At 49.0% G+C, this 71,435-nt stretch overlaps 1 protein-coding gene across 8 annotated transcripts; it reads right to left on the reverse strand.

Moving 5' to 3' along the window:
- Nucleotides 261–26,534, reverse strand: STX16 (syntaxin 16). Of its 8 annotated transcripts, none has more exons than XM_005688309.2 (10): nucleotides 25,637–25,729; nucleotides 21,460–21,626; nucleotides 17,884–17,895; nucleotides 11,195–11,302; nucleotides 10,452–10,592; nucleotides 9,192–9,357; nucleotides 8,065–8,156; nucleotides 7,373–7,516; nucleotides 5,921–6,001; nucleotides 261–3,198 (listed from the first exon to the last, which is right to left on the reverse strand). In XM_005688309.2, the coding sequence occupies exons 4-10, from the start codon at nucleotides 11,285–11,287 to the stop codon at nucleotides 3,094–3,096; spliced, it is 822 nt and encodes a 273-aa protein (XP_005688366.2). In that variant the 5' UTR covers nucleotides 11,288–11,302; nucleotides 17,884–17,895; nucleotides 21,460–21,626; nucleotides 25,637–25,729; the 3' UTR covers nucleotides 261–3,093. The 8 variants fall into 8 exon arrangements, with proteins under 8 accessions (XP_005688366.2, XP_013824199.2, XP_005688367.2 ...); XM_013968745.2 differs by having other exon boundaries at nucleotides 21,460–21,571; nucleotides 25,637–25,713; XM_005688310.3 differs by having other exon boundaries at nucleotides 25,586–25,682.

Here is a 71,435-nt window from a genome sequence, read left to right on the forward strand (position 1 = left end):
ATGTCTGACGCTTTGTGACCCCATGGCTGCAAGCCCACCAGGCTCCTCTGTCCATGGGACAGTGGGTAGCATATTGATGGGTCCCCTTGAAAGCATACATCAGACAGACAGACTCCCCAACACTGAGGCAAAGGCCTCAGCACACAACAAACAGTCATCGGTCCCCAACAGTCACGTAACAGGCCAGGCTCCCCTGAAACACAGATGCACTTGAGGAAAACAGGCAGCCCATCATTAAAATTACTACTAGGATAACAGAGTGTTCTTGAATCTGCATGATTGGTTTATTGTACAAAAAGTTTCCAGTAACAGTAAATTAGTTTTCTAAAAAGGACAAAAAAAAATCGTTTTGGATAGAAGCGCTTCACTAATTGCTTTATTTAAGCACACACACACACAAAAGTCTTATCTGACCAATTAGGTTGGAAGGTTTTTATTACCTTTAAGAAGCCATTAGCTAGGATAAAACACTGAAAGCACTTGTGTCAAAACAAATAAATAATGCTCTCTCAATTAGCAGAGACTGCAGTAAATTCGTTAGAGATGAACACGGCTTCACGCCCAGGGCCAGCAAGTCAGCACCTCCCCCAACCCCAAATTAATAAAACAGGAGACAGTGGTGCTCAGCCCCCATCTGGGAAAGATCAGGAGCTCCAGGGACCTGACTGGCAACGTCTACAGGTCCCCTCTCCAGTCCCGGTCAACAGAGCCGCGCAGGCCACGTCCCAGTGGGCAGCGCTCCAGGCTGAGCCTGGAGGAGCCCTCCTTGTGGCGAGGGCAGAACCAGGAGGAGCCACCTTTGCCACCAGAGCCATAGGCGAGACAAGGAGAGAGAGGAGGACCCTTGGGTGCCAGGACACTCATCACTAACTTCCCCTTCCAGCCTGCAGTGCTGCTGATCTGTCCCCAAGAGGCGGCTCAACAAAACAGGAGAGTTTGGTGGAGCCTGGCAAGTTGGAACACGTGCTCCAGCTGGTGCTGGCCTGGGGACACGGTGATGGCAGCGGATGGCTGGGCTTCAGCTGGTGCTGCCGGGGATCCAATCAGAGGGGGCAGCTGTCTGGATCCCACACAGGATCAAGCCATCCCTAGTCAGATTCATTATTTTACCCAAAGGAATTGGGTAAAAAATCCAACTAATCACCCTGTTCACTAAAAATAAATACAAATAAATAGTGATCCTTTCTTAAAGGATTATGTTCCTTCAAGAGTCAGTGACCCTAAGCGCTGGAAAAGCTCCCACAGTAACCCTTAACACCATCCCAGGCTGTCTAGGAGGGGAGTCCTTCATCTGGACAGCCCCCATCCTGGGAGCAGCTTGACTCCCTGAGCTCAAAACCAATGAGGCTAAAGAGCCTACAGCTGCTCTCAAGAACCAAGGAAGCCCCCCATTTCAGGGGTAATTGAGGAGAGGCTGGACCTCATTCCTGGCCTTCCTCCCTAGTAAGTAGCTGTCAGGGAATGCCATGCTACTTCCTGATATGCCAGGGATGCCTTTAGATCACCCCATGCCCACCTCAGAACAAGGAACCAGGGACTGCCCGGCTTCATGAACCACTTGGGATGGAAAAGCTGGGCAGTGGTCTGGGTTTTAAGCACATGACCTGTTTGGACAACTTGAATCTTGGGGTTTGAGTTTAAATTTCTGGAAATAACTTCAAAGTCAACTCTAGGGAGAGACGTTATGTGACTGGTCCAAATAAAACATAGCACACTTAATGAGGTCATGCTCTTTTAAAACATTTTACAAGAGGTAAAAACAATGGAAAGCCATCAAAAATGACACAAAGACCGTTAAAACTATACTGGTGTCTCAAAACCCGTTAAAACATGAACAACTTCAGGTTTCAAAGTTATCATCACTTTCCACATTACTCCACAGGTCCAGGAATATGTTTGAGCACCATATTGATAATAGGTAAATGAACAACAAAGTCCTGCTTTGGAGACCGGATTCATGCTCACACCAGAGGGGTTTTCTGAGCCAAGATTTTCACACACGGCAGGAATATGCCTACCTTCTGGGCATGTTCAATGGCAGTGGAAGGGCCAATAAATCAAACCACTGGGGGAATATTTTACTTTGAAATGGAGTCATGTTTGGTTAATAATTTGAGACCCACGAATCCTAAATGGGGTGACCCATTTAGAATGGCCTCCATGTAAATTCACAGTCCATTAAATGGTGTCTGGCTTGAACAGGTCTTTATGTAGTTATTATATAAGTAATGGATTGAGCAAGGGTGGTCGGGGACGGGCACGGGGACACACTGGCCAGCTCTGGTGACTTTTCCGACACTGCTGAGTGCCCTTTTAATGTGAGGTTCCTTCAAATCATCAACTGTTGCATTTGGCTGGTTCTGCTTAGTAACCCCTTTCGGTTCACAGGAGAAAATGCACTGCACAAATCTGAGATGAGGAATACTCCATCTACAATTAATTTAAACTCATGAAGCTGCTTTAACTGGCCCACCTAAATGTGTTAGTTAACATCAATGATGGTTTCTTATTTTTCACACTTTGTTACTCTGATCATTAACAGTGATGGAAAAGTTAAATTAAGTTAATGGGGAACGGATTATAAATTCTTAAAGAACTTCTCAGTTTGTTTTCAACTGGAAAATACATAGACAAAGATGAAGAGGCATTTTTGCCTCTACTCATAAGATTCTGGTACCAAATTTCTTAAAAACCAGATGGTTTAAAAAAATTTTTTCCAAAAATTCTTTTAACATGCTGCTCAAACATGATTGCTTAAAAAAAAAAGAGCATATACAGGTATGATACATCAAACAGCATGATGAGGCCTGTAAACATTCAACTGATATTTTCTTTCTGAAAAAAAAAAAAAAAAAAAAAAAAAAATCAACAAAGTGAGAACTCATCTCTATTCCGCAGCAGTATCCAAGGTCCTTCACGTCTTGACAATGAAGGAAAACAGATGCCCCTTCCCTTCACGTGAGCATGACCAGGCCGAGGAGTCCATGGGACCGCCGCCACCCCGGCGAGGCTGGGGCCGCACCTCTGCCAGAGCCCACGGGCGCCGGGCTGCGTGCCCGGGTCCACGCGCCGCACACACTGGCCCGACGCTGCTCAGCGAGACTTCACGCCGACGAGGACAACAGTGAGGACGATGATGATGACGAGCAATATCAGGATCACCAGCATCTTCCGGTTCTTCTTCTGATACTGCTCTGCCTACAGGGAGAGGAGGGAGAAGAGGTCGTCATTTTCTCCAAAATCAAGTCTGGCTCATTTCTGGTCCTAGCTTCTGGCTGTACCCGCATACCTGACACCTCTGCCACCGGCTCCATCATCACAATCGCTGCCATTAACTCCTAGAGTGCAGTTGACTCCCGTGATCTCCGAGTCCCCTACCTACAGGCTTCATGAAGCACCTCCTGGGGATCCACCATCACCTGAGGGCCACGGGAGAAGTCCAAGGCTCTTGCCTTCAGCTCCACACAGCCTACCTCTCCTTGCATCCCCTCTACTGACCCCAAGGACCCACTTTCTATGGAAGACTCTCACTTCCAGACACGGTTCTCTGGAGGAACGCACAGCTCCTTCACTGAGAAATCAAACTTCTGGCTCCAGTGACCCTAGCCAGAAGGGAGAGAAGTGAGGGCCCCAGAAAAGCTCTTCTACCTCCTCTGAGTCTGCAAACAAGAAGAAATTCATCCATGGAAGTATTGAGTTGGCCAAAAATGTTCATTCAGGTTTTTCCATAAGATGCTACAGGAAAACCCAAACAGACTTTTCCACCAACCCAACAGAAACAGGAAAGCTGCCCCATGGGGTCAGGTGCAGAAAGAACCTACCTGAGCTGAGTCATCCTGTGTGGCTAGTGACACACGCCTATCATGTAGGAACGTGACCCAGAGAAAGGAGAGGGGAGGAGAGAGTAGCGAAGGTGTCCCTGACCACATGCTGCTGCTGCTGCTAAGTCACTTCAGTTGTGTCCGACTCTGTGCAATCCCATAGACGGCAGCCCACCAGGCTCCCCCGTCCCTGGGATTCTCCAGGCAAGAACACTGGAGTGGGTTGCCATTTCCTTCTCCAATGCATGAAAGTGAAAAGTGAGAGTGAAGTCGCTCAGTCATGTCCGACTCTTAGCGACCCCATGGACTGCAGCCTGCCAGGCTCCTCCGTCCATGGGATTTTCCAGGCAAGAGCACTGGAGTGGGGTGCCACTGCCTACTCCGCCTGAACACATTGAGAGAGCACACTCCCCACACTTCTGTGGACAGCACTGCCTCATGGCAAAGGTGCAAGTGAAAGCGAGGAGACAGCTTGAGGGCAGTGCCTGCCCAGAAGGCCCAGCCTCCCACGCCCACTCCCCCCTCCCTGCCAACCTTCTGACCCCCAGTTCTGTGTCCTAAGTGAGCCCGCCCACCCACCAGGAGCCACTCATCCACAGGAGGAAACCTCAGGGCACGTTCACCTGTCTGGAGAGCCTGGCTCGGAAGAAGTGACTCCAAGGCCCCGCCAGCCTCAGATGAGCTGACCGCCAAGGGAATGGCCAGCCAAGCCCAAGAGAGGACAGAACGTGCTCACTCTTGTAGTCAGTAACCACCACTGAAGCCGACACCAGGTGATATACTTTAAAACCTTTCAAAATGATTTATAAAGTTGAACCTTAAACAAATTTTTCAGTTCCCACTAGATATGTACACCCCCGCAGAGAAAGCTTTTCCCCTTTATCTCTGTTGTATTACAAAACATGTTTTGCTAGTTTTTATTTAAGAAACTTCCAAACCGATGCATAATTCAACAGCATATGAAGGCCCAGATATTACAGAGTGAGAAACTAAAGTTAGCTTTCACGTTTTTAACACATAAAATGTAGCAACCAAATAAACCAAATGCTTAAAAAAATGAAAAAGCCTCCTGTGTCCACAAGGCAGACCTCTTTCTCAGTGTTTGCTGGCGTCCCACCCACTCCCGCCCTGCACATGGTAACAAGCATATAGAAGAGGAAGGTGAGGGTTTCTTGTCAGACCTGTGCAAGGCCTCACCTTCCGTAAACCTGACACCACTGTCAGGTACGGTCACCTCTACCACAGGAAGCGACTGGTCTCAGAGAGATGATCGAGAAGTACATTAGCAAATCAAGAAAATGACCATTACACATGGCTAGGAGTACCGCTATCCATGAGGAGATGGACAGAATTTATTTCATCTGTGAAGTATTTCATTCCTTCTAAAGAAAACATGCACCCAATTATATATGAGAGTCACTTAGCAGTGTACATATGTGTTTCTCATGGTTGATTACAAGGTTTTTAAAGATGTTTTCCATCTATTTTTAAAAAATATCATGAAAAACATTCTGGAGACAGCCATCGGATTATTAGCAAAGAATGAGAAAGCTAATACTCTCACTTCAACAGACTACTCTCTCCTCAAGGTGGTACACAGATATACTGTGGTAATTAAAAGAGAAAATTAGATTTTTATCTTCTCCAGAATGAATCCCCACCAGTAATTCATCAGAAAGTTATCACAACAAGGGAGGCCTGAGTCAGCAGCTACCAGCAGACAGAATGCGCAACACGGATTTTAACAAATACCCACTCAATCGATTCCCTAAAACAAGAGGGCCTAGCCAAGGAATAAAATATTTTCTAAAAGGAAGAAAACCCCAACTCTTTCAGAGTTTGCTGTCACAGAAGGGGGTTCTCAGCAACTTCAACTTTGCATGTGGGGTGCACTGGGATTCACTAAGTGCAGGCAAACAGCCACAGCCCACATGGTGGGCTCTGAATAATACGACAGGCTGCATTTTCACAGCCCCATCTCAAGCTGATGACAGACGAAAGTGCCAGGGACAGTTAAGACAGAAGACAAGTCTCGTACGAATTCTTGATATGGGAAAACAATTCTTCAAATTCTCGCCCACTGAAAGATATGTCATTACCTTGTGGAGCTGTTTCAAGCCGTCTTCAGTTTTGATACAGGACTGCTCAACATTATAGTCGATTCTATCAAGGACGGTACCCTGGGTGATAAATGACAGTCACAGACAATCAACAAGCGCAACTGGGAAAATGGAGCTTCAGAAATGAGAGATGCAGATTGCAGGCATCGTCATCCACGGGATTATCTGTTCTACTTGACTGTGAGGTAAAGGGACACCCTGTCAGCTCTGGAGTCCATAACAAGCAGAGAGAGGTGCTCAGTGGCAGAGTGCCGCCGTTAGCTGCAGGAAAGCCCAGCTCATGAGAAGAAAATACTGACAAATTGAGGTTTCTTTTTTGGATTTAGCCACTACAGGACACTCCATATTCAGGCTTACTGGGGCTTTAAGAAATATATGGTTCAGTGGAAACAGGCTCTGAGTGGTGAAGGGCTTGCTTCTGTGCCCATCTGTGGCTTAAACTCACAGGTTCAAGGAACCACAGAAGGCCAGTTAAGCTGGATCTGATTAGAACGAGGTCTGGAAACTTACTATCATGTCTGAGCATCTCCACGCGCCTCCATGCGTCAAAGCAAACACAGCTGCCTCCAACACACCATGTAAAATCACACGTTCACCTCCAGGAGAGTTTTGCTTGTAATTTTTTAATTGCTGGATTCAAACAGGAAGAAGGGAACACCAGGCTCCACGGAAGGATGGGGCTCTGAACAGAAGTGTGCTGCGTCAGGAGAGACGATAGCACTAACAGTTCCATGAGAGCCACGGGAGTAATTAACCTAACTAGATCTTCCACAGCCTTGTCTGCTCCAGTCTGCAGCTGGTTCCGGGGGATCAGGACCCAAATCCCCACTGGCAAGATAATAAAACACCCTAATCAGATTGTAACAGTGAACAAACAATCTAATTCTACTTGAGGGCTAGTGGTTCCAGTTGCCGTTACACAATAACCTGCCAAAATTAGATGGGAAAACTTATCCATCGTCAGAATCACCGCTGAGTGTGGCCAGAGCCAGCCAGGCCCCCGGCACGGGGGCTCCTGGCAACAGCCCTGGGATGGAGGCAGAGAACGTGAGTACTGTCACTGACACCTGCTTCTCATCTAAAAAATAGTTTATTAGTATTTTTATGGGGCATGACAGCAGTCTGCATATAATTTGTACACATATATACATACACACATACATAGTGAGTTGGGAAAACTCCCTGGAGTAGGAAACGGCAACCCACTCCAGTATTCTTGCCTGGGAGAATCCCACGGAGAGAGGAGCCTGGCGGGCTACAGTCCATGGGGTCACAAAGAGTCAGACACGACTGAGCACACACACACTGTATATACACAGAAGGAATGGGTTCCAACTGCTTTCCTGACAGAAGTGCAGAATCGAAAAGCCTGGGGAAGAATGAGGTATCAGGGCAAGAGAGCCCACTGATGAGGCAGGTAAACGCACATACCTGTTCTACGATCATGGCTCCCAGGTCCCTAAATATCTCGTTCAGGTCGGAGATGGACTGCACGATCTGGCGGATCTCCCGCTCCCTCTCCTCCACCAGCAGTGTGTTCTGCTCCACCAGCACTAGCTGCTCGTCTGTAAAACCCTAGCCAAACAAAGAGGACGAAACGTGCACGTTAGATTTCTTCCCAAGAAAGTGATGGTGTACCATTTTAGATATAACTTACAGAAAATAAAATTTGAAACCATTTCCATAGAGCACACAACACACAAGCACTTATTTTTTCCTTAACAAGAAAGATTTGATCTCCCTGAAACAGCAGGCTCTAAAGCATCACCAGCCAAAGCGGGGGATACAGAGAACCCCTTGTCAGCAGCTACCCCAGGGCCAAGTGGCAAAAGCACCAGGGAGAAGCCTGTGCGTCTCAGGGTTCTTCCTGGGAGTGGGGTGTGCAGACTGTTTTCCAGAAGGTTCTGGAAGGCAGCTGACAAGGTCTCCGTGCAGTCTTTAGAAAGGAAGAAACAGTATGGCCCCCATGACTGTTCTCCCGCCAGCTGCAAAACACTTGACAGATGTGCACGCCATGCAGTGCCAATCCATCTGTGTCTCAGGGAAGTTAAAGGTCCGCAAAGAGAAGAGAACAGAGCGGAGCGCACATGCGCAGTGGGCGGGTCTGTGGCCCCGACACATACCCGGTCATACAGAGTATTATCCTCGCCATCGTCCATCAGCGGCACTGATGTAGCAAAAAAATGCTGGGATCTTTCCTCTCGATTCTTCATGCCTATCGTGGACAGGAATTCACTTTACTTGAATACGTAAACCATCCTGGTTACTGTTCCACCATTAAAAGGGGGCATCTAGAGTAAAACTCAACAGTCAAAATGGAGACATTCTTGGCCACTTTAGAAGAAGCCCTGCTCACCTCCAGCAGAGATGGGGGACAAAAAGGACCACAACCATGCAACAGCAGGCAAGCATTCGGGGTTACTTAGGACAGAAATCACACTGCAAATGTGAATAATTCACTGGATGCCAGGTAAATGACACTGCAACACCATCATCTGAGACTCTTTAAGTGAAGCAGAAACATTTAACTGCTGCTTAAAAGCATTTAAAACATTAAGTATTTCTCTCTAAAAGTACCTCTGGTAAGAATTCCAAGCGGCCCTAATCAAATTTTAGAAGTAGTGAAATGAAAGCACAAACACAAATATGGCAGTTGTCGGGAGGGAGAGCTAGCTTTTGGGGGAGCCTATGGGGATATCACTGATTACAATGGCAATACAGAAAAAGCCAGTTTATGGGTGCTCTGAATGAGGATGTAGCTGAAACCTGACTTTGCTCTATTTGGGAAGGAAGGGAGGCTGGGAGACAATGTGTCTGCTTTAACTATTACCAGGTAAGGTGTTAAGACAGATAGGCAAAGAAGCTTCAACATGATTACAACTATTTTTACCCATTTATCAGCAGCTCCCGAAAGCCTAACACCTAGAAAACGACATGCTTTTAAAATATGCAACATTGATTTTCGAATACTTTAAACTTGACAAAAGAGTAAGTTTCTCTTTTGTTTTTTTTAGAGGAGGACTGTCAATGCCCCGTGGGGTGGTCTCAACCTCGATGTGGCTACCACTGGGGGCAGAAGGAGCTACCTTCTACCCCGTGAAGTAGGAGGATATGCAAAGGCTAACCATGAAAAAAAGCAAAGGACAAAACGGAGAACTAGCAGAAGAGGAGGACAGAAACACAGAGTTGTTCTGTGACCTGAGCACTGGGACGCTCGTCACTTGAGAGCCTGGCGCGGGTGGACACTCACGTCGGAGGTAGCTGGACTGTGCATGCCGGAAGCTGGTGGACAGCTCCTGCAGGGCCTGGGCCAGCGAGGCCACCACGTTTCGGAGGAGCCGCTCCTCCTGCTCCGAGCAGGCCCGGCGGGCCCGGCTGGGCAGCGCCTGCACCGCACGCTGACACCTATGGAAGAGCTGGGAGGACAGGGGGTGCTCACAGTGGGCCGGGGGCCCCAAGGTGCCTGCATGCCGGACTGAGACACACAGAGGCTCTGGCCACACAGGCTGGCACTGAGGATGGCCAGGAAATTGGAGCTGAGCCAGACCTGAAAAGATGCTGTGTGTGCACATGTGTGTGCACTGCTCCTCACAGCCTTCTCATTTAATCCCGACAGCCACCCTAACTAAGAGGCAGGTATTGTCATTATCATTTCCATTTTACACAAGAACACTGGGGTCTGAGGAGTTAAATGAGAATCACACTACTGTTAATCGCTAAAAGCCAGCACCCAAATGCTCTTAATGCCCCAGGGCTTCCCCACCCACCATGCCCCTTCTCTGTGCAGTAGCAACCCAGGAGGTATAAACAAATGAAAAATGTAACTGCTTCTTTACACACTAGTCACACTGTTTTTTAAGATTTTTAAAGTATCTTTAAAAAAAAAGTCTTTATTGAATTTGCTACAATATTGTTCTGCTTTATGTTTTGGTTATTTTTTGGCAAGGGGGCATGTGGGATCTTAGCACCCCCAACCAGGGATGGAACCTGTGTCCCCTGCGTTGCACAGTGGATTTTTAACCACTGGACCATCAGGGAAGTCCTGAGTCACATTATTTTAAAATTACTCAAGTTTAACATTTTACAACAGACACTTCCAGGAGGCTGAGTTTCTCTGGGATATTAAGAGATTCAGTCTGGGCAACTGCTCCCCATCTGTTCAATTACAACTACCCTTTTCTTTAACAAGAAAAAACTTGCAAACTAGTATACAATAGAAGTTACACATCTTAAAATCAAATGACTGAACTCAATAATGCTCTGAATTTAATTTTCACATCAATCCACAGCAGTATTTAAGAATGATCAAAAAACAGTCCCCACTCCTGCAGGACAAGGAGTGCAGATGCTGAAACCTGGAGGAGCTCAGGGCTTCCTGGATCCCTCTGTGAACTTCACGCTGGGAAGCGAAACTCTAGGACTCATTTAGCACTGTACCATGGGCCAGCTTTTGAGAGGGTGAGGCGGCCGGCAGACCGAGTTCCCACCTGAGGACCCCTCCCCTCCTCACCTGCGTGATCTCCTGTGTGGTTATCTCAATGGCATGCTCCTGCTCGCTGCTGTCATCCAGGGTAGGTCGGTTTAAGTGCTGGTCATGAAGGCTGGCTAACTCCTTCATCTTCTGTTTAATCCGCCCAACATCATACTGTATCTAAACAAATGAAACCCCAGAGCTCTACTCTCTCCCTCTGTCTGCCTCTGAGACAACCAGCTACACGCAAGAGTATGGAGCTCAGTCTTCAGCCAATTCATAGTTGACTGAGCAACCTTTAATTCAAACCACCAGACATTCAAATACCACTCTTCCTGGGTACACAGTTCTTCAGTTTCTTTCTGTAATTCAAGTGTCATTTAGTCACTAAGACATGTCCGACTCTTTGTGACCCCATGGACTGTAGTGTGCCAGGCTCCACTGTCCACGGGATCTCCCAGAAAAGAACACTGGAGTGGGTATACATTTCCTCCTCCAGGGGATCTTCCCGACCCAGGGATCAAACCTGAGTCTCCTGCATTGGCAGACAGATTGTTTACCACTGAGCCACCCATTACTACTAAAACCAAAATCACAAGCATGCCCACAGACACACACACCTTTCTTGTGGTGTGTAACCTGAATAATTCTAAAGCTACCACACTTACAAGGACATGCATGCAAGTGTAGCCAAATCAATCTTTATGGCAAATATCTTAAAACATGTTAATGTCGTAATTACCTCAATAAATAAGAGAGTGTGAAACGAACATTCCACTTACTTCATCCACTCCATCCACCCATTTAGGAGGGGACCGCTTTGTCACACCAATTGCGGCTTCTGGGTCCAAGCTAACGCCTGACACCAGAGCCATGCGATCATCAGCAAGCTACAAAGAAATAAAGAGACATTAAAAAACTATTCAAATTCAGCACAGTCAGGCACACTCTTACTCCCTTTTAAATGTTGCTCACTAAGACACGGAAATAGAGGAGCAAATGCACTTGCCTGGATTACAAACTTGCTTTTGATACTGCTAGGATATGGAACTGTTTTCCTATCTTTCCATGTACCACTTCTTAATTTCCTTGGACATACTTGTGAATATGAATTTGACTTGATCTGGCTATGAAAATGTAATGAAAAAGTCAACAAGAGATCCTTAAAAGAAAAACCTTAGTATTGTACTATGATGGGGTGGCATGAAACTCAGCAATTCATTTGATCACACACGTTAAAAAAGAAAATATTCTAGGCTGTAAATGGAACAAATACAAATATTTCAAGGTTTACTTACAGACACTTAGCTTATTTCGTAAATAGGGCTGATCCAGTTATCTTAGTCACAAGATCATTAACCAGGTGTTAAAATGTGTGAAAGAACTGCCTAAAACAGTCAGCAAATTATCTACCATTTGGCAAAAGCAATCCTTAAAATCTCAAGGCAATCTTACACTGTCATTCCCCTTCTTTGGTTAAATGTCCACAGGTAGCATTTTCCCTTATTTTCAAATGATCTCCATAGTACTTGTTTATTTTACCTATGTAATACACTGCCTTGGAAAGCTTTTAAGAATGGGAGGGAAATCACAGGTTTGGTGTGGTTAAACTGTTCTCTTGCCTGGAGGCAGTGAACAGCTAAAGGATCTTGAGGTACTCCTCCAGAGTTCAGAATTTATAAATGCCAGTTTCAAAAGATGCAAATGATGATCAGAAAATAATGGAAACAGCATATAAAAGTCTGCTCCAGGTAGGACTTTGTGCATTTTCTAAATTGCACTGCAGAACTGGGTAGAGAATGTATACTGCTTTTCTTCACCCCCGCCCCCCACATTTATCTAAATTTATTTTTTCACTCATTCAGCAAATACAGTTTTTTTTTTCCCCTAACAATAAAGGAACAAGGCAAAATTTTTAACATCCTCAGATGAGGATAAAAGGGAGTTAAAAAAATAAAAAAATCACATAAGGAAAAGCCTAAATTCAAAGAATTCTTCAAGCAACAAGCCCTAAACCCGGAACAGGGAGATTACAGCAAAATTCCTAAAAGCACACTGGAGTCTTGCGTCCGGCTCTGTCACAGCGGGGGAGGCGCTGCCCCCACTGGCTCAGGGGGCGCGTCTGACGCAATGACCACGCTGAAGGGACCAGCCGCCCCAGCAGTGCTCCTTGGGCATATGAATCGTGCTCAGGCCCAGCGCCTTCCGCAGTGGCGTGGACCCTGCAGGGCCAGTGTCATTTCAGGTCCTGAACAAATGGTGCGTCACCCCACCTGCGCTACCGGGGCTCTGCGTCTGTGCTGTGTAATTCTCAACCACAGCCACCTTGTTTGTTTTTAAGAGTTCACTAATAGGAATTTTACCTTCCTTTTATTATTTTAACCCTCACACAAGCTAGGTGAGCTAGGGGCTATTATTCCAATCTATAAATGAGGAAATTGAAACCCAGAAAAGTTAACTAGCTTGCCCAAGGTCACAAAGCTATTATGTGACAGATTAAAACCTGGGTTGGCTGACTCCGGAAGCCCCAATCACCCTACCAGCTGCCAATCACTTTGGCAGGCCCATGAAATACAACTGCAATTTGTTAAGAAAATGTTATCAGGATAACAAGCCCTCACCTTCAAACAACAACAACACAAGACACAGTCCTCGGATCCATTTCCCACCAGCGACACCAGGGACCAGAGGACAGGCTCGGCTGAGCACAGAGGCATGGACAAACTGGCCTCTCTTGAATTCTGCAGACACAGCCCTTCACCCCCCACACAGCTGTGTATTCCTCAAAACTCCCCCCAAAGCCACCGAGAGCCATGCAACCTTGGAGTGGGCACAATGACCAAACCAAAAAGGACCAACCATAGACCAGCACCCAGCACCTGCTGGCTGGATAGCAGGCACTGGACACAGAGCTGCTGCCTAACTGGAGCAGAACTTAAACCTCCAGCTGTTCACACAAAGTGACACCTGTGGGTCATAGAATTTCCACTGTGCCAGTTCATCATCTAACATACTGCCTGTTACTATTATACCATATCTCAATAAAATAATAGTAATTTATTTTATTAAGAGATTCTAAACTCACAATTTTGTACTGTTGTGACTGTTAACCAAAATACACTAAACCAAAAGATACAGAGGGTTTACCTAAGTTTATCTGCACAGTAGTAACTAGTATCAATTTCACTGAAACAAGTGAGAAATTTTTATAAATCACATATGAAGTCAGTTGAAGTGGATTCAACTCATTTTTAAGCAGTACTTTGTTTTACATAATAGACGTGTGCCCCCAAAAACTGCATGTAAAAGAGTGTGCGTACACACCCTCTTCAAGTGTCCCAAGGAAGCTTGCTGGGGACCAAGGGGAGAGATAACTCCTCAGCTAGCCAGCCCTAGCTTTCCCACAGGCTGTATCAGGATTGTGCCAATGAGACAGAATAGCTGATTCTCTAAGACTAAAAACTTTAAACAGGGAATAATTTGTCCCCTTTATGATATCATCTATAGCAAGAGTTTATCATGATAAAGAAAGGCAGCCTTGCAAGAAACGTGTCATTTATTTGATCAGAATCGGCTTGTAATATGTATCACAGTATGTACCATTTAAAAAAAAAAAAAAAAGACTGTTTTAGGAAGGGAAAATCTAACGGAAGGTAACTGCCAATTAAAACTGGGAACAAATATGAACATTAAAAAAATACATTTTAAATGCAAAATAATCACCGTTTCAACTTCAGAAACCTCACTTCCTATTTCAATGTTTTCTCATTTTTAAGATCCAAAATATGTCAGTTTCCAAGCTGCCATCCAAGTCAACTCAGGCATTAAAAAAGCTGTTCTTCACTCACTTCACTTGCTGCTGTTCCATTCCATGTCCCCCCAGTGAAGAGACGATGATGGTCACTAAAGCTTTTCTTAACGAACTTATGCTTCTGAAGTGAAAAAAAAAAAAAAAAAAAAAAACTTTCCATGTTTTTTAAATAAGAAAAAAATATATAAATAAAATTGTACTCATGAGAATTAAGAATTTAAGAATTCTTATCTATTTGTAACTCATGTCCTCTAAGAACTACAGGGTGTGTGACCCCACCCCAGAGTTACCCAGCTCAACTGCATCAGTGCAGGAAAATTTCAACAGTTGCTCACAATGGCACACCCACAGGTTTCTTGTTCAGTTCATCAAAGTTATCTCTGCCCTTGTTCCACTTCAGACATTGACAACTGTCCCTTTAAAGAACACCAGACAGCATGGACAAGTGCTTGATCTATGGACAGAAAACACACACACACACACACACACACACACACACACACACACACGAACACAGTCTTATAAATCTTACTGTTCCAACTATACAGCCTTCCTCCTCTTATAAAACCCGATCTTTACGAGAAGGCTGATTTAGTGTTCCATAAGATTAAGGATATGCACAGCCTCTGCAGAGATTAGAAAAGTCAAATATATCCACACACACACACACACGCACACTCATCTAAAAAAAATAATAAACTAAGTTAAGTCATAATGAATGCACTGGCAATAAGAACCAACGCTGACAATTCTGGATGGTTTGCGGCAACACACATTTAAAAAGTCCAGACGGGACGTTGGCAAACACCGCCTGGCGGCTCTGGTTTCCACCTGAGACAAGGTGGGCATGTACGTGGTGCAGTCAACTCACTGTGCTCAGATGGCTAACAGACATTTAAGGCTGAAGAAACCTCCTTCCTTGGAGGGAGTGAAGAAGCATGTTATATAAAAGAGTTGGGGGCTATCAGCACCACAGTTTTTTCTTTCTGATCTGTGATTGTTTTAAAATAGTGTTTACCTTTTCTGATTATGAAACAATAAACGTTCAAGATAGTCATTTTTTTATGTGTGCCAAAAATACACAATTAAAAATTCTGACAACCACACCACCCAGACAAAATATTGCTAGGTTCACTAACCTTCCTTTTGCCCCCTCAACTCTCATATACAAACTTAAAAAGTAGGAAGCAACAACTGCCTGCACCGTAGGTTATGGACCCTGATTGAACCCCTACTTTCAGCCCAACAACAGACCTGCAGAGAAGACGGCTCCCTGTTCCTCAAACACCGATACCAAGGGGCTGAGACTTCCCTTCTCAATGCTGCCCCCAGCAGGGGGACCAGGGAGCCAGCCCATGCTGGCTGGCCCCGCGCTCCAGCCACTTCACCCTGCCCTTCCCAGGGCATGTGGTTTGGGAACCTGATGCTTACATCCTGTAATTTTAAAAATCATTCCTTCTATGAATTTAAAAAGCCAACAATTTGGGAGATGACTCTGTCATAGGTGAGGAGTAGATGAGAGCAAGGCCAGACACTGGGCAGGAGAGTGACGGGGGTGGTGTTCTCCCGGGGCACCCCTTACTTGTTTCTGGAGAAGAGCAGAGCCTGGTATCCCCAGGATGCAGCTGATTTTCAAGGTGATTTCAGAAGAAGAAATGACAAACCCATGTGGCCACCATGACACAGTCAGGACAGCATGCTTGGGCCTCACCGACACAGGGATGGCCTCCATCTGACCCACATTGGGGGCAACTGGAAGCCCGACTGTGCCCTGGCAAAGTTGGGACTCTGGACGCTGTTTGCAACACAGCCCCACTTCTTGCTCAGCACCAGGCACGCAATCGTAATAAACACACACTCATAATTAGTGCCTGAGTCAACACTAAATGCAATGAATGAATGAAGTAAATATAAGACATGTCATGTACAATTCACTTCACAACTGATGTGCTGATTCCGGACAAAGAACAAGAAGGGGAAGTGGGTGGGTGGCGGGCTGAGGGGCCATGCGGCTCCAGAGTGGACAGGCTGGGCCTCGGGGCATGTGGCCGGAAAGGTGGCTCTCACTCTGGGTCTCTGCTCCAGAATGTGGCAGAGAGAACTTGGGGTGGGGCGGGGGGAGCCAGTGCCTGGAACTTGCCTGCCTGAAGAGGAAGCAGGAGAGCCTGGTTCAGACGGCGGAGCCCTCAGGAAAGATGACCCTGATGAGCCGAGTGGGAGAAGTGTTCAAACTTAGGCCACTGTGACTGTTTCCCAGCACCGCAGGCCCCCCACCCCAACCAGGGAACACTTCTGGGGGCCACAGGTTGCACGTTTCCAAACCATTCAGTAAGGGCAGCACACATTCCTAGATGGATGGGTTTGGTTTTCAATACTAATTGGTTCTTAATGACTCAAGCAATAGACGCGCATGGTTTCAAACTATCTGCTCGACCTAAGAAAAGGGTTGGCAGTTTCCCTTCCACCCCAGACTTCCTGGAAGTTATCCATTGTCAACAGCTTCTTATGTCTCTTTTCAAAAATCTCCTAAGTACTCACAAGCCTGAATGTGAGTTATTTTTCTTAAAAAATAAACAAATCAAACGTAATTTTTTAAAAAAAAAAAGAGTAGGAATTGCAGTATCCATCATTATACATCAGGCTTCTTCCCACATGGCCCTGCATCTGGGAGCTCATTGCCCTGCAGGCCTGAGACAGGCTGGACCCTTTAACAGGCGTGGCACAGGGAGCAAGCGAGGCTACACATTTCATGTGACCAGCTCCCCAGGAAGGGTCTTCAGGCTGTTTCCCATCTGCAGTTATTGTCAACAAGTAAGGGACCCCACTGGTTTCGAAGACAATGGGCCTAACCCCACCTCACAGTTCATACTTCCAAATTAAAACAAAAACCAGGGATACCCTCCCACCCTCAATTTTAAAACGGCCCTTTTAAAAACGTATATCCTGAGGAAAAGTATTTCCAACCCCTTCCTGGCTGAAACAGATAATAGAAACACAAAACCAACCATCACAGTTCAATCTCTTTTTTCCTCCACGCTTTATTAGCATGACTGGAATAAAGTGCTGTGAACACGTACCCTCTCCATCTTCCGGGAGAATTGCTAATAAGTAATGAAAAGGCCAAAATCGTGCTGCTAGGAAGGGGGCCACGTAACCATTAGTCAGTCAGCACGACCCGAGGGTCACTCGCTCCATACCGGTGACACCTCAGCAGACAGCTCAACAGGTCTGGTGGCTCTGAGGCCGGCTTCCTGAGGGCTTCTGCCAGACATCACGTCCTCCAGCACCACCACCATCCCGCCCCCACGACCCCCCTGCACAGCCTGGGGAGTCAAGGGAGCTTCGTGAATCATCTGAAAACAATCTGGCTGATCTTAAGTGGGAGGACACGCTCAACCTTTACTGCCTCCGGAGTTGAGACACTTTCCCAAGAGTAGCAGATACTGTTACCAAGCCCTTCTCTAAATCGTCAATTCACCTGGTGTGAAAACACAGTAAATGAATCCTAAGGATTAAATTGTAAAACACGACAAGGAGAAGTAATCATGACAAATGCTAAAATGTGTGTTGACTGTTAGCATTTTACATATAACCAAAGATTTCAGAGAAATAGGCATTAATTGTATACACTGACATTCAAAAATATTGAAAACACAATACCTCATCCAGCTCCTGAGGAGATATGTTGTTGCCATCAGCCCATCCAGTTAGGGACAGCAGAAAAAAAAAAACACAAAGGATGGGGACAGACAGACAGATAGATAAGGGATGGTCAGTTGAGAAAACACTGAGATTTCAAGCACCTCTAAAGTTGACTAAAAATACAGATCTACTAATCAAAGCTTTTAAAAAATCTCCCCCTTCTAATTCTTGCTTTAAAAAAAAAGCTATATCAATATTTAATTTACTGTGTTTTTTACTTTTATTTACTGTGCTTGTTCTGGTAAAAGAGGTAGGAATCAAACAATAAACAGCTGTAAAAATTAAAATACAATAGAAACAAATAAAACATACTTGTTTTAAATGCAATAAAATATAATGGTATTTCTATTTCACAAATGTCAAATAGCATATATAATATTCTAAATTTCCCTTAGGAAGATAAGAGAGCAAAGCTAAAACATAATTTCACTGTGTCAAATAAAAGTAAATTTTAGCATGTAAATCAGCACTGCAAATGCAGCAAAATCAGAACGCGAACAGCCCACAAGAATTGTGTATGGCCGTATTCAGATGATATTTGAGTGACCACATATGTAAGGGCTCTGCAAATTAAATCCCGCAGACACGGCTTCCTCCGTGGCAATAAGCAAGCCGAGAAACCACTTGTCCCCGGAGAGAGACACAGGTGGTACAAGAAAAGGAAAACTCTCCCCATTTGCTTGGCATGTATTATAATAAGTCTAGGAGGCACACTGTTGTTATAAGGCTATTATTTTAAAAAGTAAAACAAAACAAAAAGGAGAGGTGTTTTTTTTTTTTTAAAAGGAGCAGGAAGGAAGAAGCATCGGCAGGCAGAAGATTAAGTTTCAATTTAAAAGGAAAGGATCTTTTTACAATCAACGTGGAACTCTATTTTCTGAACAGATCTTTACTAATGATAGATAATCTGAACAAATAGGTCCTTTTTTTAACAGTATTGATCACTGAAATACTTAGTGAATTTCAATAATCAACTGTGTTGATTTTTTTTTTATCCTGAGCAGTAAATTTAGAAAATAAAAAAACCATAACTTCCTTATTTAAAAATTAATAGTGCAAATGAAACTGGTCTATCAGGGCCAAAATACTATTAAACAGTGACAGTAATAACAGTGTAACCACACAACATTCCTCCGTGTAAAAATTCAATTAGCTGACGTTATAGGAAGCTGAGAGGCTCCTTCATTCGTTCTACAATTTGCCATAAGCACAAGAGAACTGTATTTCTGTGTTTCCCTGCCATGACAGCAGTACTACAAGATGCTAATAGAGGAGACCGAGTCAAAAGAAAAACCTCCTTTTTAAAAGAGAAGCTACCATTTTCAGCATGAAAGCACTGAGGTGTTTTCATTAAGACACAGGGCAAAACCCCTAATTCGGTATTTCAACCTGCACATCTACCCATTTAGCAGGGGTTCCTTGGCGTCTAATCTTTGGATAAAGTATTACTGCAAACCCTGGTTAAGATCTGTGCTGCACAGGAGCCTGGCCTCTTGGATTATTAATGAAGTACACAGCCCGATCTCTCAGTCTCTGCAATTATTAGTTGATAAGAGGTGAAATCAGAATCTTGGGTATATTTTTCTTTTACAAATAAGAAAATCAAGTTTTAGAATATATAAATTCATTTCCCCAAAGGCACAGGGCTGAGATTCAGACAGACCCAGGTGTTCAGGCCTCTTTCTACCCCACCTTCCAGCCTCTCTACTTTTACCAGCACTTCAGGGAGTTACTAGTGATAAGCAGCTACCACCACATCAGGAACTAGATTCAGGAGATCATCTTTTTGAAGCACATCAATCCCTCCGACTTTGCTACTTAAAATTTGCAGGTTTTGAAACTCCCCCTGCCACCACCAGGAAACTTTGTCAAGACCTGAATTAAAACATTTAGAATTACCATCAGGAAAAACCAAAACAGAGCCAAAGAAAAACACGATACTACACATCATCACCTTCTAAATCTTTATAATGTCTAAATCTAGGCTTCTGACCTGCCAATGGCGTGCAATCAAGCAAATACTGAAAAATCCAAGTAGCATGTGGAATTTATAGTCTAAAGAACTCTCTACATAAAACTGAAAAATAAGTGGAAACCCATCTGTGTTTACTCAGGAAGTCTGGAAAAGTTGAGCAAAATGAGTTGGAAATACAGGTCTATGCTATAGTGATATTTACTTTATTTCCGTTACTGCCAAAATAAAAGTTTGCTTCACTTTCATCCAACAAAGTACCCTTATTCTCAAGTAAGCCTCTCTGCTCAAATGGAATCTTTAGAAGCAGAAAAGCAAATAGATCTAAAGAGAAATATACAATGATTTCATACTTGGATTCTAAAGACAGGGGACTAATTTTCCAACAGACTCGGCATGGACTAAAACTTAGAATCTTCAATGTGCAAGTTAAAATGGTCTGGCATGATTATAAAGTGACATAAAGAAAGATGTTATAGTAAATTAAAAAAATATATATATATATGTGTATACATATATTCTTTTAAATGAGTTCCTTTCTCCGGGACCTGCAGCACATGTCCGGGAAAAGCTGCCAGCACTCCTGTGGCCCACTGGGTAGCAGGGGCTCGGAGCCAGGCCTGCCTGCGTTCCTATCCCAGCTCCTTGGCTCGCCCGGTGAGCACCACTGAGCAACTTTCCTAACTCCTTGAAACCTCAGTTTCCGGACCTGTATCAGGAGGAAAAAACAGCAGCACCTGTGTAATGGAGCTCTATGAGGACTAAGTGAGGCTACATGTGCAGAAGGACAAGCCCCAAGCCAGGCACAGAGTGAGCACTCAATAAATCTTGGGCTAGTATCACTATCAAGACTGAAGAAGGACTTTAGATTTCTTATAAACATATTTAACCTTCAGTCTTCCCCCTCAAAACACACCATGTGTTTTATTAAAAATAATGTGCTCCTTTCAAACTAATCTAAGACAAATTAACTTCAGATTCCATTTATAGATTATGTATTATTTTAAAGCAGAGAATAGATTAGACAGCAAACACTGACAAAGTAGCTCAAGTCCCCTCATAAGATCTGTTTCAAGGGATGAAAGGGAATCACACAGGTCACACAACACCTCACCAGATCAGAACAGCAACTCAGCATCTACCTGTCATTCGTTTAAGACTTTACACATTTTTTTTTAGTGATTATTTAACACTATAAATTCTTAGCTTCCTAAAGCTAAGCTGCCTGTAACTTTTTGAATGAGGTGTTGCCTTAAAACCTGCACTTGGCAGATGGAATGTCAAAGCTACTTCTCCACAGTACTGGAGCCACTTTTGAGGATTTTTGCGGTAACATCTGGCTGGTGGACAGGGCAATGCTGTTGACTATGATTTCCTCCTTTTCAAATTAAAGCTAAGACTGCAAGGCTTGGTTAGGAGAAACAATGCATTAAAAGAGAATTTGAGAAAGCACGGCTGAATCCACAGGACTACTTACTAGAAATCTCCCCTAACTCAAACCCTCAATTTACAAATCAGGCAAAAGATGTCAGAAGAGATTAAAAGCTTGCCCAGAGACCTACATTCTGAGTCAGCCAGAGTGTGACTTGGCCCTAAATTCCCAGGTTTGGAGTCCAGTGCTCTTCCCTGTATTTCATGCTGCCCTGAGGCACAACCGTGATGGGGCATCTGAAACTGAGGCCAAAGCAGAATGAATGGGAAATGGCAACAGCTGCATTTTGCTGAGAGTCTAAAAAAAAAAAAAAAAAAAAAAAAAAATCAAACCCCTGGCCTTTCACAATTAGTTTTACTAATATCAACACAATGGAGAACACAATTAAATAGAATTTTGTGCAGTTCTGGGTGCTGAACTTTAAAATGCCCACAAGAAAAAAACAGAAAACTAGACTTCATGCATAGGCAAGAAACTTAACCTCCCTGCCTGAGCCAGGACTGCTGAGCTAGAGAAAGGTCCTGGGCACAAGCAAGCTGCAGGGTTATCAGCCCTGCAGGGTATCTGTCCTGCAGGAGGAGGAACGGGCTTCCTGTGTCAGACCCTGGGGGCCAGGGCCAGGATCACAGGATGCAAGACACTGACAGATGGGGTTCACGGAGGCAAGCGCTTTTTGGTAGAAAAAGAGGTGGGGGTGACGCCTGCTGGAATTTCCTATCCCCATCAGAGAATGCGGTCAAGGCAAGCAGGCAGAGGGGTTATCACAGAGGGGATGTTGGGTCAAATGACCTTTAGGTCCCCCCTGGCCCTTGGGACTTTGTTTTGTCACTGCATATCCTCCTTCAATTCCTGCTTAGCTGTGACATATTTGCCTGAAGGATGCAAAAACCTGTTTTAGTGTGCATTTATAGGTGCACACAATGAACTGCACCACCCTCGACCACCAACTTCTAGTTTTTTCCTCCAACAGGGATGTTGAAAAAAAAAAAAAGCCTGTTTAAATTTTCTGAAGACAATTTTATGTGAGCTTTGTTTTGAGGTGTGTCATATGCACATTCACGCACAAACACCACTTTACAATCAATTTCCACAGCTTTCACCCAAAATGAGGTGAAAAATTCAGGCTTAAAACTAAAAAAAAAAAAAAAAATTTAGATGTGATTTATTTCTAATTGTGAGATAATTTGCCCACCCCAGTATCAACTTCTACAGCCTTTTCTTCTAACTAGAAAGTAGATCTCAGTTTATGACTTTTTTTAATTTAGACACTAGAGCTTTGTTATTTTTTTAATTACCTGAGTTTTAGTAAATATATACAAATTGTATTTTAATTGTCTTACTTGTGTTCTCAACATGACAGATATTTATTTTTTAAGTTTTTATTTATGCTTTTTCAAACACCTAGAAAAGTATGTAAAATGGAACAGCATTCCCTGAAATATTCATCAGTAGACTTAACAATTAGTAACACTTTGCCTTATTTGTTTCCTTCATTGTGTGTGTGGGGGGGTTATGATTAAATATATAATTGAAGTGATATTTGGACATTTCAATAGTAAACATTTCAGTAGATCTCACTAATAAGTCTAACAAATTTATTGAATTTTATTTCTTAATATCACCTAAAACCCAGTCAAATTTGACAGCATTAATTTTGTTTGATTTGCTACAAGATTTTGAAAATTTACAACTCAGAAATGAGGTTTTTAAATTTGTATGAGCTAGATATGCAGTTAAAAATATGTTATTTAATAAAGTTTTTAAAAATTGTGTTAGACACAGCTTTTTCCCCAACATGTTTACAACATTTTTTCAACTTGCAGAAAAGCTGAAAATATTGTACCCTCTATGTAGTCATTCGGTCTTGCCATATTTGTTTCTGTGTGTAAATGTAGAAATGGTTTCTGTAGAATCAATTGCAAGCAAGCTGAAAATATAATAACTCACCCCTAAACACTTCAGAAATCTGACATGTCATGTGTTTTTTAATGTACACAATAAAAATATATAAACATGTGACTTATTTAATTCTAAATTAGGCAAACCATATTTGTTTAATTGCAAAATCTATTTTCAGATAATCTGAACTGACTACAAGGATTTTTTTATAAGGATATTTTAAAATATCTGATTCTTAAAAGCATCTGATAAAGATTTTAAATAGTCAAACCAATATATATAACATTTTCAATGGTATATTATGTAGAAAACATTTTTTAGTGTTCTGAATTAGGTATGTATTTTTGACTTAGAAATCTATTTTCAAGAAAATGTATGAGTTAGCTAAATATACCTGTACATTTTCTGACACATCTATTTTTCTAACTTGTACACACGAACTATATATTTTAAATTATATGACTTAGTTTATATATATATTTAAAATTGCCTAAGAAATCCATTTAAAAAATAGGTTTTACCTAGAGATGCATTTTTAAAAAGCTGCCGACTCGGACATCAGGTTTTTAAACTGTCTGACCAAATGGTTAACAACGACAACAAAAAAGCCTCACATTATCCTATGGTGTAGTGTATTTTGAACCTTATATGATAAAAAATTTTAAAGCAAACATGTTTTTAAATCAGTTTAAAATATTTTAGAAATATTAACATGAGTTTTAGTTCTTTTTTTTTTTCCTTTCTTCAAGGTAGCATAAAATCCATTTGAGGAACATGCAATTTTTACATCTTAGCAAAATTAAGGTTCCACTGAGGATTTTTTTTCCCCCACTGAATTTCTACTCTCTACTTCTTAGTTTATTTCAGAACATTCTTTTCAAAATTAGTGCTGGAATTAGCCTGTTTTCAATTTTGCACTTACTTCAGTATAATATCCTTTTTTTTTTTTTTCAGTTTACAAATGTAAAAAAATCTTCAAATTCTCAAGTAACTGAAAACCTACACACACTCGGTGGGTCCCTGATTTCTATGCTTTTTGATTTTAGTTTACCGTGATTTTATTCCTAAAGCTGTTCACACAGTTTACAATAGCTTTTTTACATAAGCAAGATGGACAAATACATTTTCCTTTTGTGATTAACAGAAAGGAGAAACTGTTTTTGTAGGTGTTCTGTCAATAATCAAGACAGATGGCCAATTTTTTGTGTGAAGCATTTAGAACAAGCCATAAAAAATTTAAAAGGAATATAGTCCCTAACAGGTGAAGTAAGTGTGAGAGCCCCCAAACTGCTTATTGTCAAGCATAAACCCCAAGAATCTAGTCTTGGGGTGATTTTACTCTCCCCCCAATGCTGCTTCTATTCAAACCCAACCTGTCTACAGCCAGGAGCCCCCCCTTACAAATTAGTTTCATAACTTTTCAATTTAGGCTACCCAGAGCTCATCATCACCCTCTTGTTTAGACCATCTGCACCCATTTCCTTGTTCAACAGAGCAAGAGACTGAGGTTTGGACGGGAAAGTAGCCCTTCATCATAAACAAACAGGAAAACAACAGTCATCCTTCCAGGCCCTCCCTCTAAGAGATTCTACAGCTGGGCTAAAGAAAGGTTCAGGTTAATTAAATCAAAATCTTGGGCTATTTGGGGGGTTAATTTTCACATACACATCACGTTCGTTTTAAAAAGTTCCTATGGAAGAAAAAGCTTTATTTCCTGTCTGGGAAATAGAAAACGAAGAAGCACCTTACAGCCTCACAAACAAGAACCCCCATGAAAAATAGCACAGCAATTATTCACAGGGAACACGGGGACACAGAGGGCTTCGAGACCATTAAAAAAAAAAACACCCCCCCCCCCCCCAAAAAAAAAAACCCAACTCCTTCCTCTCTAGCGAGGAAGGCATCGTTCATTTGCAAGGATTTGGATCTGCCAGCCTGCAAACCGACCATCAGAACCAAAGTGAGGCTGCCTGCGGGGGCGGACGGGGGAAGGAGGGGGGCGCTTAAAACAAAACGGAACAAAAAGGCTTCAGGAAAAAAAGCCTCCAAATCTCAGTGCTAAAACATATGTAAATTGAAGGCGCCGGTCGCGCGGGGACAACCGGGGGGGGGGTGGAAGGGGGAGGACGGAGAGGGATGCGGAAGTGAAGAGAGCGTGCAAGGCAGAGGTGGAGCAGGATCTAGATGCTTCTTCCCCAGCCAGGGTTATCGAAGCTCGCGGACCCCAGCCAATAGACCCCGCACTTCCATGCTAGTCTTATCTTCTTTTTTAAACAGAGAGACAGACACAGACAGACAGACAGGCAGAGCCGCAGTGCACACAGGGCGTGTGTCGGAGAGGCCGCCTGGAGACTCACCGCAGCAATGCTACGTGAATGCAGAGGGCTGGAGGTGGTGTGACTACTCACTTGCTCGGCTAACAGCTGCCGGTTTTGGATGGAATTATTCCGCAACAACAAGAAAGCGTCGGTTAAACGCCTCGTGGCCATGTCTCACCCTTTGTGACCCCCAGCTCAGGGGCCCCCTGCCCACTTAAGAGTCCAGGTTTATTCACTTTCTTTCTCTTGGCCTGGCCTGGTTCCCTTCTCAGGCCTGCAGCCGAGCAGGTGCTGCTCTGTGCTTCCTCCAAGCGCAAAGACCCTTCCCCAGCTAACACCTCGGCTTTCCAATTGTCTGACTCCCCCTACCCAGGGCCTGCCTTCGATCTCTAAGCACTCAAATCCCCCCAATCCTTGCGTTGCTAGCCAACTTCCCAGAGACCCCTCCCCAATCCAACCTTGGATCTACAAGCGTCTAACTGGCCAATCCGGCTTTGGACTGGAAGACTCGGAAGCCCCCTACCACATCAGTCTCTCACACCCCCTAGGGCCCGAGCCTCATGTCTAACTTGGCTCACACGCCTCTGGGCCGTGCTTTCAGGCCTGCCTCTGGCTCAGTTTGCCCTCCAGAGGCCTGAGAGGCCTGCTTGAGGCCCCTTTTTGGACAATCGAACCAGGCCTGGGCCCTGAACGCCTGCTGCTTCCTGCTGGGGCCTGGTCTGAGCCCTCTAAGGCCGGGGCCCCGACCTCCTGACCCCTTCCCTTTATGGGTGGCCTGGTCCTCCACTGCCACAGCAGGCTGCCAGCCTCCAGGAGGGCAGCAGAGCCTGCCTCCACGGCCTCCTCACTCCTCTTCTTCGGCTCCCTCCATCCCCGGATCTGACTGCTGCTCAGCCCCGGGGCCGTTTCCGTGCTCTGGGTCCCGGGTTCTGGCGTTCCCCCCTGGCCCTCTTCCTGTCCGTCTCTCGAGAGTGCCCCCCTGCGACGTTCACAAGCCTTGCTCGCAACGTTCCGGGCGCGGGAGATCCCTACCCCCCTGCCCCGGGTCATGGGAGCGCTCCGCCCTCTCCCGGGGTGCAACCGGGACGCTAGGTTCCCCTTTGCCAACTGGGCCCAGGCGCTGAGAGTGGGCCTTCGGGCTGGCCTGAGCCTCGAGAACGTGGGCCTCACGTTGCAAACAACTGCCAGGGGGCTTGGCGCGCTTATTAGAGTGGAGTCGAGCGGCAGGCAGATTTGGGCTCCAGCAGAACCGAAGTTTGAGACACGCGGAGTTGGGGCGGGAGAGGAAAAGTTGGAGACGACTGCCTCTTGGAGGCCGAGCACGCTCCACTGCAGGCGGCGGCTCGCGCTCGCTTTTTTTTTTCTTCCCCCAATTCTGAAAAAAAAAAAAAAAAAAAAAGTATTAGGAAAACAAGCAGGAGAGGAAAAAAAAAAGCAAAAGCTCCAGCTAGAGCTGCAGGCCGCCTGGGCCGTGCCCCGCCCGCAGTCGGGGGGTCGTGGGGACCTGCCCGGCTGCCGCGTTCTGTAGGGGGCACTGCAGGGTTGTACAATCTCAAGTGGAAAAGTTCCCGAAACTTTGACAGCCCCCCGCCCCCAACCACTTCTCCCTGCCTAGTGGGCCCGCGGGCCCGTGTGCCAAGCCGGGCCCCGCGCCCCCCACACCCCTAGGCCACTTTCCCGCCCTGGAATTGGGTCGGGAAGCCCCCCGCCACCCCAGCACTTGGTTGCGGACTCGGGTTGGCGGAATTTGGGCAGAGGCTGAGCCGGGGCGCGTTGGAATCGAGTCGCCCGAGCCCGAGCGCGGCAAGCAGGGGCCAGGTGATCGCCCCACGAGCGAGCCCCGAGTCCTGAGGGGTGTCCTGCCCCGGCCCAAGCCACGGGCCGTAGGAGGCCACCCTACTGGCCGCACGAGGTCACCTCCCCGTCCCCCCCGCCCCCCCAGCCCAGCGCCCAGAGGCCGAAGCCCGAGCCAGAAACAGCTTGGGCCGGGCGTGCGGACCCGAGTGGGTCGGGGTCGTGGAGTCGGGCAACCGCGCCTCCCAAGGGGCTCGGGGCTGGGGCGGCACCGGGTTCCTTTTCCCGGGGCGAGCGGGGACCACCGTGGGGCCGCCGAGCCGCACTCGAGAGTGTATTCTTAACAAAGGAAAATCGCCTGGCACCCGGGAACGGCCCGATCCCTGCAATTGTTTCTGCAGGAAACAAACTTTACACACACACGTGCATTTTCCTAGCGTCTCCCCCGTGCTAAGCGCCGAGTTTGCCAAGGAAAGATAGCAAACACGGGAAACACAAAGCCGGTGTCCGCGCTCACAAAGGGCGGCAGCCGGGCCGGCGCGGAGACCCGCGCGCGAATGTCAGCAGCACCCGCGGGGCGCAGGGCGAGGGTCCCGCCGGGTTTCGCCGTGTCGCTGGCGGCACCCTATACATACATACATACATACAAATATATACATATAATTTTGTTTTCTAAAGGAGAACGTTTCTGTGCATCTGTTGTGTTACTAAAAATTACTGAGAAACATATCTTCGGGAGGGAAATGTCCAAATGCATAAAATAAAAAGAACCGGGAGAGTCAGAGAGCAGGGCTGGCGCGTTGGTTTGGAGGAAGGGGCTATGGTTTCCGAAGCCGGACTGTGGGCTAGGCGGATGCGCAGGGAAGGGGCGCTCGTTCGCGGGCTTTCGCGGACGTTGGACGATGCCCGGGCGAGACAAAACCTCGCCGCCGCGTGTCACCGCGGACAGCGAGCTGCCTGCCTCTCCGAGCGGGCGGCTGCGACGGGAGAAAGCCGCTGCTCCAAAGGCAGGGACCCCGGTTATCTCGGGGAGGGAAATTCAGGGAGCCTGTGTGCGGACCCCAGGCAAGCTCGGCACCCCAGGACATATGTGCCTGTTTGCCGAAAGAGGGACGAGTCCTATCCCCACCCACAGCGCGTGCGATCCCCGCAGTGAGACCTGACCCAAGGCGCATGGCTAAGCCCCCTACTCCTGCTTCGGAGAATAGACAATGTAAATAACCAAGCGGGTGTTAGGCAAGACATCAGATAGAAACGTGGTCGGCATCGTGTTCCTTTCGCTGGACCTCTCAGCACCTTGCAAAGCAGGGACATGTTTATTTGTGGCTTTCTCCCCCAGGCTAGAACGCGATCTTCCTGCCGGGCACCGTGTTTTTAGTGTTTTATTCATCTTTGTACCCTCGGCCATTGCATTTACTTGGTACTAGGCTCCGGATAAATGTTTTTTAAATTTGTGCATGAGTGAATTAGAGACCTGAGATATCCTCCACAAACTCTCTGACCGCCCTGGAGTGACTTTAAGCCTTTAGAGCCATTAACGGTTAGGAAGGGGGAAAATGTGGGGTTTTAATAATCCCTGTAATGTGCTCCCTGTCTTCCTCCCTGGGGCTATTGTGAAGATCCAATGAGCTAAGTGGAAACCTTTGTCAACTATCAGGTGCTGAGCAAATATTATATAGGATAGCTGTTCATTCATTCCCTTTGCTGGGAAAGCTTTACAGACTCCTGGGCTTGTGTTTCAGTAGATGGTGGTTGCCCTTCCTGGTCAGTCTTAAATGTTTTTTGCAGGACAATCTTGTTCTTATGTTTAGGAAATCAATCAAGCTTCCATTTCTTTGAGAGAAATGAACAGGCGCTTGCTCACATAAATAATGGAAGAAAAACCCTCATATTCCCAGAACAGCCACCTCAAGCAACCCAAGAGCCCAAGAGCACGGAAACCATGAAGCATCCATGAGATTGGCATAGCAACCCGAAGGCAGCACCGTGCAGTAAGAACCCAGCTGCATCCAGGCATGGGATCGTGTGCGGGAAATAGTGTTAAGTGAAATGGAAGCCTGGCTGGGACACGCACCCTGGTATAGACCAAGTCCAGTCTGTGTACACCCTGACCCACACTGGGAGTGAGGTGGGTTGGTGGGGGGGAGGATATAAATCATTACATTTGAATGTTCCTTGGCTGTTTTATTTTCCTGTCAAGTGGCTTAAGCCTGATTTTTTTTTTTTTTCAAGCATTCCCTCATGGCCAAGTATGTGTTTCCTTGGAATTGAAATCTAGGTTGATGGTTTTATATTTTAAAAGCTTTCTTTGTGACTCATTCTTGGCCTGCGATAGGATTCTGTAATACTCCCCAAGCTCACAGAGCCTGGGTGTCCTGTTTCTTGGGCTTTGTACCCATTTTCTAACATTTTGTCAGTGGATCCAAGAAGTCACTTTGGGAGACAAGTGTTTCATGGTCTTCTTGTCATCGTAATCAGTGTGGAAGGGAACCACAGACATGCACTTTCCCAGCTGAAGACAGACAATGGCAGGGGCAGGAGGAGGTTTTCAAGTGCTGACAGGTTAGTGGTTAGACAAAATGGGTCAGCAGGGCGAGACCCACACCCTTCAGGGAAGACGTTTAGAGGAGATAGGGCTCACAGAGCCCTCCCTCCGTGGGCCAGCACACAGTAAGTGTTCCATATATGGCCATGTGGTTGATTTCAGCAGCACAAAGCTCACACAGGCTACACTCCTTGCTAGAAAGCTTCACAGCAAACTCCAAAGAGTTTGGAGTATGGGGGTGGGTCCTGAATACATTTTAAGATTCAGATTCTGTGGTTTAGGAATCCAGATGTGTCTAAACAGGTGGAAAAAGGGTTGAAACAGTCTCAAATGGACTCCTCTTAACTTGGGCCTTCCTAGCTCCTCTTGGAAGACAGATGGTCTTTTTTTTTTTTTTTTTTCTTAAATCAAGATGAGCAACAGAAGCCCCCGAGCCTAATGAATGTCTCATTTGCACAGATCTGACATAACAGGCAGATTCTGGCCAAATTCAGGAAACAGGAGCTTTGTGCTCTGTCACCCCAAACAGCTCCTCAAAACCCTGAGCACTTCCAACCTCTGGAAACTGCCTAGCTCTGTCTGTCTCTAGCCATGACACCTCTCATGAGCAGAGAGATGCTGCAGAGAGGCAAGTTTTGTTTTGTCCAGACTCCATTAGGTTTTTATAGCAGACAATTCAATTCAGGAAGCATTTCTAAAAAATCTACCAGTGGCTCTGCCTAGCTCTTGCCAGGCTCTGCTAAAAGGGCTGAAACAGAGCACAACTCTTGCCTTCAAGGAATGCAGCCTCCATTAATTCTGCCCAAATGCTGGTTCTCATCGAGTATGTTTCTCCAGCAGCCTAACACATGCTCTCTCTTCCCCTCCTTCCATCCTCTATGCTGCAGCCATGGTGACCTTTCCAAAGCACAAATCTCATCATGTCACCGCCTGATTGAGGCTCTGAAACAGCTCCCTCTGGCCCATACCAGTGACGTTCAGCAGAAAACAGGTGTTCTCCAAGCCAGGCCATTGCTAATAGTAACTAATGATGGTCTTTGCTTGGTTGGCAGAAAAAAATTAAGCTAATTGATGGAATAGTCTTCCATGTTAGGTGCATCTCCCCCTCACTTTTTCTTAAGCTTTTGGTCCCTGCTACCCCTTGGCTGTTTAGAATATAGTATAAGACTATATCTGATTTATTCCAGAATCATGAATTTTACGGAAACTGTTTTTTCACATCTCAATATTTCCTGGGAACTTCCCTGGTGGTGCAGTGGATAAGGAACCGGGTCTGGGAAGATTCCACATGCCTTGGAGCAACTAAACCCATGTGCTGCAACTACTGAGCCCTCACTCTAGAGCCTGCGCTCCACAACAAGAGAAACCACCACAATGAGAAGACTGTGCACTGAAATGAAGAGTAGCCCTGGCTCGCCATAACTAGAGAAAGCCCTTGCAAAGCACTGAAGACCCAGAAAACCCAAAAATAAATAAATAAAATTTTTAAAAAATTTCCTATTGTTCTGCACGTGTGTGTTCTACATGGTTGGGTGGGGGGGAGCCCTGGGAGGGAGGCCAGGCATTCAAGACCCTTCCCAACAGCCCCCAACCCCCAAGCAGTGTGCTTGTCCCTCTCCAGGCCTTGACTTATGTGGTTTTCTCTGCCTAGATTGTGGGTCTTTCCCCTTTTGCTTTGTGAACATTTGCTTCATGTCTTAGCATCACCCATTGTCTAACTGTCACAAATGTTTATGAGATCGATGAGTGGATGGATTGACAGATGGAAAGATGAGAGGAAATATACTCAGGACCAGCATATACCAGGAGGTCAAGTCGCCCGCCTCTGTCTTCACCCCTCACTCACCATACTCCAGCTACATTGGCCTTCCTCCTGGTTCTCAAACCACCTTAGAAGTTGCTGTCCCTGCCTACTTAGTCATTCACACGACTGGCTCCTTCTCAGGAGCCGGGTCTCAGATCACCTCATATAAAGTGATCCTCCAACCTTGTCGGTGCTGTCAGGAAAGAAATGTCCTCTCCCAGGGCCCTGGGCCATCATGCCATGTATCTGTGCTGGACCAACTTCAAAACTCAAAGAACATCTAACCTCACGGCTTTTGGTTTTGGAGGTCCCCAAAGAAACCACTTAGGTAACAGCTCATGCCAGCAAAGCATACCTTTGGTTTTCTTCTGTAGGATGATGTTGACACGTGTATCCTCAAATAAATCAGCCTTCCCGTCTTCACCATCTTCCTTGGCAAGAACAATTAGTTGAAGTGCCAAGCTGGGACTGACTGGGATGACTCAACCCTTGAAAAATATAAAGGAAATCATTGTATTTTCTTGCTAACAGGTACTGAGACTCAGCCAGCTCCTCCATTTCTAGTTTGTTCTCACCCCCACCCCCATGGCAGTAACCACATGACATGGTATTCTGAGTGATGTCAAGTACAGAGCTGGAGCCAGTCTTCTCCTGATGCCACTCTGGTAACCAGCAGCCTCTCATTAACCATGTGGCCTTGTAAGAGTCAAAACTCCTTGGGCTGCAAGGGACAGAACCCAGAGCAAATTGGTTTAAGCTTAAAAGCAAATGTGTTGGCCCAAATAACAAAAGAAAGAAAGAAAAGGAAAAAGAAAAAAAGAAATATCTAGGCATAGCTGGATCCAGAGGGTAAATGGTATCCATAAGAGTCTATTTCTCAGCTCTTCCTTGCTCTGCAGGGTTTTCATGTTCAGGCTAGTTCTCCCCAGGAGGTGGTAAATTGACGTCTGGAAACCCAGCTCCGGTGTCTCACACCATAGCAACCCCAGGAGAAAGTGCACTTCTCTTTCTTAATAATTTCAACAAAAGTCTAGAACTGACTCTCACTGGCCTGTCTTGAGTCCCATCCTCATCCCTGGACCCTAAAATGCCAAGCTAATGGCCAGAAAGCAGTGATCATCTGATTGGTTGGGCTTGGGTCATGTGACCACTTCTGGACTCAGGAAGGTGAGGGTAGCCGGGTCTGAGTCACTCAAACAAGATGCACTGTGAGCTCTCCCTTTTTTGAAATCACTGTGTTGAGGTTTCCAGAGCTTCCAAGGTGCCACAGTGGTACAGAATCTGCCTGCCTATGCAAGAGAAAAGGGTTCAGTCCTTGGGTCAGGAAGATCTATCTCCTAGAGAAGAGAACAGCAATCCACTCCAGTATTCTTGCCTGGAGGATTCCATGGACAGAGGAGCCTGGTGGGCTACAGTCCACGGGGTCACAAAAAGTCAGATATGACTGAGCACACACATACAACAATAACACAACAACATGCGTTGGGCCCAAGAAAAAGAATGCTGGGTACTCTCTGCAGCAGATTTCTGCCTCAGGCCAGTTTTCAATCCTTGCTCTGCCCTTCACACATGGCCATCTGCCTCTCCTTGAATCTCACTCCCTCGTTTTCAGTCTGTCTGTAGGCCGGTCCCCAGATGTTCTATTCTTGCTCTTGTGTCTTAGACTTTACCTGCCCGTGGTTTCAGATACCACAGACTCCATCGTGTCTACCCGCACAGGGCCTCCTGGATGTCCTGCCCACCCTTCGGTGAACTGCTCGCTTCCCGCCTAGACCTGCTCCCCCACCTCCTGGATCCCTTATCTATGGCACCAAGAGTCAGTCTGCCCCCTAAACAGAGGATTTGGCCTCATCTGCCTTTCTGGCTCCTCTTTACCTGAGGTAAACATACCATCCACGATCAGAGCACAGATCCACCTCCTGCCTGCCAACCGTCCTTCCTCCCCTCCCTGCCCACGGCCGCTCCACTGGTCATTCTCTCTCTTGCCTCGAAAATCACAATAGAAGCCTCTCTGTCTTGTCTCTGTGCCTCTGATGCTGGTCCCCAATGCAGGATGTTCTCTAAACAATCACCTTTCCAAAAAGATTAATCTGGTCGTGCTCCTCTCCTGATTAGATGCCTGCTCTGTCATCTCACTGCCTACGGCGGGGACAATGAACTCCTTAACTGTGTCTCTAAACACCTGTAGCGCTCATGCCTCTCAAGCCAGACCTGCCAGGAATCTTTCGCCTTGTGGAACGTTCTTGGCACCTTCCGTGGGTACCGTTTCTGTGCCTTGTGACATTTGATAGCTTCTGCTTTGAATTCTTTCCTCCACTCCCACCCCCTCCTCCTGGAAAACTCATTCACCTTTCAAGATGAAGCTCCCTGTCGCCAGTGAGCCCTTCCCCAGCCCCACAGGCAACATCAGTCACTTTCATTTCTTGGAGCACAAAGCACCATGTTCATTCATGACGTGGAGGATGTGCCACCCTGTCTTGCGTTGATATGTTTCCACGTCTGCCTCCTCCACTCAACTGGGACCACGGGGAGGGTAGGCACTGCCAGAGGAAGCACTTGCTCATGGAGTGTGACCAGATGAGTGACATTTGGGCATTGCTGTTGGGGGATGGGGAGGGAGGCAGGCTACAGAACATCGGTGTGAAGATGGATCGTTGTTTAACCACCAAATCCCAGGGTTTGGGATGTGAGCTTTGTGAGCCAAGCTGGGCAAAGAAAGTCCCGGTAGATATCTTGAGGGTCAGCTCTTTCTGATCAGGTGTCATCCGTAAGTTCAAATGGCTCAAGGTATTTCGGCTAATGAGAAGGTAGTATAAAGTGAAGATGGAGTTAGGGGGTGGAGATGGAGAAAGATCCAGCTGATTTTGCATCTCCAGTTGGCAGATCTCCTATGTACCAAAGGCTGACTTGTCCTTAGCCTCAGTCCCAATCAATTTGAGCCTCAATGTTGGATTGTCGGTGGTAAACACATGACTCTGTTACCCTCTTTCCCTTCTGTTGCTTTCAAAGTCCAGTTGCAAACCTGGTTAAGTGTTTCCTTTGTCTCTAAGAGATGTGACTTCACTATTCTCCCCTGATGGGATGGATGGTGTGCTTCATGTATTTTTGATGGAAATGGAGGCTGAGCCAGTCGGACTGGAGTCAAATTACCTCTGGAAATATGACTGGACATGGGTCTGGGTGAAATTCACTCGATTTTCTCTGGGTGCTCTGTGTCTCCCATGGATCCTGGGAAGCAGGGCATGTGCTATGTGCAACATGTATTGGAGAGATATGTTCAGGCCCGTGGGGACTGCAGAGTAATAGGACTCCCCGGAGGCCCAGTCTCAGCAGGCTAGGGAAGAGCTCAGCTCCCACAGACTGTTCTACATGGGTCATATCTCCCACATCAAAGGTTACCAGGATGGAGATGTTTAGTGCTTCCTGGGTGCCCCAAGGACCTTTTCCAGCCCTTGGTATTAAGATCCGACCCAACTGATGGAGACCTCCATTGCTTTACCAATACCGAAGTGCTGAACAGCTACCATAGGCATGGCATTGTAGAGCTGCTGGAGTTTCGAAAGATGCTCTGCTCTCAAAGAACTCACAGTCTAGCTGGGGACACAAAACCAACAGACGGGAAACAATTAGTGAGCACTGGAGCTTGAAAAAATATGCCGAAGTGACTATGAAGGCAGCAGCAGTTCAGAAAAGAGAGAGATTGATATTTCAGCGAAAGCTCCCTTCATGAAGGAGGCAGGGGAGGACCCGTTCCTTGAAGGAGGGGCAAGGGCTTCAGAAAGGGGAGGGCACCCCAGAGAGGGGGAAACAGCACATGCGAAGAGGAAGAAGCAGGAGAAGAAGAAGGTGGGTGAGAGACAAGGAAAGAGCTCCCCAGAACCCAGTACACATTGGGGAGGTGACGATGCAGAAATCAGTCAGGGTGGAGCCAGACTTGGAGCTCTCTGGATGTCAGGGCTTTAAAGGTGACATTCAGGGATTTCTCTGTTGGTCTAATGGCTAAGACTTGGTGCTCCTGATGCAAGGATCCTGGGTTCAATCCCTGGTCGGGGAACTAGATTCCACATGGCACAGTCAAATCAAATAAATTTTTAAAAATATTTTTAAAATATCATAAAATGAATGTGACATTCATGCAATTCACACCAGCTAAGGTGTGTCCTTAGCCTGGACACACTCACCCCATCAGTTGATGCTGATGCAGACCAAGCAGGATGGCTTTTGAGTATGCTAGCTTGGTGTCTCGGTTGCCAGGTTAACTGAAACAGGCTGCTGAAACAAAATGCCACAGACTGGTTGCTGTTGTTCAGCCGCTCGGTCATGTCTGACTCTTTGAAGCCCCACGGGCTGCAGCACATTAGGCTTCCCTGTCCTTCATTATCTCCTGGAGCTTGCTCAAATTCATGTCTGTTGAGTTAGCGATGCCATCTCATCCTCTGTTGCCCATTTCTCCTCCTGCCCTCAATCTTTCCCAGTATCAGGGTCTCTTCCAATAAGTCGACCCTTCACATCAGGTGGCCAAAGTACTGGAGCTTCAGCTTCAGCATGAGTCCTTCCAATGAATATTCAGAGTTGATTTCCTTTAGGATTGACTGGCTTGATCTCCTTGCAATCCAAGGAACTCTCAAGAATCTTCTCTAGCATCACAGTTCAAAAGCTGGAGTCTTTGAGGAACAGGAAGAAGTTGGACAGGCTGGTGGATTGTGAAGGAACAGAGAGCTTGAGGGGTGGGGTTGGAGCTGAGGGCCTCGATAGCCTTGCAAGTCAGCGTCTGGATTTTATTCTAGAAGCGTCCTGAAGTCAAGGCATCTTTCAGAGTTGGCCATGAGAGAGCCCACACAGAGCTCTTCCTTGGAAAAGTGGGGATAAACCATGGTCTTTCCTCTGTGTGTGTGTGTGTGTGTGTGTGTGTGTGTGTGAGGGACGGAGAGAAATTTCATGTCTTGGTCTTTGCCTCGGGCTGACTTGCAGATCCCTCTGCCCTGTGTCCTGGCTCCCTGCTGGTCTCACCAGAATTCCATCTTTCCAAGGAAGTCAGACTTCCTCCTGCTAAGAAGCTCTTTCCAGGCCCTGGATAAAAGAATCACGCAAAGCTGAATAACGCACGCGGTTTTATGTTCCATTTCCCTGGGATGCCGTTAGCAACACTGAGCCCTTCTGCCTGTATTCAACAGAATTTCTTACCCTGTTCTGCCTGGAACAGAAGGGAAACGAAAGGGGAGGAAGGGTCTCAGGGAGCTGGGCCGGGGAAGGGGGTGGTACAGCGCCCTCCTTTCAGCCCAGAGAGGACCCCTCGAACATGACAGATGGTAGTCACCTTCCCCAGGATTCGTAGGTCAGCTCCGTGGACCCTTACTCCCACTCCAGACCTCCTGGCTGCAGTGTTTCTATCTAATTGATTTAGAAATAATGGATTTATTGGATAGATGCTTATAGACCATGGAGGCCAGAGAAGGGAAGCCATTTGGCCAAGGTCACACGCTGCCCAGTGGCAGGATTTGACCGTAAACCCAGCTTGACTCCCAGAGTGGCCCTCTGGTGCACAGTAGAGTCCCTCTGAGGAGAACTGGTCCTTCCCCAGAGTCCCTGGCAACGAACGGCACATCCTCTGTGTGGTTTTCATAGAGGGTTGGTCCTGTTTCTCACTAACTCACTTAGATCATGGCCTGTTCATGAGCAGGAAGTGGGTCAGAAAGAACAACAGCAGGGGACCACTTACAAATAGGGGATGGACTCAGACCCTTCAGCAAAGCCACTGCTGCTGCTAAGTCGCTTCAGTCATGTCCAACTCTGTGCGATCCCATAGACGGCAGCCCACCAGGCTCCCTGTCCCTGGTATTCTCCAGGCAAGAATACTGGAGTAGGTTGCCACTTCCTTCTCCAATGCATGAAAGTGAAAAGTGAAAGTGAAGTCGCTCAGTCGTGTTCGACTATTAGCGACCCCATGAACTGCAGCCTACCAGGCTCCTCCGTCCATGGGATTTTCCAGGCAAGAGTATTGGAGTGGGTTGCCATACACGGGCTTAAAACACGCCAAGCTTCTGTTGGAGCCATCCGGTACTTAGTATGTCTTCAACCAATTTGGGGTGGATGGGTCAAAAAGTGGCTGATCACTGTGTGAGAGTTCTTGTTGCTCACCTCTCCCTTCAAGACCCAAAGCGGTGCCTTCAAGAAGCTTCCTGGATGGATGGAAGATGAAGGGATTCTTTGGACTCGACCAGCATTTCTGGACTCATGGGTCATTCCAGTTAAAGTTCCAGAATTGAGTCTCATTGGCCAGATTTAGGTCACCTGCCTCCTCATCTGGAAACCCATCTGTCATCCCTACTGCAGGCGGTGGGGGTGGTGGTGGTGTGTGTGTGTCTGTCTGTCCTGGCCTGGTTCATCTACCAGGGCTCAGGCAGGCCAGGGGAGACCTCCCTGAGGAACATTAGGGCTTTGTCACTGGAATCAGAGAAAGTCAAGGCTGGGCGGGCAAAAGGACCAGCAAGCCCTTAAGACCGAAAACACAAATTTCTTCATCTCCTTTCAGAACCACAGAGAGCTGCAGGACCAAGTGTTCATCTCTATATTATGCTCGGGCAGGGCAGGGGCTTTGTCAACATTTGTGGAGCAAATGAAAGAAAAAATAATTTGTTCAGTGAATTGTGGAACTTCTGGAAGTGAGAGGCAGTCCCTGTGGCGGGAATAGAGCAGGGACAATGACAGTTGTAGGGGACAGTCCTGGACCCCATGTCTGGCTCATGGAGAGCACACAGGGCCCTAGCAGGCTGACCACCCCCTGCCAAGGGCACATGAGCTTGACGCTAAGCCGGAGGCCGTGTGAGCTGGCACGCTGGCGGCAGGGCCATGGGCTCAGGGTGCAGCTCCCTGTGAAATGAGGGCTGTTCTTCCCCCGTGTCAGCCTTGGCCCGTGGCCCTGGGCCTGGAGAAATTTTCATGGCAACAGATGGATCCAGAGTGATAGGAGGGGACCCTGGGGAATGATGGCTTCCTTGCTGGTGAGAAGCCGAGCCATCACCAGCCCAGAATGGAGAATTGTTGGTAGGCTAATCTCCTGAGTTGAGGGGGTGTGGGTTTCTAGGGGCCTGAACGACATCCAGGAGAGATGGCGAGGAAGCATCCCTTCCTTGGGGATTGGCCTGGCCAGAGTGGGGCTCCCTGCGTCCCTGGGAACAATGCCGGGCACACGTAACAGTGACTAAACAGACAGCTCTGTTGTTTCCAGCGTGGGAAGCTCTGATGTGCTGTCTTTAACATCTGGAAAGGGAGGTGGGAAGGGGCTGTGCATGTCTGAACGCTAAACAAGGCTGCTTTGGGATGCTTTTCATGCAAATCCCATGATTGAGTTTCCCATGTGTGGGAGCGGTTTTTTCACAGCTCCTTGGTCTTTTAAAATGAGAGGCGAATGAAGGCTGGAATGATTTGGTAGCCCCCAAAGGACCTGCTGGGGGGAAAAAAAATCCCCAGGCTCTTGGCTCACAAAGAAAAAGCATCCCATTTTTAAAGAAACTCTGCCTAGCCATGCTTCTCCTTGCAGGGAGGGGTGTGGAGGCTCAACTGCTCCTGATAGCAGTCATCTCAAATAACCCTCCTGATAGTTGAAGGGGCCAGTGTTTCTGAGGTCGTGGAGAGGCAGAGCCAAGATGGAACTCAGGTCCGGATGGCTCCAGGGCACATGCCCAGCTCCTCAATCATGTTGCAGATTTTGAAGGAATCTAATACTGCCACCCATGATGATCTTGGTTAAGCCCACTCAGCTAAGAGCACCTTGTAAGCAAGTCCTCCAAGGACAAATGTGTCAGGAGGTGATGTTGGAGCAGAGAATGGCTGGGAAAGAGTGTCTCGGGGCAAGGGAATGGTGGCATCTGTGATGTTGCCAGAAGGGCTTGGGATTTGGCTAAATCGAATCAGGTTCCCTCTCCAGTTGTGAAACCTTCACTCCCCTAAGGCCTGCGGTCTGAGATCAGCAATTCCCCCCAATCTGGAAGCATCCATCCAGTCTCTCCAAGCTATAGCCACGAACAAAGATCTGAGTCGGCCTTTCTGTTCAACGTTGGGTCTGGCGGGCTCCCACTGGCTGGGTGGTCTCATTCCCCATCCCTGTGGCTGCCTGTCCTTGCCATCACCTGGAATGGAAGGATTCTGAGGCCCTTCTCCAGAAACTTCTACGGAACATCTCTGTGTGACACGAGAGCTGGCCAGCACTTTCCACTCTCCTCCAGGGAGCTTCACCGTGAAGAACATTTTCTGATTTGTTTTCGTCTCTCAACAACCACAGGTCTCCAGCTGGCTTCACATTCTTTCCTCTTGTGGAAAAGGTTTGCAGGACTGTTTCTGGCTCTCTCTCTCTCTCTCTTTCATTTGATTTTAAAGGTATAACAGGCCAACATCGAAGAACAGAGTAGGAGAGCGGGAAGAAGGAAGGAACGGGGGTAGGGGTGGGAACAGCCATCCGGGGACTGTTCCTGACCTTGGAGGAGGTCACTTCCCCATTGGATTCCTCAGTTTGTCCACTCCTCAAATGGGCATCCCACAGGAGAGTCTTGAGAGACAGAAGCTGCGGTGTTGTCCATGTGGCTGCAAAGGCTAGAAAGAAGGGAAGCAGGAGAGAAATCTCTCTAGACTAGTTCCCCAACCTGGGGGCTGGATGCTCTGGGAGAAAGCTGTGCTGTGCATTTTGGGGTGTTTGGCAGCATCTCTGGTCTGCACCCATGAGATGCCAGTGGAAAACCTGAATTGTAACAACCAGTAATGTCTCCAGACGCTGCCAGACATCCCACGTTGAGATCCACTGCTCAGCACATCCCAAGGCCCGGATGGTGTCCCCTCGTAACTGTCTGGACTTGGCACCCTTCAAGGTCTCCTGATGACTCAAGGGCTGGGGAATGCTGACGCCGTGGGAAACAGGAGAGACTAAGGCCTCAAACTGGTACAAGGCGGCCCTTCACCTCACCTGGACACCTCATTGCCCAGGAGGTCCTTCTCTTGGGAGGCGGTGCTGCCTCCTCTGAAGTCTCAGGAAGGCCCCCAGGATGCACAGCATCCTCCCAAAGCCCCAGAGGTCCTGCCGCTCTGTGACCTGCAAGAGCACCAGCCCCTTCGGTGAGTGGTGTCCTCCCAGGTGCTCGATGCAGGGGGAGACAGGTCTTCAGATCTCCAGCATAGCCGATCCCGGCAGGGCATGAGGCCCCAAGGAAGAGGAGGGGGCCTGAAGGCTCTGTGAGACCACCCCCCACATACATGGCTCCCCAAACTGGGGTGCCTGTGGTCTGAGCTCTACTTTTCTTACACTTTCATTTTTCCTTTTTTTTTTTTTTCCTGGTTCTTGGCTCTGGAAAAAGTGGAAAAACGTATACAGTGACCATACTGTTGATGTCTTGTTCAGAGAGAAGGAAAGATTTCACAGTTACTCAGAGAAAACACTGGTTGACGTGTGGTTAATAAATCACGCCCACATTTATGCATTTGCGGGTGTGGGTCTCGATGGCATTTTTCCTTTCTCGAGAAGAAAATTTAAGCTCCAGACTCTGACATGGCCCCATTAAATAGGGCCTTTCTCTCCTGCTGAGGACTGCTTTCACATGAGTATTTGTCAGACAGCCCGGATGCTCTCTCCCCCTCCGGAGGCAGCACAGAGACCCTCGCACCAGGGCTGGCATCTCCACCCCGAAGACCCAGGCTTAAGGGAAGCAAGAGGGTTTCCTGGTATCAAATTCATGAAACCAGAGACAGGAAGGTGCCTTCCCGAGCACGGACCACAGGGCCTCCAGCATTCAGGACCTGTATCATCAGTACTTAGTAGGCAGAGACAGATGACTTCTGTACCCAGATGGGCAAGATCTTTGTCTCTAGCACATTGCCCTGTCTCCTCTCTGACAGACAGATCCTCCTGCCCACCCCACCACCCCCCATGCTCTGCTCCCTCTTGCTTCCTCTAGCCTGTAGTCACCGGGCTAGAAAATGACTGTTGAATAAACTATCGATCAAATAACAAATATTTTTAGCATCTATCATGTATATGCCACTGGGTTAAGACCTGGAAAATGTATGGGGCTTTGGGGAAGGGGGGAATGAGGCTCTCAGGGATGAAGAATGGCAAATACATGGTACGCCTGTCCCTGCTCTTCCCGCCCATGCTCCTAGCAGACATTACTAATCAATCACTGGACATGGAGCTCAAGAATTCGGTCTGATGTACAGTTCCAGGCTGCTCCTCCTTGGAAAGGTCTTTCAGTATGTAGCTCTGAGACAGAAGGGGTCACCTACTTCACCAGCCAAATGTGTCTTATCTGTCCTGGTGATCAGTAGAGTAACAGACATCTTGTTGCCCTAAATAGTCTGGGTATCTTGGGAAGATGAGACATGCACTCCTCACAAAACAAAGACCCTAGAGCATCAGGGCCACGAATGCTGATGGTCAGATGAGGCCTTGGCAGGAGGTCTGTGCTTTCTGAAGGGTTGCCGCCTGCTTCCACCATGCCAGCCTGAAAGACCTCCTGGAGGAGGTGGCTTGCCAATGTGTCGGCTGTCTCACTAGTGCATTGGCCTTTGATCACGTGGCAATCTTGCATCCCTGCCCTTCAGGGAGACCCACTGCTATCCAGCCATGGGAAACTTGCGTACACTCCTAGAACTGGCCAAACATTCCCCTGCCCAGGGGCTTTGCACCTGCTGTTCCCTCTGCTTAAAATGCTTTTGTCCTAGCTCCTGCCATGGCTGGCTCCTTCTGAGCCTCCAAGTCCCAGCTCCAAGTCCCCTCCTCCGAGAAGTGCCCTGGCTGCACCCTGCTGCCAGGTCTTCCCATAAATCTGTGTCTCAGCCCCTTGTGTTGTCTACTTGATGTGATCTGGCCTGCAAGATATGGAAACCACCCAGGTGTCCATCAGTTGATGAGTGAAGAAGATGTGGTGTGAGTGTGTGTGAGTGAGTGTGTGTGTGTGTGTGTGTGCACTCAGTCAGTTTGCTCATGTCCAACTCTTTACACCCTATAGACTGTAGCCCACCAGACTCCTCTGTCCTTGGAAAACTCAGTATGCTGCAGTCCCTAGGGTCTCAAACAGTTGGACACGACTCAGCAACTCAACAGCAACAATATAATTGTACATCAACTATACTTCAATAAAAAAGGAATAAATGAATGACTACATTTAATATATATATGAATGAAATTTTTTAACGTTTTAATGGTAAAAAAATAAATAAAAATAAACACTATGAAAATGGAAAAAAAAAAAGAAGGGCAGGGGAGATAAGAGTCAGCCTGGCCTGCTCATGACTTTGGCCCTGACATCAATGGTCAGGTATACTGTAGGTGCTCAATAAATATTTGCCCAAAGAAGAAAGAAGGGAAAAAGTTCAAATGGCTTCATGGGAGGCAATAAGGAAAACTTTGCAAAGCCTGTCCAGAAAACAGCTGCACAGTCCAGAGCCCCCTCTGTTGTGCATCTTCCCATCCAAGCATCTTCAATTTCTACAGCTGTCTCCCACCCAGGATCCAGGTCAGTCTCCGGTGGATTACATCAGTTGCCCGGGGCTACTGCAATAAAGGACCACAAATTAGGGGGCTTAAAAAATAGACTCTAATTTTTCCCAGTTCTGGAGGCCAGGTGTCTGAAGTTCAGGTGTGGGCAGGGCCAACCTCCTTCCACAGGTTCTATGGGAGGGTCCTTCCTCGGCCTCTTCCTCGGCTGGTCCAGGGTATCCTTGAATTGCAGCCACATCCCTCCAACCTCTGCCTTCATCTTTGAATTTTCATCTTCTCTCTGCCTCGGTCCTCTCCTCTTCTTATAAGGGCACCAGTCATCAGATTTAAGGCCCACTGATAACTTTGATAACTTCCTCACAAGACCCTTAACTGGGTATATCTGCAGAGATCTTTGTTGTTGTTCAGTCACTAAGCTGCTTCAGACTCTTTGTGACACCATGGACTGCAGCAAGCCAGGCCTTCTTGTCCTTCACTATCTCCCAGGGTTTGCTCAAACTCATGTCCGTTGAGTTAGTGATGCCATCCAACCATCTCATCCTTTGTTGCCCTCTTCTCTCCTGCCCTCAGTCTTTCCCAGCATCAGGATCTTTTCTAATGAGTCAGCTCTTTGCATCAGGTAGTATTGTATTGGAGCTACAGCTTTAGCATCAATCCTTTTAATGAATATTCAGGGTTGATTTCCTTTATGATTGACTGGTTTGATCTCCTTGTTGTTCAAGGGACTCTCAAGAGTCTTTTCCAACCCAGAGTTTGAAAGCATCGATTCTTCGGCACTCAGCCTTCTTTATGATCCAATTCTCATATCCATACATGGCTACTGGATACATCTGCAAAGATCTTACTTCCAAATAAGCTCACTGAGGTTCCAGGTAATGTGAAATGCGGGGGATGGACACTCTTCAGTTCATTCTAGGGAAGATCAGGACAGAAGCTGCTGGATATCCAGGGCTGTCCTCAGGTCCAGACTCCCCAGAGCTGAAGGTGACTTTCACGGAGAGCTGCCAGCGGGCTCGGTACCCTGGTGGGGACCACCCCCTCTCTTGCCCCTCTTCAACACTGAGCTCCCTCCAGTAGGGTCTGTGTAGCCCTGCCTTTTGGGAAGGACCTGCATTGCCTTCTTTCTTTAGGGGGTGGAAGGAGATCAGGTCACCTTGGATTCCATCGCCATCACCATCATCGACTGCACTGGGTTTCTGGAGTGTGTGTATGTGGTTAACTTTTTCTGCTTTTTTAAAGGCACACCAGAGCGGCAAAAGAGCCTGGAGGTCCTGGTAACATCACCACAGGCTGATGGAGGGCCCACTGTCCCCAGGGCCAGGGGCCCTCTGGGGAGATATAGGTCTCTCTTCTCCTGGGCCCAGAGCAGGTATGAGCTGTCCCTGAATCCTGCTTTTGCAGGAGACCGGGCGGCAGAATGGACCTCAGGAGAGTCATAAACTCCAGGCAGGAATGAAGCATGGCTGAAAATGCTGGGCTTTGAATGGAATAATATATGGCCCAGGAGATAAGCCTCCTCTTATTCCAGGGCTTGTGTTGCTGTAGCAAAGCCCCAGATGGATTCCTGGGAAGAGCTGAACTAGGAAAGAGACGTAAGGACTGGCCTGCCTGCCCTCCTGCCGTCCAGTGCTCAGAGGCAGTCAAGCCAGAGAATCTGTCCTCAGGGAGCCCCTTATTCGTGGGAAAGATGAGCACACAAGCAGGGGCTTGCGGGGAGGGGTGTGGAAGAAGGCAGAGAAGGTTGTGGGAGGGTCTGGAAGATGGGCTTTGGAACACACGCATTTCTCTCCATCTGGTCCCCTTGCAGCTGCTCTGGTCCCTGACACCATAACAGCCCCTCTCGCTGGGCTCCCAAGTTTCCCCCAGCAACCCCAAACACTCTCCACACAGGAAACAGATGGACTTTAGAAATCAGATGAGGGAGCTGGCGTAGGTAGAGCTCTTTGGGATGGTCCGGTGATAACCATTTTATTGAAAATGACAAATATGTAGTTTCTTATCCTCACACACTTTTTCACCCTGTACCGAGGCCATGAAGGACTGTTGCCAGGACACAGGACATGGATGAATATCTCCAGCCACAGTGAGCACTGGCCTCTCTGAGCCACCAAGACCAGCAATGCCCCATATGGAGCACTTCCTCCTTCCAGCTGCTTCCTGACTTTCCTGGGGAAGAAGTAGGTAAGGAACTTTGCCTATAAACCCTCTACTCTTTGAAAAATCAAACACAGCTCTTAGAGACCAAACAACTGACTTTGCCCAGACTTAAAGGGTCCTTGACACGGAGCGAGGGCCTTGGAGGAAAGACAAGTTCTCACCCAGGAGATAAAGGCATCCTCTCAGTAAGGAAGAGCACCTAGAGTTTCCATTTGGATTCCTGAAGGCGTTGGGGAAATCCAGGGGGACCGTTTCCAGGTGGTAAGTACCTGGCATATGGTAGGTGCTGGATGAATATCTGAGTAAACCAAAGAGCAATGATATTAATAATTGTGTTAAAAACTAGAGGCTCTCTATCAGGTACTTATGAGGAACCAGTCTGTGCCGAGCGCTTGACTCATAATGGGAGACACAGCCTGTCCCCTGATAGTGTCAAAACTAGGTGGATGCCTGCCTGGCTCTCTGGAAGCCCACGTCTGGTTAGAAAGACAAGATATCGAAAACTTCACCACTGATAAGGGTTAAACAGCCGTTCAATACAACAATAGAAGAGATGTTCAAGGCGCTACATGATTAATTGCCCCGGGAGTCATAGGGATGATAAATGTTTTAGGGACTCAGGGGAGGGAGCCATTTGTCCAAGGCTGGCAGAAGAGACAGACATGGGTAGGGGGAAGTCAGTGTCCTTTTGAAGAGGGACGATGAAGCTGTCGTGGGATCCACAATGGTGTAATTTGAGGGGACTGTCTTTTTTTTTTAAGGAGTAAGTCTTATACTTAGTTACCCACTTGCTCTAGTCTTCCCATGCTGGAGTCCTTAGAAAACCATCTAATTCAAGAAAATTGGGAGCCAGTGAAAGCTTGGTATTTATTTCCCTTCCAGCTGTTTAAGAAAAGCCTACTGTGACTCAGACTGTAAGGATCTGCCTGCAAAGCAGGAGAGCCAGGTTTGATCCCTGAGTTGGGAAGATTCCCCTGGAGGAGGAAATGGCAACCCACTCCAGTATTCTTGCCCAAGAATCCCATGGACAGAGGAGCCTGGTGAGCTACAGTCCACAGGTTGCAAAGATCTGGACATGACTGAGCAATACCACTTTCATTTTCCAGCTGTTTAAAATTCTCCAGGACAAGCCATACATCTCAGATCTTTCCTCTAGAAAGTGGAATGGGAATTCGGTGCATGCCTCCTGTGAAAGAGAGTGGACATGCTGGCTTTGAACCCCAAAAGTAGTTGGGACATCTCTCCCTTGGCAAATGGGCTCCACAGCATATTAGACAAACACGTTTTCTCGTGGTAGTGATAAGACAGCCAAGTGTTTGGATTTTGCCCCAAATTGCAAGAGGTTGAAGCTGAGGGGTTTTACTGAAGCTCTCAGAGGTCTGGATGATGTTCAGTCTGGGAATCTATTAAGAAAACAGCCATTTCATCACAGCTCATACCAGAAATTGGTTCGTGGACGCCCAAGGCTTTATCTCATTAAATCATGTTGCTGTCTATAAATGGCGTTCAGGCTGCTTCTCTGGGAGCGAGGTCATCTGGCTGTTGAGAAAGTCCCACCCGGGTCAGGGAGGTGCTGTTATCTGCAGACTTGGGGGAGACCATGCCTGTCCCTGCATCTCCAAGACACAAACCATCCAGGGCTGCGTCGGATCAAGGTGCAGCTGTCCGCCCCCCAACCCAATGGGCTCCACTCTTGCCCTGGCAGTGAGAAAGCAGAAGGCTGACAGTGAATCGCATGATGTCATCTGCGGGGGCTGGCTGGTGACATCACAGCTGGGGAGGGGGGCTTCTGGAGCCGAGAGAGGCCCAGAGGGCTCCGAAGATAGTAACAATGACTGCACCTTTCTCTGTCTCTCTGCTTCTCTCTCCATCCACCTCCTCCCCAAGCCTAATGGACTTAAATCCCCCGTGAAAAAATGAAGATCTGCAGAAACCAATCTTTGCCACTGATGTTAAGCCATCCGAGGGACACCTCTCCCAGCTGGGTCTTAAAAGACGGCCATGATGAACTCGAGATGGGAGGTGGTCCAAGGAGGAGTCAGGAGGCCCCAGCTTTGGGGTCAGAGTTGGGGTCAAGTCCCCACTCTTTTGGGCAGGCCACTTGGCTGTGCTGAGTCTTGGCTTTTTCACCTACAAAACGGGGTTTCCATGAAGATGGTAGCAAAGAATGCATTTCAGCAGTAAGAAGGTGGCCAGCTTGGCAGCACCAGGACTTTCTGTGGAGGGCCCACCCCTGCAAGTCCAAGTCCCCTTGGATTTTTCATCCAAAATGTCCCAAGGCTCTGTTTTCCTTCTCAGTTACTCTTCCGAAGGTAGGGAGAATAGATGCCCAGGGAGGAAGAACACGGTTTGCTTGCCCAGAAGTCAGGGGGTGAAGGGGAGGTAGGAAGGGTCAAGGGTGTCTGTGGGGCTTTCCTGAACTAGGGCTCCTCTTCTCTGCTCTGCCACTGACCTTGCCACCCTCTGCCTCATAGTCAGGCCAGCTGGGACCATACCTGGCTTCCTCCCAAGAAAGCGAGCCCTTGACTTGTTAGCATCCAACTACAGGGGACTTGGAAATTGAACCTGGTAACCTTCCAGGGCACCACCATGCAGTCGTGCATGTATACCCCACAGACTTTTCTTGAAAGGCGACTTCAGCAGATAGAGCCAAAGGAACCCAGGTCTCAGTTTGATATTGGTCATCAAGGCAAGGGACCCTCACAAACACACTCTTCATCCTGTCCTTAGAGTTCCTTGGATTCCACACAGAGGGGAAAGACAAGAGGAACAGGGAAGTTGTAAGACAGAGGAGAGAGAGAGAAAGGAAGGAGAAAATGAAAAAGAAGGTGGGAGGGGAGATATCAAAGGCCAAGACGCAGGAAGAGAAAACCAGAGTCAGAAGGAAAAGTTTGAGACACAAACAGACATGGAACCACTTTCATCAATTTGAGCTCCAGTGTCCTGCTGTTCACCCAAGAAACCCAAAACCTCTCATGTGGGCCATCCCTGAGCTGGGCTCTCAGAAGGCCTTGGGCTGGCTGCAGAGGAGAAAACTGCCAAGGAGCCCGTCAAGGGAGACGCTGGGCAAAGGGAAGCATGCATGGCAGGAAGGCCCAAGGCTCTGCCTGCAGCCCCGCAGAACCACATTGTCAGAAGTAAGAGCCAAAACCTAAGACTTCAAAGCTCCTGCCACTGTAGCCTGACTTCTTTCTCTGGCCTCAGAGGTAAAAACTGACCTCTAAATGGTTTAGAAAGGGCTACACATGGTTTCTCCAGTTCCCAAAGGCAAGTTCATGGGGAAAAGTCAAGCTGATTGCATTGCCGTTCAAAAATCTGGGTGTTTGGATGTGGTTTGTAGACTGAGCTCACCCTGGCGGCACCCAGAGCTGGGTGGGCACCTCCGAGTGCAGGATGCAAGGACAGCCCTCGGGGGCTGCCTCTTCCCCATCTGGGTGGGCAACGTTGGTGCGGGCACAGGGTCCAGCCCTGGCTGAGGAGCCTGTGCTCCGGACATGATAAACATGGACTGCATCTCAGGTGGTCCTAACACCGACGAAGGAATAGAGCAGCCCTCTCACCGTCTGGTCTGTTCCTTGTTATCTGTTTATCTGTCTGTCTGTTTGCGTCCATCTCTCCTACTGGGAAGGGGCTGCCCTGACCTCCAGGGTGCCCCCCGCCCACACATGACAGGCACCCATGGGGTTGCAGAGTGGGCAGTGTGGATGGCGCATCTGCCTGCCCTCTGCCCTTTGTCTGGCTGGGAAGAGCAACCCTGGTCTCTAGGGCTGTCACCTCCTATCCCAGCTTATGGAGGGGCATTTCAAGACAATGAGGGCCAGAGGCACAGCGTGGGCGGGTGGCGGGGCTCAGGCTGAGAACAGGCGGCCAGCAGGGACTCGGCCCCCACTCCTGCGGCTCCGCTGGGGAGTGACTCACCCGGCGAGCGACTGGCATGAGTCAGCTCGGCCGTGATGTGCTCTGCACACTGATGAAGCCAGCATCAAAATGCACATGGTAACGGGCAGCTGGTGAAAGCAGGGGGCTCACCGCACACTTGCAAGCGCGCGCGCACACACACACACACACACAGCCCCTTCTTTCCCTCCCCACCCCCACCTTCTCTCCTCTCCCCACCTCCCTGCTTCTTTTGTGTTAAGATGAAAGCATTAACTTTGAATCAGAGACCTCCTACCCCAACCCACCGCACACCAGTCACATGCAGCTACCGACAGGTTACCTCGCAGCCCTGTCCCCCGTGTTCTCGTCTACTAGACACGGAGACAATGAACTCCACGTTGCAGGAATCCAAGTCCACAGGACGGGCTGAGGATGAGGCCTGGCGTGTCACAGGTGCTCTGGGTCATTCGGGCCCTCGAGGCTGGTGTCGGTCACTGATTCGTGCATCTGACAAGCACCCAGCCAGCAGACGGGGCACCATCCCCGGCTCTGCAGCTGGAGGTCTGGGAGTGAGACGGCAGGCAAACGAGTCAGACGTGCCCTTCTGCATCCTCACAGCCACACACAAAGCAGCAAGTGAGTTACAGAGCTGGGAACCAAGTGGAGTGGGAGGGGGGCGGGAGGCCTGGGTTTTTAGGGAGAAAAGCATAGCAGTAATGAGGAGGGAGAATTGAAATCAGGAAGATAGCTCCCAGATCAGGACAGCTCGTTTTCAGTTACTTTCATAAACAGTCGGGGGAAAGGGTTAGTGGCGTCTTAAGAGCCAGTGAAGTGGCCACTGGTCAGAGGTACCCGCAGATGATCAGGGCTGTGTGAGAAGAAAATGCTCTTTCTGGGCCCCTCGTTTTTGTTCATCCCTGGGTGAAGTACAGGATGTTTACTTGTGTCGGCCATACTCTTCTGGTCGACAAGAGCAGAAACTCAGTTTGGTGTGGCTCAAGGTAAAATATGGGCTTCATTGTCTCATGCAAGTGCTTCTCTGGAGGGATGGGGGGGGACTGCAGGCATGGTGAGATCCAGGGGCATTAAAAGTGCTGTAAGCATCTTGCTCTGCTTTGAGTTCTGGTTTCCTTCATGTAAGTTTCATTCCTAGGCAGCTTCTCCCCACATGATGGCTCACGGTGGATCCCAGTTTATAACTTCTCATATCAGCCCTGCCATAGGGAAGCCTTAATTCTCTACAGCCTCCTCCCAAAGCCCCATGATTGCACTGTCTTGATCTACCAGTCATGTGCCCAACTCAAAGTGAGCCATAGTAGACAGAGAGTGGACTGCTCTGATGAACTCACTCTGGGTCATGAGCCCCACAAAGATCTCGTGGGCTGAAAATAGAGAAAGGGTGTGTGCCTGCATGCTAAGTCACTTCAACGTTGTCCGACTCTTTGCGACCCCATGGACCGTAGCCCTCCAGGCTCCTCTGTCTTTGGAATTCTCCAGGCAAGAATACCGGTTCAAGATGCCAATCCCTTCTCCAGGGGATCTTCCTGACCCAGGGATCAAACCCAAGTCTCCCACATTGCAGGCAGATTCTTTACTGTCTGAGCCCACCAGGGAAGAAGCCCTAGAGGAAGGGTAGCCCCCCAGAAGAGAGAGCCAAAGTTTTCCAACTTCTATGCCAGAAGAAAGAGGACTAGATGTCCAGCCGTCAGAAGAGACTGAATGCATCTTTTCTAGCAGCAGAGCAAGGAGGTCCGCTCTTTAAAGAACCGCAGAGGGGCAGAGAGACAGTGGTTGCGAGGGCAAGAGGTGGACTGGATTCATGAGTCGGGGGGTGGGGGGGACACTGGAGAGACAAGGACAGGCCACATCCCCAGCTAGAGACCAGATTTTAAGGTAGAGGAGAGGTTGGGCTCTATGGTGAGTTGATGGAGCTTCTTGGGATGGGTTAACGTATCAAGTAAGAGGGTGCATTGCTTTCCTAAGGCTGCCATAAACCACCCCTAGCTTTCAAACAACAGAAATGTTGGAAGGTTTGGAAGGTTTCAAACAACAGAAATGTTCTGGAGACCACAAAGTTCAAAGTCAAGGTGTTATTGGCAGCCCAGTTCCCTCTGAAGGTTGTGGAGAAGGATCTCTCCCAGCTGCTGATGGCTTCCGGCAATCCTTGGCTTATAGGCATGTCGTTCCCATCCCTGCCTCCATCTACACACAGCCTTCCCCTCTATGCCTACGTCTCCTTCTCTTTTGACTCTTGTGAGGACACCTGTCATTAGATTTAGTGTCCTCCCTAGCAGGATGACCTCATCTCCAGATTTTACCTCAGTTACACATGCCAAACCCTTATGCCAAATGAAGTCATATTCTGAGGTCCAGGATGAGTTTCTCTTTGGTGGAGTGGGGGGACACAATGCAACCGCATGCAGTGGAAAGAGGGCTTGATTTTGGGGGAGGAAATTTACAGAATTCTGGAAGAGACTGGAGTTCTTTGGTCAAGTTAGAGGAAATGCATTTGTTCCTTTTATGATCTATCCAGACATCGTCAGGCACCGACCCAGTGCACCCATGTGCTGATGCTCAGCCAGTGCTGATGTGAATTTGACAAGCTCTGCTTCCCAGTGCTGCCCACTGGCTAGTGGCTGATGAGGAGACTGCAACAGAGCCAATGTCATGCTCTCACACACTTCCCCGATGAGGCCAGCAAAGTTCCCGGAGGAGGTGGCATGGCCAGGGTCAGCTGTGGAGGGCAGGAGATGGCAGTGAGGGCTGGTGGGAGGGTTTTAACTTGAGTGACCAGGACGGGGGATGGCGGTTGTGCTTTCCCTGAGAACAGGGTTGGTGGAGGGTGGGCATGAGCAGGTCTGCAGGAGCCAGTGATTCCCTCCACAGGCAGAAGAGAGTGTGCCATTGGGGAACCCAGACTCACACGCTGATGGGTGGGCTTCTGGAGGAGGTGGAGGGATGGCCAGGGTGGGGAGGCTGGTGTCTGGGGGTGCGATTTCCATCACAGCCATAAGCACTGCACTTAGTTCCAGGCCATGGCAGGAGCCCCCGCAGTTTCAGAAAGTGTTTATCATGGTGCATCTGAGCCAACAGAATGAAATTCTATATGGAGGTCAGACCCTCTGGGGGGCCCATTCTTCATTTTCTTGGGCTCCAATCTGGTGGGTCTAGTCACCGTCCAAGACCACCTCGTGAAACCAGAAGGCGTGACGGAGGCTTCCTGCAGGGTTCTCGGAAGCCCAGGGCCTCTGCCCCAAGCACCACCCATCTGGCTTGCACAGGATAAGGGAGGGAGGTGGGAAAGGGACCCCAACCAGGATGGGCGGCCCCCAGCAGGGAGGGCTCAGAGCCCCAGAGCCCTGCCCTCCCCGAGAGACGGCTTCTCAAAGCAGATTCATGTTGTCGGATTGTTCTCACATGCGTGAATACTCTGGGGCTTGGAGGGGATGGTCTCCAGACCACCCAGGAGCAGGCCAGGTTTAGATGCTAGATTTATTAAATAGTGCAATTCCTACTCATGGAAGAAAGATAGTAAGTAAGAGAAGAGAGGCAGGGAAGGAGGGAAAAAGAAAAGGTGGGCGGCAGTGGAGAAACTGCGAAATCTTCAAGGTCACAAGGAGCCTGTCAAGCCTGCCAGCCAAAGCCCCTTGTGTGGGCTTCCTGCTGTTTTCTGGACCCCACTGACCCAGCTCAGTCCTCCTCACTCTCCCTGACGGAGCAGACTGCTTCAAGAGTCCTGGAACACATGGGTTCATCCTCCTCCAACAGAGCATCCATGTGCCCCAGAAACACCTCTGTCTCCCCGTTCCAGGCTCAAGAAATAGGACTTGAGTAGATAAACCACATTAGGTTAGATGCACAGTCTACCAACAAGGAAATCAAGGTGAGAGGGAGCTACTCTGCAGGGAGCATGCAGATCCACAGAGCTGGAGTGAAGATACACACCCAGTTTCAAAGAACTCTGGAGACAGTGGCATGAGATTCCTGTTGCTGTTGTGAAAAAAATCTACCACCGACTTGGTCACCTGTTGTTGTTCAGTCACTAAGTCGTGTCTGACTCTTTGAGACCCCAGGGACTACAGCATGCCAGGCTCCTCTGTCCTTCACTATCTCCTGAAGTTTGCTCAAATTCACATCTATTGAGTTGGTGATGTCATCCAACCACCTCATCCTCTGTTGCCCCCTTCTCCTCCTGCCCTCGATCTTTCCCAACATCAGGCTCTTTTCCAATGAGTCAGCTCTTAGCATCAGGTGGCAAAAGTATTGCAGCTTCAACATCAGTCCTTCCAATGAATATTCAGGGTTGATTTCCTTTAGGATTGACTGGTTTGATCTTGCTGTCCAAGGGACTCTCTGCTGTCCAAGAGTCTTCTCCAGTACCACAATTTGAAAGCATCATTTCTTTGGTGCTCAGGACTTGGCCACTGAAACAACAAATCCACAGCCTCACAGTCCTGGAGTCGGAAGACCAATGCAGGTCTCCCGGGGAGAGAGTCAAGGTGCAGGCAGAGCAGGCTCCAGTGGACAATCCATTTCCTGGTCTTTCCGGATTCTAGCCACCTCCGCCCTGTTCCTTGGTTCACGGCTCCCTTTCCCAGCTTCAAAGCATGCATGTGCCTCTCTGACCTTGCTTCCGTTGTCACATTGCTGTCTGACTCCAGCCCGGAAAAGTCCCACGTTTAAGGCCGCATGTGATTAGATTGGACGTAACCTGATCATCCAGGAAACTCTCCCCCTCTCAAGGTCCATAACTTAATCACCTCCACAAAGTCCCTTTCCACAGTTTCCAGGAATTAGGACACGGCTTCCTAGCATCACTCCAGCACTCAGAGCTGTTCCCCAACCAGCCAGGGCCTCTAGGAAGCTCCCAGCAGAGTCCAGCTCTGTCTGCAGATCCCTTTGCCTAAAGATCCAGTTGGAATTGATATGAGGGGACCCAACTGTGCCATTGACACCCTCCCAGCAAGGGCCTGGAGGCAGGCAGGCAGGATGCACAAGAACGAAGCTGGAAAGAGGCTTTAAATGTGTTCTGGGTGTGAGTCAGGGAGCATGTGGGGAGCAGGGAGACCAGGGTGGTTGAAGAGTAGGAAGTGGGATTGAGAGGTAAGTGAGGGGGCTCAGTAGAGGCTGGACCAGAAGGAGCCTGCAGAGTTCTCAGCGGGGAAAGGCAGTTTCCCAGCTATATTTCAAAAGCCTCCTAAATCTGAGATGGGAGAGTACAAGCCTGGGAGCTAGAACTCCTCAAAGTGACGGTGGCCACATGTAGGTGGTAACTGTAGAGCTGGAGATGGATGAATGTACTCAAGAGCTACAAGGAGGCAGAATTGACAGCGCTTAGTGATGAATTGTGTGCAAGGGTGGTCTGGCAGAGAGAGGTCAAGGACTCAGGCGGGGGCTGCCCAAACAAAAATTGATTTGGGGATAGAATGAGAGCCTCTCTCTTTTGTGAGTCAATGAGGTGCAACTCTGCTTGCCTCGGTCCTCTGGACAAGCCAAACCAACACCTCAGCTCCCAGAACGGGGCCTGGGGAACGCGCTGCTCCTTTGTTGGATCACTCCCACCCCTTCCTCACTCTGAGGGGAAGAATGTTACAAGCATATACCCTGTAACTATACTCTTAAAAATCACTTGGATTAGTGCTCTCCTAGGTGAAAACATCCTCTGGTCTTGTCACTCCATGCCGCAGTCATGCCCAAGTGCAAACTGCCATTCCATTCACAGGAAGGAGTCAGAGAAGAAAGGGGGAGAAAATAAAGATATTTGTTTTTCAAACTGACCCTAACTCAAACTGAACCCTGAACAAACTCACTGTGATCTCAATGCCACTGGAAACCTCACTTTAACTTCAACCACAATATCCAAGCAGCTAACTCAACCTCAACCTCAATCCAACTCTTACCCTAGCCCTAACCCCAGCTCAACCCAACTAACCCAACTCAACCTCAATTCAACTCTTACCCTAAACTAAACCCAACCCAACTCTAATCCCAGCTCAACCCAATTCAGTCTCAACCCCAAATATTACCCCAGCCCTAACCTAAACCCAGCTCAACCCAAGTCAATCTCAACCCCGAATCTAACCCCAGCCCTAAACTAAACCCAACCCAACATTAACTCCAGCCCAATCCAACCTAACACAATTCAGCTTCACTCCTAACTCTAAACCCAGTCTTGAACCCAACCCCAAAAAACTTTAACCCCAACGCAGTCCAACTCAACTCTAATCCAAACTCTACTCCTAACCCTAAACGTAATGGCACTCCAACTCCTGCCAAGCTCAACCTCAACCTGATTCTAACTCTGAGAGGTGATGTTTAGAAAGCCCACATAGGCCTGGGAAGCAGACCCCTGCAGGATGATGTAAAGTGGAAAGGCATTGCTGGCCCATTGTCCGGATGGATAAACAGAAAGCAAGTGGCCATGAGCCCTGGGAGTAAGAGCAGAACCAAGAGTCGAGTTCTGGTCCCTGAGATCAGCCCTGGAGCTTTAGCCAGGCCTCCCTGGGTGGAGCTGGATTGGGCCCACCAGGGCCTGTGTATACCTGGGTGGCCAGTGGACTCATGTCCACATTCACTGTCTTGCAGGCTTCCCTGGCCAAGGCAGCCTAAAGACTGCCTTGCCAGGCTGCCTGGTGGGGAAAGTGGGGTGACCTTGGACCTGCCTTTTAGGTTAAAGCCTCTGCCTGCAATGCGGGAGACCTGGGTTCAATCCCTGGGTCAGGAAGATTCCCCTGGAGAAGGAAATGGCAACCCACTCCAGTTTTCTTGCCTGGAGAATCCCCTAGACAGAGAAGCCTGGCAGGCTACGTGGGGTCGCAAGAGTTGGACACGACTTAGTGACTAAACCTAAACGTAAAGAGGCTGAAAAGGGTGGCGCAGAGAGGGGCCCGGAGGAGGAGCTCAGGGAAAGCGGGAGCCGGGATGGAGGAGACGTGAGATGCGCTCCGAAAGGAAGAAAATTGGTCTGTCACCAGACACCATTACCCTGCTCCTCCAAGTAGGGAGTCGAGGGAGAGGAACTCATCCAAAAAGCAGACACCCAATCCCAGGGTACTTTCTGTCAAGGGAAGCAGTCAGCAGGCTCCAGACAGAGGGTCCCTGTGCCTCCCAGGCCCCTGGCTCTTATCTTATCTCTGCTGCCAAGTACACACTGGCCCCAGCCTGTCCAGCCACCCCTTCCACGGGTCGCCTCTCAGTTCACCTGCCCAGGAGTGCTGAAATGGGGGGCAGGAAGCTGCTAGACCCACTCAGGGGCAGGATTGCTCCTCAGGGTGGGGGCCTGGGCTCTAGGATTTGAAGCATCTGCACTCACTGTGGGCAGCAGCCCTGACATATTTCATTGTCCCTGACTGCAGGGATGCGTGTACCAAGGCCTCTTGGTTTCTGCTGTTATCCCAGTGGTTTGGGAGCACAGGAGTCCTACAGTGCCCTGAGAATGTCCCAGCTTCAGTACGGAGACTGCTGGCTGCACCAGGGCCTGTGCCACTGGCTGTCCTGGCACGGGGGAACCCTGCCTCTGCCGTCAAGTCAGGTATACACGGGCCTCACTAGGGACTGGCCCGCAGAGTCCTAGCTTCTCCAGCAGCTTCTTCCTCCTGGGCAGTGACATGGGCGTGAACAGGAAAGGAGCCAAGGCTCTTTCAAGGGGACTGTAGGCCGGTATCCTCAGGGAAGTGCTGACATTTCTGTGCTTTCATTTCCCAGCTAAAAAGCACCCAGTTGGGGCATGGCTTCTGCTTGGGAAAATGCGAATCCCACTTCCACTCCCATCCCAGCCATTTGAACTGCCTAAAAGTGTTAGTGGCTCAGTCATGTCCATCTCTTTGAGATCCCATGGACTGTAGCCAGCCAGGCTCCTTTGTCGGTGGAATTCTTCAGACAAAAATACTGGAGTGGGTAGCCATTCCCTTCTCCAGGGGATCTTCTGGGACTAGGGATTGAACTTGGGTCTCCTGCATTGCAGGCAGATTCTTTACTGTCTGAGCCACCAGGGAATTCCAGCAGCAAGTCCCTGGGCCTTTCTATGCCTCAATTTGCTTATTTGCAAAATGGAGATAACAAGAGTACTTATTCATACAATTGTTGCCACCATTAAATAAGTCAATATATACAAAGACATTTATATACAATAGAATGCTTGCCATACCACCTATTAATCACTCAAAAAATTACTGATTATTACTACTGTTACTCATCCCTTAGAGCTCAGTAAACATGTGGCGTCTCCCACCACTTTGTCTAAAACACGTCGGCTTTGTTATGATCTCTCATCACGTTCTTTTCTTCTCCTTCATGGCACGTTGCACATTTGAAATTATACGTTTACGTGTGTGGTTCTTTTGCTTCCTGTGTTTCTTCCACCAGACTGGGAGCCTCCATGGGGTGGGATGGGGCTATCTCCCCACTGCACATGGGGGGGCCAGCACAGCCCGAGCGAGTGGCAGGAGTCAATAAACATTGACGGAAAATAGTCCCTGAATGATTGAACAGAAGGTTCGGTTTAGTAAGTGAGGGGCAGGGTGCCAACAGCTCTGCCTCACTGCACAGGGATGGCCCCAAGCCACCTGCTATGTGACCCTCAGAGGGAGGGCCCAGGCTGGGAGCTGGGAGCCCCTTGGCTGAAGGGTGGAAGGGAGGCTGGAGATGCGGGGGCTGTAGGAAGACCCTCGTCAAGAGGTTGAGAAGGCTCGTGGGTGACCATGTGTGCTCCAGATGCTCAGGACAGAGCTGGGCCCTGGGCATAGGGAGGCTCCTTTGCCTGGTCCTCTCTCCTGTCTGCCCTCCAAGTGGAGACCAGGCCGTGTGAGCTCTTATGGGAGCTGGGGGTGGGAGGTGGGAGCAGGGCTGGTGATTTCCAAAGCTGCTTCTGCCCTGGGCAGGGGGCTGGCCTCTGGGATGTACCGCAGTCCTTGCCTTGGAATCTTATACCATTTGGGGCATCTCTCTCCAGTTTATTCTGTTTCTGCTTTTCCCAGTGATGTCCTAGAAACCTGGGTAGGCAGATGGGCCCTGTGGCTGCTCTGGCCACGAACTCCAGCCTTGGGGAGAAACCTGGACTTGGAGAAGCTTGTCTGAAGTCCAGAGGGGCACCCGAATAGGGCTCGTGGAGAAAGAACTGCCCAGTCAGTAGCAGGGGGAGAAGCATCCTTCAGCTCGGGGACCCCCGGGCATCGTCTCAGCTTACCCAGCCAGCTGGGGCAGATTTGAAACATAATTAGCAAGGCAAGCTTGCACTTCTCACCTCCCGAGGCCTTGGGACCAGTTGCATGACTGCAGCCCCTGCCTACCAAGAATACTCTTTTCATATTTCCCGACGGCCAGGGCCCTTTCCCTTGCCTACGTGTTCAAGGCACCATTTTCTAAAGCACAGACGTTTTACAAGGGAAAAGGGAAAAAAGAAAAGGCTCCTCACATCCCCAACCCAAAGTAAACAAACCTGCTTTTCATTGAAAAGTCCTGACAGAAGCAGAGTGAGCTGAATATCCGGAAAACATATAAATCATGAGGGACGTCCTGAAAGACAGTAAGCAGATGACTGGAGATATTTGTGTAGTTTTTACAGTCAGACTTGACGTGACGCTTGGGCCCTCGGCAGGAAACAAAAGGGTGACCTCGGGTGGGGGCTTTGCTTTGTTCAGATCCCTGAGCCCCCCAAGGGCGGGAACCGCACCCCAAAGTCCTATGCCCTGGCCCTAAAGCAGAGTGAGTGAGACCTTGAGCAAAATAATTGCTGTGTCCAAGATGGTTTGTCATGAGGAATCTGGAAACTCCATCAAATAAAAATCTAAAACTGGGGGGAAGGGCTTTTGGGCAAGGTGCTGTTCTCTCAATGGCTAAGGAGCTTTACATTACCAAGATGGAAAGCGACAAGATCTTAACATACTACAGAGCTTGGTGCCACTTGGGCGGACCTGCCTGGGTCTGAAAGGGGACTTTCTGTACAAGTGCAGGAGCAGTTAGAAGTCCACTGCACAGGTCATTGTGTTTAATGGTTACAAAGGTGCCGATGGCTGCTTAAATGTGTCCCATTTTGTTGCAAACGTCAGCCTTTCTCAGCTCTGTGATTCACATGAAGTCCTTGTAGACACAAGCTGGCCTACAATTTAGGGACGGCGAATTGTGGTGTTGGAGGAGACTCTTGAGAGTCCCTTGGACTGCAAGGAGATCCAACCAATCCATTCTGAAGGAGATCAGCCCTGGGATTTCTTTGGAAGGAATGATGCTAAAGCTGAAACACCAGTACTTTGGCCACCTCATGTGAAGAGTTGACTCATTGGAAGAGATTTTGATGCTGGGAGGGATTGGGGGCAGAAGGAGAAGGGGACGACCGAGGATGAGATGGATGGATGGCATCACTGACTCGAAGGACATGAATCTGAGTGAACTCCGGGAGCTGGTGATGGACAGGGAGGCCTGGCATGCTGCGATTCATGGGGTCACAAAGAGTCGGACATGACTGAGCGACTGAACTGAACTGAACATATAGCTGGAGGGATCACGCCAAGTTGAAAAATAGGCTTAGCTTCCCCAGGTCCCTTCCTAGGGTGAGGGGCAGAGAGCAGGCATGGTCCCGCATGTGTGCCTTTCACTTCTGTGTATGATGCCCAGCACACAGTCAGCAATGAATAAATAATTACCAAATGATGGAAGGGGAAACTTCTGGACCTCTTATTCCCCACCACCTTCCAATAAAAGTCTTGTCCTTCAGGGCCCTCCTCAAAGAACCTGACCCCATGGAATAGTTGTATCTTCTCCCCGCACACACCCTGGGTCATCATAGAATACAGCCCCTGCTTTCACCTTCAATCCTTGCCATGTGGGGTGGGGCCGGGCCCACTTAGTCAAGACCTGTTGACTGACTATTAAAAGGAGAAAGGAGACTCAGTCTGATCTACTTAGAGATTCCGTTGAAACCTCAGGAGCCCCACTTAGTAGAAACTCTTGTGAAGCCAATGCAGGGACATGGGACTTGGAGAAGGAGGGAAAGAAAGACCATTCTGTTCCTTCGATAGAGGAGGGAGCAGTATATTAAAAATGCTAAATAAATGCCAATCTATGAGATACCACATCACACCCTATAGGATGGCTAGCATCAAAAAAACATACAATTACAAGTGTTGGCAAACCTGTAGACTGGAACCCCCATATGTTGCTGAAAGTGAAAGGGTTAGTCACTCAGTTGTGTCCGACTCTTTGTGATCCCACAGACTGTAGCCCGCCAGGCTCCTCTGTCCAGGGGGTTCTCCAGGCAAGAATACTGGAGTGGGTTGCCATTTCCTTCTCCAAGGGATCTTCCCTACCCAGGGATCAAACCCAGGTCTCCTGCACTACAGGCAGATTCATTATCATATGTTACTAGGGGGGAAGGTAAAATGGAGAATCTTCTTTGGAAAACAGTTTGGCAGCGCCTCAGAAAGATACACGTAGAATCACCATCCAATCCAGTGAGTCCACTCGTAGGCGCAGAGAAACGAAGAGGCATGTCCACGCCGCACGTGCACATGAATGTCCATAGCAGCATTTTTCACAAGAGCCAAAATGTGGAAACAACCCAAACACCCTTCAACTGATGAACTGATAAAGCAAATGTGGTGTATTTCTAATATAGGGGTCAGGCACAATGGGAAATGATGTTTTGGTACATGGTATGTCTTGGGTGAACCTTGAAAACATGATGCTAAGTGAAGGGACTCATCCACAAAAGCCCACATATTGTGTGATTCCATCTATATAAAATGGGCAGAAGGGGCAGTGGGTAGAGACAGAAGCTGGTTTGTGTTTGCTTTGGGCTGGAGGGGGTTGGCTGTCAGTGGATATGGGCTTTTGGGTGTGATGAAGTGTTCTAAAATTTAGCTTGTGGTGATGGTTCCATAACTCTGTAAACACACCAAAAGCCATGGAGTTGTACGCTGTACATGAGTGAACGATGTACAACTATGAATTATATCCCTGTAAAGCTGTTAAAAAAATTATGGATGTGGGTTCCTGTCTTGCCTCGGCCACTTTCTCTCTGAGCTTGGAGTTCATGGCACGACCATGTTGCCTCTTCTGTGGGGCCATCTGCCTCCCCGGCTTCCTGCTTCTGGGGGTCACAGAGATTATTTCAGTCCAGTTCCTCGGAGACAGCGTCATGGTTGGGCCCCAGGGCCCGCTTTGCCTTGCTGATCTTTGTCACAGGAAAAACATAAAACAGAGGAAAGGCGTGCGGACAGCTCCTGACTACTGTTTCCTGGACTTCCAGCAAGCACGTCGCTCGAACCCAGCCCAGCCCTGCTGACGTCTGGCCTGTGGGGCATAGGAACTGCCTGCATCCTGCAGACAGGGGCACCCAAGGAGGGGAGACGTGTACCATGTCCATAACTGCCAGGGAGACACCCCAGCATCGGCATGGGGCTGGGGGCAGTGGTGGGAGGGGCGCTCTGGGAACATTCGCTGGCTGTGAGATGCTGAGTGAGGCCTGGGACCACTGTGAACCTCCGTTTCCTCATCCATGAAATGAGGATGGCTGTTGTGAATCACAGTGAGAAATGTGAAAAGCAGCTTCGCCCAGCGTCCAAAGGACACCCAGTGACAGGGTGTGCACACCAACCGCCAGGTGGGAGTGGGGTATCTGCGTCTCCCATTTCAAAACAAACATGGGGGTACACAGGGGCCCAACCCTGGGCAACTCACACAGGCATTAAGGGACGGGGACCCAGGACCAGAGGGGCTTCACAAGGCAGAGGCTGCCATCAGCCTCATGTGGCAAATGAAGAGACAAAATTGCAGACTTCAGGAGGTACGGAGGAGGATTCCTTCTCATGCCAGCCAGGGTAGGTACACAGAGGCCCAGAGAGTGTCAACCAAGGATTCCTCCCTGGAGGAGAGACCAACAAGGCCTGGGTGGTTGGGGTTTCGAGCCGCGGGGCTCACCCTCTGCAGCTACTGCCTAATAAGCCCAGGGACCTTGGCACAGCCTCCAGTTATCATGAAGCAGGAGAACCAGGTGGGCCTTAGTGTCCCACCTCACCCGCCTCATCAGGGCATTTGCAGAACAAGTTCCCAGTGTCTCGGGCTGTGGGCTGCTGGCAACCGTGCATCCCGCCTGCACAGGGGATCCTGATGCCAGTTACACGGCCACATAATTGGCATGAGGTGGCTGTGGTGGCCCTGACACCAGGGGACAGACCTGCCAGGCTCCTGCATACCTGGGCCTGATTTAATTTTGTCCCCTTCAGTTAAAATCAGCCCTCTCGCCCTTCTGCAGGGCAGACGGTTCAGACACGGAGTGGCTTTGTTCCAGAGCTTTTCTTTCCTTCTCTTTCCCGACTGTGCATTTCAGACTTTTCTCTCCACTCCAGGAAGCTCCCACCTGCTGTCCCCCTTGTCCCTCTCTTCCTTTTTCCTTTTCATTTTAGTTTTTTCTAGGAACTGACCAGTGACTGCATGCTCCTCAGAGGGTAGGAAGGGGGAAGAAGGTCCTGAACATAATTAATACAACTTCATATACTTGGGGCTTTCCTGGTGGCTTCTACGGTAAAGAATCTGCCTGCAATAGCAGGAGACCTGGGTTCGATTCTTGGGTCGGGAAGATTCCCCTGGAGGAGGGCATGGCAACCCACTCCAGTATTCTTGCCTAGAGAATCCCAAGGACAGAGGAGCCTAGCAGGCTACAGTGCATGGGGTCACGGAGTCAGACATGACTTAGCAACTATCATTTTCATATATTTGAACCTTTGGGAAGTCAGAGTCATCCAGTGTCTCATGTTAAAGTAATAGAGGGAAAGTGAAAAAAAAAAAAAAAACCGGAAAACCTTTCCACCTCTGCTTCCCTCCCACTCCTCTTAAAAGAAACAAAGCAAAGGTTTCTGTTCACATAGATTCCCACAGTGATATAAGTTTTTAAAACAGCACAAACATTGATCTTGGCAGATGGCCACGTGGAAAGAATGGGCATTACCCACATGACGCAGTGGCTTGAAGAGGGCAAGATGCCCTCCTGAGAAAGCCCAGTGCAGGGCATCTTTGCAAGTCTATTCACAGATGCCAGAGCAAATCAGACCTGGGCCCATGGGGCTCTTGTTGCTGAGCAGCACCCCAGCCCCCGAGGGGTGTTTCCCTCTGCCCACTGTTGGGGTCACAGGTGGAGGGTTATGTGGGGCAGGATTCACACAGGCAGGGGCACTGGCTGCACTGGGGTCCCTTGCCTCCTTTGAGCTCCCAGCCTGGTGGGTGCAGCCACCAGGAAGTTGATTGAGGAGGAAGGAGGGATGGACTCGTGGGAGCAGGGGTGGACGGACCACAGGAGTGGGGTGGGACTAGTGAAGACAGGAGGAAAGAGGGACGGAGGGAGGGACTGAAGGAGGGCACTTTTCCAGACACCCAGGTGTTTGAAACCAAGTAGAATGAAATCCGGGCTTCCTCGGCAGCTCAGATGGTAGAGAATCTGCCTGCAATGCAGGAGATCCAGGTTTGACCCCTGGGTTGGGAAGATCTCCTGGAGAAGGGAATGGCTACCTACCCACTCCAGTACTCTTGCCTGGGAAATCCCATGGACAGAGGAATCCAGGGTTAAAGAGCAAAGATTCTGGGGTCCAATGTGGGTCTGTACCCCTGCTCTGCTGAGACCTTGTGGGTACCTCCTAGCCTTGCTGGACCTCTGCTTCCACATCTGTGAGTGAGAACAAGGACAGAATCTGGTTTCTGGGGCCCCTGGAAGGCTGAAGGGGCTACAGCTTGTGGACACGCCTACAGCTCAGTGCTAGGGCCTGGGTTCATGTGGCCACTGTGCTAGCCTGGGAGAAGGAGGTGGAGAGGCTGTGCAGAGCAGTGGGCTGTGAGAGGTCAATCAAAGCACTCCCAGGAGGGCAGAGCAGGCAGGTGACTCTAGGTGGGCTCAGAGGGAGGATCCCTGGCCTGGGAGTAGCCCAGCCTATGGCTTGCAGACCCTGAGAGTGCGCCCGCTCTTGGGGTGAGACCAGGCTAGGCCAGAGTGTGGCTCCTGGGTCTGTGGCCTTCACAAAGGTGAAACTGAGGCTCAGGGAAGTTTAAACTGCCTAACTCATCATCCCCACATTGGACAGAGACGGGGCCAAGAAGCACCAGTGTAGCACCACTTTCCTTCTTTGGCAGCCCCATCAGTGGGCTAGCAGGACCCGGGGGTGGTCCCACCCCTCCACCCACTGACAGCTCCCCAGCAGGGCAGGGTGCTGGCTGGTCGCCCTCCTCCTAAGGGCCCTGTTTGTCTGGAGCCAGAAAGAAGGAAGTTTCCACTCAGGTGCTCTGAGCTCACAAAGCCCCGGGCCCTTGCAGGCCCCGTCTGAGCGTCAGCTTTGATTAGTGCCACCTGTCCTGTTTGTCAGACTTCCGGCTAATTGAATTCCGGGTTCCTCCACGGCCCTGCTCACACATCCACAGGCAACAGGAAAATTTTAGGAAAATGCTCCTCTAAGAGAAACAGAAAAGCTGGGGCCTGAACCCCATGCATGTGGCCTCCAAGGCCTCCCTTCTAGCCCTCTCTCCCTAGGTAAAGTGAAAAGTGAAAGTGTAGTCATTCAGTCATGTCTGACTCTTTGTGACCCTGTGAACTGGAGCCCACCAGGCTCTTCTGACCATGGGGATTCTCCAGGCAAGAATATTGGAGTGGGTTGCCATTCCCTCCTCCAGGGGATCTTTCCAACCCAGGGATCAAACCTGGGTCTCCTCCATTGCAGGCAGATTCTTGCAGTCTGAGCCACCAGGGAATTCCCTGGGTGCTGGGAGGGAATTCTGGAAGCTTTCTGCACGCGCGCACACAGACACACACACACACACACACACACACACAAGAATTACTTATCCTCAGGGTTCACATCCATAAAATGGGGTTACAACTGGAGTTAATGACCATGGCGGTAATGACCTGGGTTGGCCTCTTGCCCACACTAAGCAGGTCCTGCTCCTTGCCAGCTCTAAAGAAGGTGCTGTGGAGGAGATGATAAAGCCCCTATCCCGCAGAACTTGTCCTCTCACTCAAGAAGAACAGAAACAGATACACAAATAAACAGAATTGTTGTTCATGATTAAAGCAATAACAAATGAATTCAAGGAAGACCAGAGGTGGGCAGTGTGGGGAGTCCACTTCAGGTTGGGTGGTCTAGGAAGGTCTATTTCTCTGGAGCTGTGACTCGGAGATTGAGAGGGACACGGACATGGGAAGAGAGTTCCAGGCAGTAGGACAGCACATGCAAAGGCCCTGAGGCAGCATGGGCTTGGCCTGTTCATGAGAAGCAAGTGGGGTCCACCCAAGGAGGAGGGTGGAGGAAGAGGTGGGAGAGAAAGGCAGGGCTGGACTGAGTAGGGTATCGTGAGACTTTCCTGGTATCCTAAGTCTTCACCCAGCAGTGGGTGGGCAGTGGCTAGAGGGCTGGGGACAGTGGCCCCTGGCTGCTGCATGTGACAGCTGGTTTATGCACCCAGGACCCCTTGCTCTGAGGCAGACACAGCTGTTCCCTGGATACCTGTGGGCACCAGCAATGTGCATTAGGGAGACATCAGATTGGGCTGCTGGGTTACTACTGCTCTCCTCCTTCCACTGCCAACCAGCCCCTCCTCAGTGCCAAGCACGAACCCTGGTAATTGAGGCTGGAACCAGGTGCCTAGTAGAAGCAACAAGCTCTTCAGGGGCTGAGAACCTCACCATCTCTTATGGTTCTCCCCATTTAGAATCATTGGTCCCTAAGTCCCATGCTTATAATAATCATATTAATAATCCATGCTTGTAATAATCATATCAATAATTTAATAATAAATAATAGCTCACATTTATTTGTCAATTACCATGTACCAGGCTCTGAAGAAGGGCTTCCCTGGTGACTCATCTGCCTGCAATGCAGAAGACCCGGGTTCGATCCCTGGTTTGGGTAGATCCCCTGGAGAAGGGAATGGCTACCCATTCAAGTGTTCTTGCCTGGAGAATTCCATGGACAGGGGAGTCTGGCAGGCTACAGTCCATGGGGTTGCAAAAAATTGGACTTGACTGAGTGACTAATAATTCACTTCAGGCTCTGAACTACACATATTAAACAACTCAACTCAACCTGCATGATAACTACAGGAAAGACTTCTGAAAACTGAGACACAGGGAAGTCAAGCAACTTGTCCAAGGTCACACAGCTGGAAAGGGGCAGAGCTTCCAGTGACTCCTCTCTGACATCTGCTGCCGGTAATAGGCATTGCAAAGCAGCCCCAGTTTACTGAGCACATTCTATGTTCCAGACACTAACTCCCACCCCTCCCTCCAAACCCCCTCTCCCCCTACCCCCGGCCATTTTCCACGTTGGCACGTTGTAAGCATTGTTCATCATTGTCCCCATAGGGAGTCTTTTTAGACCATTTTTCCTAATCACCCCTTCCTGTGAAAATTTCATACCCCAGATAAACTGTGCATCTCTTTACAGATCTGTGCTTTGAACATAAAGTGAGTACCTTTTCGATCCACCTCCCATAAATACGAGGTGGGGAGGGACACCACTCCTGGAGAATGTGAGCGTGGCCTCGAACTCATGGATTCCTCTGGACATCTGTATAGCAGGTGTGACTATTTTGTGAGGAGCCTGAGGTTCTGAGGTTCAAGACCCTGTCCCTGGTCACTCAGGGGAGCCAGGGTCAGAGCCTGTGCCGATGACAATAATGGAGTCGTTTACAAGACTGCAAACACATGGCCAAATCTTCTGCTCTGGCCCCGTGACCTCCTGAAAGTCAAATGCGTGAGTGTTTACACTTGCCTCTTCCTGTGGGTGGGGGTGGGGGTCGGGGGGCCCAATCTCTGCAGTCCCTGACCTCTGACCTGGAGGGCAGGCTTTCAAAGGAGCACTTGACCATGATTTCAGGGGCTGAACATGGGGTGCCAGGAGCCCCACTGCCATGCTCTATCCTGTCCACCTGCGGTTTCTGGATACTCAGGGGTCTGCAGTGGCGGGGGGCGGGTGGGGGGTGGTCCCTGAAATTGCAGAGATGCCCCAGAGGGGACAGGCGCTTCCGGGAACAGCAGAGGCTGCCAGCAGTGGCCCCTGAGGGCAGGAAGCACCATCCCCCGAGGCCCTGGCCTGGCCGTCACCCTGCCGCCCGCCCTCCCTTCTCCCGGGAGGAAGTCGGGGACACTGTGGGAAACAGGCCCAGGGGACTGATGGACCCCCCAGGCTCGGCCCACTGACCTTCCTCCTGAGAAAACACTTGCAGCAAGCAAATCTAGGCCTTCACCCGGTACCCAAAATAGCTGGCACCTCCGGCCCGGACCTCCATGTCCTGAGGAAGCTCCTCAGAGCTGCGGAACAATAGGGCATTGTGCACCCGGGGCCTCCTAGACAGGAAGCTGGGCCCGCAGCAGCAACCCCACAGCCTGAGGCGTGCACGTGGGTCCGGAGGCCAGGTGTGGCCTGGCGTCCCTCAGCTAGAGCCAGGGGGGGAGAAGAGGGTAGGAAGCACCAAGTGGCCTCCTCAGCCCTGAGACGCAAGGGACTTAGGTGGAAGCTTGGAGGGCCACTGAGCAGAAAGAGGGATGAACAGACAGACAGACAGGGGATCATGCCAAATCCTGCCTGGACCCTGGCTGGGACGTCCTCCCATCAGTTGTCAGGGGTGTCCTCTGTGCCAGAGGCTGTGTGCCTTGGTAGGTCAGGCCCCGCTCCTTGCTCCCGCTGCCCTGGTCCCTTGTCATTCCTTGGACACATCCTGCATGCTTGTGTCCCAGGGCCATTGCACGTGAGTCAGGTGAGGAGGGGGGGCCTTGTCAGCCTGCAGAATGAAGATGCAGCCAGAGAGGCCAGGACCGCCTGAGACTGTCCAGATACAATAGATAGGAGACGACGGTGGCTTGGCCAACAGACAGCAGGGCCACAGACAGAAATGGACAGGCGGTACAGCACCCAGCACTACCTGGGGCCTCTTTAGAGCCCCCAGGGGCTCAAGTGCTAATTCTTGGAGCTACTGCTGTGTAACCTCTAAGGAGACCTTAACCTCTCTGAAATGCACCCAGTTACACTGGATAATGCCATTGGGAGGTGTGGCCTCTGTGACCAGAGCTCTGCAAATGTTAGCTATTATTGCTTGAACCATGGTAAACTGCCATTTTATATGGATAAAAAAGTCAAATATTGGTAATTTCCTATGATTCCACCTAATAGTATTAACTATCTGAGACAGTAGCTATAGTAATTTAAAGTATGATATACTTTATAAACAAAAATGCCTCCAGGGCACCCAGCAGAACATTGCAGAGTCACATATGAAAGTGTTTAGCAAACTATTAGCATGTTGCAATGTCATTTACAAAGATAAATGTGGAATTCTCTTTGAAATAAAGCTCAGAGCTTTGTCTTTAAAGTCACAAGGGGTGAGGGTTTGGCCACCCAAAGAGAGACCCCAAAGGAAGATCAGACCTTTACAAGCACAGAAATTAAGCTCTCACAGATGCCTCAAATTTTACCAGTATTTTGGGATGGATTCACAGCAATCCAGCTTACAAGAGACTGATGTGTAACCCCCTCCATATTTGTTTATCCATTTGAAGGGACAACTGTGACTGTGGCCAGATTGGGATCCTTGGGTCAACTCCCCATGGCTTGTGCTAGTGGTTGTGAAGGAATCTGGGGAGTCAGATGGGCCCCCAAAAGGCTAAAAGGGACACAGGAGTCAGAGAAACACCACACAGAAGATGGAAATGCCCGGGACACAATCCGTCAGCCTCAGAGGAGTCTGATGAACAATTTGACTCACTACAGAACCCACCGGAAATCACGGCCTGTGACTTAGCGCCTCTCGGACAGCATTGGCCAAATGCGGCCAAGTCCTTGTCCTCTGACACCCACCCCCTTTTCTGTGTTCCCCAAGAGTCCCTCCCCCATCCTCCTGCATCTGAGATTCCAAATACACTGATGGGAGAGAGGACCGTAGTTGGTATGCAGCCGCATTTTTACTTTGATACCTGGAATATCAGAAGGGACCAGAGCGAAGGGAGGGAGAAGCAAAGTGTAGGGTTAGGTTTGGCATGGAACTTGGGCCTGGTACTTACCCCGCTCCACGCCCTGCCTCCTTCCCTCCAGCCCTCCGTCTACTCACGAGTATTTATTATTTTCTTAATTATTTATTTTGATGTGGACCATCTTTAAGGTCTTTATTGACTTTGTTACAATGTTTCTTATGTTTTACGTTTTGGTTTTTTGGTCATGAGGCATGTGGGAGCTTAGCTCCCTGATTGGAGATCCAACTCCCTACCTTGGAGGGTGAAGTCTTATCCACTGGACTGCCAGGGAGGTCCTGCATTTATTTTAGTGTGAAACGAGCATGCAAACCGTTGCTGTGGACCTGGGAGTACCAGTGCCCTGGGCTTTCCCTCCTGTTTCCTGCTGACGGGCTCGTGTGCTCTTGGCCTGGGACCAGAGTCTGGAGCAGGTTGTGGCAGAGATGCAGGCAGTGACGAGGACGCCCCCTTTTTCCTGCCACTGAGCAGACTCCTGCCCTGGGCCCCTGTGAGTCCAGCTTGTGTGGAGAGCCTGTTCTAGCAAGCCGGGAGCTTTTGATTGGTGGGAACATGCTGAGTGCTGTGTGGCCTGAACATCACCCACCAGGGGCCAAGGGAAACCAGAGTGGGGCCCCAGCTCATCCATGGAGCAGTGAGCTCCATTGCTGCCAGGGCAGGGGGGAGGCAGGAGATGAGGAGTGTGTCTATTCTGGCATCAGCCAGCCTCCAAAAAGCCACAGAGAACATTCACCACAAACAAGCCCCATGCAACAGATTGCCTCCCTGGCTTCCTCTCTCTGACTTGGAGTCTCTCGGGTGTGTCTGAAAGAATCAGGAGAAAGAGGGCAGAGGCAACATGTGGGGCTCAGCCTGGGAGTCACGGCCCTCCGTCCTTCCACCCCCACCCCTCTCACCCTCCTTATGCCCCGGGGGCTGCTGGAGCCACGTGGTAAGCAATGAAAGTAAGCATGGCCCCTGCCTTCTGTGAACTTGGGGGCCAGCAGGTAGGGGGCTTCTGTAATTGCTCAGCAGGAGAGTACAGCTACAGCTTCAGCAAGTTCAATGAAGAGTGGGTGCTGGATGCCACCAACAAGGGGCCAGGCGAGGTCAGTGAGCTCAGGGGCGAGAAGGGCATCCTGAGCAGAGTAGACAGCATGTGCAAGGGCCCTGAGGCAGGAAGGTGTATACTAAGAGGGGGAAGGGGGCCACGACTTGCTTCTGAATCCTCCCAGGTCATCAACAAGAATGGACTGGAGGTGGCTGGAGGGAAACCATGTGGCCTCAGATGAGGGATGATGTCAACCGTCCCCTCCTTGGCCAGCTCCCTGCAGGAGACCAAGGTCTCCACCAGATTCGATTTGCATTCCAGTCCCCACAACCACCTGTGAGGTGGATTCTAAGAACCCCATTCATCACAGGGGTAAAGTGAGAACAAGAGGATGCACACCACGCTGAGGGTCTCCACTGCTTTGTGCAGAAGCCAGGACTCCAGCCCAGGAAAGACGGATGTCGGCACCCCCCTCCCTCCCCGTCCACAGGTCCATGGAGTGGGCAAGAGCTTCCCAGACCCTGAGGGGCTGTTTCCACATTAGGTGTGGGATACCCACATCTCCTCAATCCTTTACAAGCCCACCAGTGGAGGCTGGCTGACCCGCTCTCCTACCAAGCCCCACACCGGGTCTGTCTTACACCCCTCAGTGCTGACACAGGCGCCTCCCTTCTCCTTCAAGAGAGAGGCCCACTGCTCTCCCCGATAAGCAGGGTGTTGTTGTTCCCCACCAGCCACCAGTCAAATCCCTGTGGCTCCTGAGGCCCATCTCAGACCCTTATGGCGTTTTCCTGGATTGATTTTGTACTATGAAGTCCCCCGTTGTTGCTCCATGGAGCTGAGGCTTCACTGTCTCCCTTTCACTTGAACTCTCGGGAACAGCACTGTTCCTGTATCCAACAGCCACTAAGTCCCGAGCATTTCATGCCTTGGTGAAGTGTGTGGCCGCAGGGCCGTTCCCATGGCAACCATCATGGCACTCACTCACCGGGCCCTGGTCTACTTCAGGCAGGACTGACACAGAGCTGACCTCCAGGGATTCTGTGTATAGCTAGCTGTTGGGGCCGTCACTGCACAACCCCACGCCCTGTGCCTATAGCGAACCTGGTGGGGACAGAGTCTCTGAGCACCTGTGACCATGCCAGGCAAGGGAGCAGCACTCGATATGTATTAGCAAGGATTGTTATTATTATTATCTT

This window comes from Capra hircus, chromosome 13, assembly GCF_001704415.2.
Source record: "Capra hircus breed San Clemente chromosome 13, ASM170441v1, whole genome shotgun sequence".
Classification (NCBI taxonomy): Eukaryota; Metazoa; Chordata; class Mammalia; order Artiodactyla; family Bovidae; genus Capra; species Capra hircus.

Excerpts from the sequence above, each read along its gene's own strand:
- STX16 (XM_005688305.3), bottom strand. The coding sequence starts at position 25,717 with ATGGCCACGAGGCGTTTAACCGACGCTTTCTTGTTGTTGCGGAATAAT. Across the intron at positions 10,593-11,194 it reads GGGTGGATGGAGTGGATGAA|ATACAGTATGATGTTGGGCG; the intron begins GTAAGTGGAATG and ends TCATTTGTTTAG. Across the intron at positions 8,157-9,191 it reads ACAGTCCAGCTACCTCCGAC|GCATGAAGAATCGAGAGGAA; the intron begins GTGAGTGTCCAC and ends TGTCCACGATAG.